This window comes from Salmo salar, chromosome ssa21 (assembly GCF_905237065.1).
Source record: "Salmo salar chromosome ssa21, Ssal_v3.1, whole genome shotgun sequence".
NCBI classification, from domain to species: Eukaryota; Metazoa; Chordata; class Actinopteri; order Salmoniformes; family Salmonidae; genus Salmo; species Salmo salar.
In genome coordinates, this window is record NC_059462.1 from 53613050 (window position 1) to 53685138 (window position 72089).

A 72089-nucleotide genomic window follows, 5' to 3' on the forward strand; every position below is an offset into this window, starting at 1 on the left:
TTGAGAAAGCAGGGTGGACGTTGGTTCACACCTGTTGAGAAAGCAGGGTGGATGTTGGTTCACACCTGTTGAGAAAGCAGGGTGTATGTTGGTTCACACCTGTTGAGAAGGCAGGGTGGATGTTGGTTCACACCTGTTGAGAAAGCAGGGTGGATGTTGGTTCACACCTGTTGAGAAAGCAGGGTGGATGTTGGTTCACACCTGTTGAGAAAGCAGGGTGGATGTTGGTTCCACACCTGTTGAGAAAGCAGGGTGGACGTTGGTTCCACACCTGTTGAGAAAGCAGGGTGGACGTTGGTTCACACCTGTTGAGAAAGCAGGGTGGACGTTGGTTCACACCTGTTGAGAAAGCAGGGTGGACGTTGGTTCACACCTGTTGAGAAAGCAGGGTGGATGTTGGTTCACACCTGTTGAGAAAGCAGGGTGGACGTTGGTTCCACACCTGTTGAGAAAGCAGGGTGGACGTTGGTTCACACCTGTTGAGAAAGCAGGGTGGATGTTGGTTCACACCTGTTGAGAAAGCAGGGTGGATGTTGGTTCACACCTGTTGAGAAGGCAGGGTGGATGTTGGTTCACACCTGTTGAGAAAGCAGGGTGGATGTTGGTTCACACCTGTTGAGAAAGCAGGGTGGATGTTGGTTCACACCTGTTGAGAAAGCAGGGTGGATGTTGGTTCACACCTGTTGAGAAAGCAGGGTGGACGTTGGTTCCACACCTGTTGAGAAAGCAGGGTGGACGTTGGTTCACACCTGTTGAGAAAGCAGGGTGGACGTTGGTTCACACCTGTTGAGAAAGCAGGGTGGACGTTGGTTCACACCTGTTGAGAAAGCAGGGTGGATGTTGGTTCACACCTGTTGAGAAAGCAGGGTGGACGTTGGTTCACACCTGTTGAGAAAGCAGGGTGGATGTTGGTTCACACCTGTTGAGAAAGCAGGGTGGATGTTGGTTCCACACCTGTTGAGAAAGCAGGGTGGATGTTGGCTCCACACCTGTTGAGAAAGCAGGGTGGATGTTGGTTCACACCTGTTGAGAAAGCAGGGTGGATGTTGGTTCACACCTGTTGAGAAAGCAGGGCAGATGTTGGGTCACACCTGTTGAGAAAGCAGGGCAGATGTTGGGTCACACCTGTTGAGAAAGCAGGGTGGATGTTGGTTCACACCTGTTGAGAAAGCAGGGTAGATGTTGGTTCACACCTGTTGAGAAAGCAGGGTGGATGTTGGTTCACACCTGTTGAGAAAGCAGGGTGGATGTTGGGTCACACCTGTTGAGAAAGCAGGGTGGACGTTGGTTCACACCTGTTGAGAAAGCAGGGTGGACGTTGGTTCACACCTGTTGAGAAAGCAGGGTGGACGTTGGTTCACACCTGTTGAGAAAGCAGGGTGGATGTTGGTTCACACCTGTTGAGAAAGCAGGGTGGATGTTGGTTCACACCTGTTGAGAAGGCAGGGTGGATGTTGGTTCACACCTGTTGAGAAAGCAGGGTGGATGTTGGTTCACACCTGTTGAGAAAGCAGGGTGGATGTTGGTTCACACCTGTTGAGAAAGCAGGGTGGATGTTGGTTCACACCTGTTGAGAAAGCAGGGTGGACGTTGGTTCCACACCTGTTGAGAAAGCAGGGTGGACGTTGGTTCACACCTGTTGAGAAAGCAGGGTGGACGTTGGTTCACACATGTTGAGAAAGCAGGGTGGATGTTGGTTCACACCTGTTGAGAAAGCAGGGCGGATGTTGGTTCACACCTGTTGAGAAAGCAGGGTGGATGTTGGTTCACACCTGTTGAGAAAGCAGGGTGGACGTTGGTTCCACACCTGTTGAGAAAGCAGGGTGGACGTTGGTTCCACACCTGTTGAGAAAGCAGGGTGGACGTTGGTTCCACACCTGTTGAGAAAGCAGGGTGGACGTTGGTTCACACCTGTTGAGAAAGCAGGGTGGACGTTGGTTCACACCTGTTGAGAAAGCAGGGTGGATGTTGGTTCACACCTGTTGAGAAAGCAGGGTAGATGTTGGTTCACACCTGTTGAGAAAGCAGGGTGTATGTTGGTTCACACCTGTTGAGAAAGCAGGGTGGATGTTGGTTCACACCTGTTGAGAAAGCAGGGTGTATGTTGGTTCACACCTGTTGAGAAAGCAGGGTGTATGTTGGTTCCACACCTGTTGAGAAAGCAGGGTGTATGTTGGTTCACACCTGTTGAGAAAGCAGGGTGGATGTTGGTTCACACCTGTTTAGATATCTGTCCTGCTGGTGTTTCTGGTTCCCCTCAGGAAGTTCAGGGTCAATACGCTGACATCCATCCATTGTCGTACACGGTTGTTGTCTTCTTGTCGACACTCTTTACATGAATACACATTTCCTTCTCTCTCTCTGTTTCTCACCTTTTTCTCCTCTCTCACTCTCTCTCACCTCTCTCTCATCTCACCTCTCTCTCATTCTCCCTCATTCTCCCTCACCTCTCACTCTCTCTCACCTCTCTCTCATCTCTCTCTCATTCTCTCTCATCTCTCACCTCTCTCTCATTCTCTCACCTCTCACTCTCTCTCATCTCTCATCTCTCTCTCAGTCTTCAACTGATCCCCTGTAAACCCCTTCACAACAACATTAGTGGATCTGCTGAAACATATCATCTTTCTCTGCCCTCTTTCTGCACTAGGTGAACTTTGACCCATTACAGGTAAGAACCATTTAGTAGTTTGTTATGACTTGAGTCTCCCTTTGTTAAACATGATCTTCACACTCTAACTAAAACAATGAGTGATTTAACACTACACTATAATGGCTTCTGAATCGACTTATACCTCCTGATTATCAAGGCTATAACACTGTTCCCCGGTAGGCTGTCATTATAAAAAAGAATTGTTCTTAACTGACTTGCCCAGTTAAATAAAACATTTTAAAAAATATTAAAATCTAGAGCAAAATTGTCATGCTGACCAGCTAGTCTGTCACAAAACACTGCATACCATTAAACACACCTAATGCACTGTTGAAAGCGAACGTTGACGACGTAGGGAAACGAAGGATAGAAACAAGGAAGTAATTAACAGGAAACACAGTGTAAAGAATAAAGAGACAAGTTGAGCTTCTAAATATTTGTTTATTACTATTGGTCGTCCAATAGTAATCAGAGGGAACCAGGTCTTTCCCCACCCTAACGAGTTCAACAAAGAGGATTGCTCCTATAATACACCACACATGGAATTCATTTGGCATGCTCCTTGACACATTTACTCACATACACAGATATGAATAATATGCTTGTCACAACTTGTTAAATTACACGTAATATATACACGATAAATGCACAATGATAATAACACCAGCAAAAAAAACAAAGTATTTCAATATGACTCAGTAGAATTGGTCTCTCCTGAGTCCTTAATGAAATCAGAATGGCTCCTGTAAAACTGTCTTATCCAATCACCACACAGGAGGAAGTGAAAGCAATGACAATAGCACATAAATAAATTCAGAGGTACAGCCGAGGAGGGATAAAAGTTCTCTGTATGAAAAGTACACACACACACTCGCGGATTCACACACGCACTCACGTACGTACACAAACACTTCCACGTACACTACAGCTTACGGCATCATTTCAGCAGATCATGTCAGTTTGAATAGAAATCTAGATGACAGAAGTCACACTGAACTGGGGCATGGCATAGGGGGAATACAACAATGTCTCTATGATATTATTAACATTTCTGAGTTGACACTTTCCCTATCTTCCAATGATCATTGCTCCGACTGCATACAAAAAAAATAAATGGTGAGTTATTCTGATGGATGAATAATCTGGACCATAAACCACCAGTCACACGAACCACAGAGGGGTCAGAGTCACTTAACATCTTTCACAGGAGAAAAAAACATAACACACATTTCTCAAAATAAACTGCATATCCCTCTCAGTGTACATAGACTTAGATTTATATTGTTACACCTTCAGGAAACAAAACACAGCCATATTTAGTGTCCTTACACAGATAGTCTGCTTCCTTAATATTTTAAGGGTTAAATGATGCAGGAATGTAGAGTTAAGTTCAGGTGACAATTACATACAGTATAGAACAGGGAGAGGGTTAGTTAGTCTTTTCAGGAAAGAATCATCACAACACCTGGCAACCCGGTATTAACACAACACCTGGCAACCCGGAATCATCACAACACCTGGCAACCTTGACACAAACATACTTTAGTGGGTGAAGGGGTTGAGGAGAAAGCCAACGAGTCATATCAAAAAGGTCTAAGGTCTCTTAGGGCTGGTATTATGGTGTCATGCCTTAGCCAGTAGAGAAGTTTCTCTGAGAGGTTACGCCCTCTGTAAAGCCCTAAGGGTCATCTTCAATGTCTTTTCTGTCTGATTGTACTGCAAAAAAGATGATAAAGAACACTAGATGAACTCCTTTGTAATACACCTCTTCAAAGTACGTACGTATACTGAAACATATTTCTGTTTTATGGCGATTTAAAACAAGTGCAAGTCAACTGATATGCCACAATCTGACCCTATAGCCTCATTACCCCCCCCCCCCCAAAAAATACTTCTAACCAGCAAGAGCATGTAAACCATGCTAGACATGGATACAGAACAGACAGCTGACGATGCCGATACCTACAGTATCACGCTGGCACAAACCCAGAGGTTAGGAAAGGGAAGGGAGGATGGCACAGGGAATTGGGTCATAGAGAGACAGAGAAAAGAGGAATCTGGTGGAAAGAGAGGAGAGGAGAGGAGAGGAGAGGAGAGGAGAGGAGAGGAGAGGAGAGGAGAGGAGATTCTGGCAGAGAGAGAAGTCAGAGGAGAAGAAATATGGCGTCTCCTCTCTCACAGCCTGGAGGTGAAGTTCTCGGGGAACACCCCTTTGAGCGCACTCTGTTTATTCTGGATCCAATCTTCCTGCTTCATCCCCATCAGCCAGCCCTCGTCCTGAAACACACACATCATGTGGATTAAGAGGAACCCAAAGCACACAGTTTTGGAATGTAGCTAAGGCCATGAGATTGACTCAGGTCTTTTGTACATCAAAGCTGCCTCACACTACAGAAACGGTCCTATGAGCCCGTTCTGGCTCAAACAAGGCTATTAAATGTAGTTAATTCTTCTATTGTTGAAATAATACAAACTACGACAGGCATTTGATAACCTGTTGGGGCTAGGGGGCAGTATTTGCATGGCCAGATAAAAAAACATACCCGATTTAAACTGGTTACTACTCTTACCCAGAAATGAGAATATGCATATAATTAGTAGATTTGGATAGAAAACACTCTAACGTTTCTAAAACTGTTTGAATGGTGTCTGTGAGTATAACAGAACTCATATGGCAGGCCAAAACCTGAGAAGATTCCATACAGGAAGTGCCCTGTCTGACAATTTGTTGTCCTTCAGTTAAATCTCTATCGAAAATACGTGACATTTTCTAAGGCTTCCATTGGCTCTCAGAAGGCGCCAGAAAGTGTAATGGGGTGTCTGCTGTCTCTGGGCGAAGAACAGCAGGAGAATTTGTGAGTGGTCAGCCTAGGAACAGTGACACTGGAGATGCGCGTTCATGAGAATTCTCAATTTTTTTCTTTCAGCCTTTGAATGAATACAACGTCGCCCAGTTGCAATATTATCGCTATTTTACGAGAAAAATAGCATAAAAATGTATTTTAAACAGCGTTTGACATGCTTCGAAGTACGGTAATGGAATATTTTGCATTTTTTTGTCACGAAATACGCTCGCGCGTCACCCTTCGGATAGTGACCTGAACGCACGAACAAAACGGAGGTATTTGGATATAACTATGGATTATTTGGAACCAAAACAACATTTGTTGTTGAAGTAGAAGTCCTGGGAGTGCATTCTGACGAAGAACAGCAAAGGTAATCCAATTTTTCTAATACTAATTCTGAGTTTGGTGAGGGCCAAACTTGGTCGGTGTCAAAATAGCTAGCCGTGATGGCCGGGCTATGTACTCAGAATATTGCAAAATGTGCTTTCGCCGAAAAGCTATTTTAAAATCTGACAGCGTGATTGCATAAAGGAGTTCTGTATCTATAATTCTTAAAATAATTGTTACGTATTTTGTGAACGTTAATCATGAGTAATTTAGTAAATTCACCGGAAGTTTGCGGTGGGTATGCTAGTTCTGAACATCACATGGTAATGTAAAAAGCTGGCTTTTGATATAAATATGAACTTGATTGAACAAAATATGCATGTATTGTATAACATAATGTCCTACGAGTGTCATCTGATGAAGATCAAAGGTTAGTGCTGCATTTAGCTGTGGTTTTGGTTTTTGTGACATATATGCTTGCTTTGAAAATGGCTGTGTGATTATTTTTGGCAGGGTACTCTCCTGACATAATCTAATGTTTTGCTTTCGCTGTAAAGCCTTTTTGAAATCGGACAATGTGGTTAGATTAACGAGAGTCTTGTCTTTAAAATGGTGTAAAATAGTCATATGTTTGAGAAATTGAAGTTATAGAATTTTTGAGGTATTTCTATTTCGCGCCACACGATTCCACTGGCTGTTGACTAGGGTGGGACGCAAGCGTCCCACCTAGCCCAGAGAAGATAAAGCACAAACAGAATGTACCATCAGGCTATGACTAAGAACACTGACCTGTTCTTCTGGGTTGTCGAAGGCCACAACCAGCACTATGTCTCCAGCCTTCATCTCCAGCTCATCTGAGTCATTAGCGGCATAGTCATGCATGGTGGTCACCTGAACACAATGAAGAAAATAGTACAATTCAGTTTCATATTATTTCCTACTTGGAAATAATAGATACATATTACACGACGTAGAATTTATTCACATATCATCAGCAATTATTCACATATCATCATCATCATCCCCACTCACTTTGAAGAGGAATCCTGGAGGCATCTCTACGGCCTCTGAATCCCCGTTGGTTGCTGCTGCTGCCACAGCAGGAGTCTGTGACAAAAGAAGTGACAAAAATAAGTAAATCAGTCAACCAACCAACCAACCAACCAACCAACGTGCCACTTACCTCTTCTGGTACTGCGGCTGCAGGTGTAGGGGCTGCAGGTGTAGGGGCTGCAGGTGTAGGGGCTGCAGGTGTAGGGGCTGCAGGTGCCGTAAGTGTGTCAGCCTGTTGGAGACAGAGAGAAGACGAACTGTTACACATACAGCCCGTCATGATGTCACAAAAAAAATGCACCCCCAGTCTATAAACTATCCCCTGTTACAGCCAGGCAGTGTTTTCGGACTGAAAGACTACGATACATTTCATTTTGAAGGGATCTGGAGAAACAAGATCCCTTTATTTATTCAGGAAGTCCCATTGCGGTCAGAATACCTATTTTTCAAAGGACACCTGGCACTGCCTACTACTACTACTTGGAAGAACCAGACAGAACCAGAGAGAACCAGACAGAACCAGAGAGAACCAGAGAGCTCCACCATCACGTGTCTACAACTACAGTATCCTCCATCCTGTCCTGCTAGACCACCAGACCAGTGTTGTAGCCGATGCATCCACCCAGCTCCAGATGCATCCTACTCTTTCCATCATACCTGGGGCACCCCCTCCTCCTCATCATCCCAGCCAGCAGCCTCAGACTCGGCCACGGCAGCGGAAGCAGTGGCTGGGGCAACGGATGTAGCATCAGCATCACCGTCATCCCCCCAGGAGTCATCCACCCTCACAGGCAGAGAGCCATCGTCATCCCAGCCTGCCGCGGCGGCAGCTATACCGTCATCCCCCCAGCCGGCAGCACGCACCGGCAGGGTACCGTCATCATCCCAGCCAGCAGCACGCACCGGCAGGGTACCGTCATCATCCCAGCCCTGGGGCTCCTCTGGTGGAGCAGGAGTTTCCTCAGGCTAGGTAGGCGAAGGGTCGGGGTGGGGGCAATTAAATGGGCAGAATGGGGCATGTCCATTGGTATGAGGAACCCATTCAAAGCCATAGAGACCAGGTTTAGAGCCAGGGTTTCCATGGCAATGGGCATGGGCAAGGGGGTAGGGGTTAAGAGGAGAAGGTATGGGGTAGGGGTAGGGGCAGTGAAATGGGGTATAATAGGCCATAGGAAGCCATAGTGACCAAGAACCGGGTCAGGCCAGGGTTTCCATGGCAATGAGCCATTTATCGGGGATAATAGAAATGTAGGAAATTAATTCAAATTAATTTAATTAATTAATTAATTGATAAATAAAAAGATTGATGATTGAGACGTGGGGGATGTGGCGAAAAAGTGAAAAGACCAATTAATGAAAGATCAATTAGGTTTTCAATCGTTAGCTTTTCCAATTCAAAGAAGGCTGTTGTTATGGAGTTGGCATGATGGCGCAGACTGGCACTCAGGCTACCAGGTAACATCGTGGAAGGTCAGAGGTACAATTCCCTTTATGTTCTGCGTTACTATTTTCCCCAACAAAAACACAGAGCTGTGGAGATAACAGTTTGGTTAGGGCACAAAAGCAAACCAGAAAACCCTGAAATAACTATTTTGTTATTCTGTTAGTATCATGTAGTCCTTAAATTCAGCTAGACAGTCCCATGGCTGTTGGATCAGCTAGACAATCCCATGGCTGTTGGATCAGCTAGACAGTCCCATGGCTGTTGGATCAGCTAGACAGTCCCATGACTGTTGGATCAGCTAGACAGTCCCATGGCTGTTGGATCAGCTAGACATTCCCATGACAGTTGGATTAGATAGACAGTCCCTGTTGGATCAGCTAGACAGTCCCTGTTGGATCAGCTAGACAGTCCCTGTTGGATTAGCTAGACAGTCCCTGTTGGATCAGCTAGACAGTCCCTGTTGGATTAGCTAGACAGTCCCTGTTGGATCAGCTAGACAGTCCCTGTTGGATCAGCTAGACAGTCCCTGTTGGATCAGCTAGACAGTCCCATCCATGGCTGTTGGATCAGCTAGACAGTCCCTGTTGGATTAGCTAGACAGTCCCTGTTGGATTAGCTAGACAGTCCCTGTTGGATCAGCTAGACAGTCCCATCCATGGCTGTTGGATCAGCTAGACAGTCCCTGTTTGATTAGATAGACAGTCCCTGTTGGATCAGCTAGACAGTCCCTGTTGGATTAGCTAGACAGTCCCATCCATGGCTGTTGGATCAGCTAGACAGTCCCATGGCTGTTGGATCAGCTAGACAGTCCCATGACTGTTGGATCAGCTAGACAGTCCCATGGCTGTTGGATCAGCTAGACATTCCCATGACGGTTGGATTAGATAGACAGTCCCTGTTGGATCAGCTAGACAGTCCCTGTTGGATCAGCTAGACAGTCCCTGTTGGATTAGCTAGACAGTCCCTGTTGGATCAGCTAGACAGTCCCTGTTGGATTAGCTAGACAGTCCCTGTTGGATCAGCTAGACAGTCCCTGTTGGATCAGTTAGACAGTCCCTGTTGGATCAGCTAGACAGTCCCTGTTGGATTAGCTAGACAGTCCCTGTTGGATCAGCTAGACAGTCCCATCCATGGCTGTTGGATCAGCTAGACAGTCCCTGTTGGATTAGCTAGACAGTCCCTGTTGGATCAGCTAGACAGTCCCTGTTGGATTAGCTAGACAGTCCCTGTTGGATCAGCTAGACAGTCCCTGTTGGATCAGCTAGACAGTCCCTGTTGGATCAGCTAGACAGTCCCATCCATGGCTGTTGGATCAGCTAGACAGTCCCTGTTGGATTAGATAGACAGTCCCTGTTGGATCAGCTAGACAGTCCCTGTTGGATTAGCTAGACAGTCCCTGTTGGATCAGCTAGACAGTCCCATCCATGGCTGTTGGATCAGCTAGACAGTCCCATGGCTGTTGGATCAGCTAGACAGTCCCATGGCTGTTGGATCAGCTAGACAGTCCCATGGCTGTTGGATCAGCTAGACAGTCCCATGGCTGTTGGATCAGCTAGACAGTCCCATGGCTGTTGGATCAGCTAGACAGTCCCATGGCTGTTGGATCAGCTAGACAGTCCCATGGCTGTTGGATTAGCTAGACATTCCCATGGCTGTTGGAGCAGCTAGACAGTCCCATGGCTGTTGGATCAGCTAGACAGTCCCATGGCTGTTGGATCAGCTAGACAGTCCCATGGCTGTTGGATCAGCTAGACAGTCCCATGGCTGTTGGATCAGCTAGACAGCCCCATGGCTATTGGATCAGCTAGACAGTCCCATGGCTGTTGGGTCAGCTAGACAGTCCCATGGCTGTTGGATCAGCTAGACAGTCCCATGGCTGTTGGATCAGCTAGACAGTCCCATGGCTGTTGGATCAGCTAGACAGCCCCATGGCTGTTGGGTCAGCTAGACAGTCCCATGGCTGTTGGGTCAGCTAGACAGTCCCATGGCTGTTGGATCAGCTAGACAGTCCCATGGCTGTTGGATTAGCTAGACAGTCCCATGGCTGTTGAATCAGCTAGACAGTCCCATGGCTGTTGGATCAGCTAGACAGTCCCATGACTGTTGGATTAGCTAGACAGTCCCATGGCTGTTGGATCAGCTAGACAGTCCCATGGCTGTTGGATAAACTAGACAGTCCCATGGCTGTTGGATCAGCTAGACAGTCCCATGACTGTTGGATCAGCTAGACAGTCCCATGGCTGTTGGATCAGCTAGACATTCCCATGACAGTTGGATTAGATAGACAGTCCCTGTTGGATCAGCTAGACAGTCCCTGTTGGATCAGCTAGACAGTCCCTGTTGGATCAGCTAGACAGTCCCTGTTGGATTAGCTAGACAGTCCCTGTTGGATCAGCTAGACAGTCCCTGTTGGATTAGCTAGACAGTCCCTGTTGGATCAGCTAGACAGTCCCTGTTGGATCAGCTAGACAGTCCCTGTTGGATCAGCTAGACAGTCCCTGTTGGATCAGCTAGACAGTCCCATCCATGGCTGTTGGATCAGCTAGACAGTCCCTGTTGGATTAGCTAGACAGTCCCTGTTGGATTAGCTAGACAGTCCCTGTTGGATCAGCTAGACAGTCCCATCCATGGCTGTTGGATCAGCTAGACAGTCCCTGTTGGATTAGATAGACAGTCCCTGTTGGATCAGCTAGACAGTCCCTGTTGGATTAGCTAGACAGTCCCATCCATGGCTGTTGGATCAGCTAGACAGTCCCATGGCTGTTGGATCAGCTAGACAGTCCCATGACTGTTGGATCAGCTAGACAGTCCCATGGCTGTTGGATCAGCTAGACATTCCCATGACGGTTGGATTAGATAGACAGTCCCTGTTGGATCAGCTAGACAGTCCCTGTTGGATCAGCTAGACAGTCCCTGTTGGATTAGCTAGACAGTCCCTGTTGGATCAGCTAGACAGTCCCTGTTGGATTAGCTAGACAGTCCCTGTTGGATCAGCTAGACAGTCCCTGTTGGATCAGTTAGACAGTCCCTGTTGGATCAGCTAGACAGTCCCTGTTGGATTAGCTAGACAGTCCCTGTTGGATCAGCTAGACAGTCCCATCCATGGCTGTTGGATCAGCTAGACAGTCCCTGTTGGATTAGCTAGACAGTCCCTGTTGGATCAGCTAGACAGTCCCTGTTGGATTAGCTAGACAGTCCCTGTTGGATCAGCTAGACAGTCCCTGTTGGATCAGCTAGACAGTCCCTGTTGGATCAGCTAGACAGTCCCATCCATGGCTGTTGGATCAGCTAGACAGTCCCTGTTGGATTAGATAGACAGTCCCTGTTGGATCAGCTAGACAGTCCCTGTTGGATTAGCTAGACAGTCCCTGTTGGATCAGCTAGACAGTCCCATCCATGGCTGTTGGATCAGCTAGACAGTCCCATGGCTGTTGGATCAGCTAGACAGTCCCATGGCTGTTGGATCAGCTAGACAGTCCCATGGCTGTTGGATCAGCTAGACAGTCCCATGGCTGTTGGATCAGCTAGACAGTCCCATGGCTGTTGGATTAGCTAGACATTCCCATGGCTGTTGGATCAGCTAGACAGTCCCATGGCTGTTGGATCAGCTAGACAGTCCCATGGCTGTTGGATCAGCTAGACAGTCCCATGGCTGTTGGATCAGCTAGACAGTCCCATGGCTGTTGGATCAGCTAGACAGCCCCATGGCTATTGGATCAGCTAGACAGTCCCATGGCTGTTGGGTCAGCTAGACATTCCCATGGCTGTTGGATCAGCTAGACAGTCCCATGGCTGTTGGATCAGCTAGACAGTCCCATGGCTGTTGGATCAGCTAGACAGTCCCATGGCTGTTGGATCAGCTAGACAGCCCCATGGCTATTGGATCAGCTAGCCTGTCCCATGGCTGTTGGGTCAGCTAGACAGTCCCATGGCTGTTGGATCAGCTAGACAGTCCCATGGCTGTTGGATTAGCTAGACAGTCCCATGGCTGTTGAATCAGCTAGACAGTCCCATGGCTGTTGGATCAGCTAGACAGTCCCATGACTGTTGGATTAGCTAGACAGTCCCATGGCTGTTGGATTAGCTAGACAGTCCCATGGCTGTTGGATAAACTAGACAGTCCCATGGCTGTTGGATTAGCTAGACAGTCCCATGGCTGTTGGATCAGCTAGACAGTCCCTGTTGGAGGGAATTTATGGCCAATGTAGATTATGATGACTGTGCTTACCTCCCATGTGTCCCATGATACCGCCTTCAGCAAGAACAAAGAGAAAGAGAAAGAGAGAGAGAGAGAGAGAGAAGAGGTAGAGATGCTCAAACACAAAAAACTCAGACTGTGTCTGTTTAATTTAACCCATGCATTTCAAAGTCATACGTCTAAACAAACAGAAATTATGAAAATGCTAACGAGTCACAACTATACAGACGGTGGTAATGAATATCTCGCCATGCAGACTGAGCTCAGCCAGGGTCTAACCATGTATCATACACGTATAGGAGCTGATACCAACTTGACATATTGCCTGCCTGACCATCTGCCTGAACGGGCCAACCCACCTGAGAGGCTGAGGACACGGCTGTGCCACCATGACTTGGTGCAGCCAGGGTGGACAGGTCCATGTCCAACAGGTTGGACCCTGCAGGGCTGTCAAACTGACATGGGAAGGATACGATACATACAGACAGTTAACAGGAGAACGAGGGCGGGATTAGCAAGAGTCACACTTTATGTGGATAGCAGAGTTGGGTTCAGGTCAAATTCAGAAACTAAACTGAAATTCCAATATTAATTTGTTTTAAATAACTTATCAGTAAGCTGAAAATGAGAAGCTATTTATTTATGTCAAACATGTTAGATTTTTGGGGGATTTTAAATTCATATCACGTCCTGAATTGACTGACTTTTGACCCCAACCTTGGTGGATAGTCGCCAATAGAAGACCTACAGTATCAACAAAATATCAACTGCAACTCTGTTGATGTGTAACAGCTTGCTTGGGTTCTGATAAGGGATAGGGTAGGTTTAGGGTAGAGTAAGGGTTAGGGTAAGGAGTCAGGCATGAAGTGATAAAGGAAAAGAGAACAGGTAACAGGCCGTACCTGTGTTGGGGACGTAACACTGATGTTAGGAGCAGCAGCAGCATCAAACAGGTTAATGATGTTTTCTGGTTTCATGTCCCGACAGGGGCTGGATTCAGGCCGCGGCGGCATCGCTGGTCTCAGCTGCACAACGTAAGGATGGAGAGAAAGACAGGTAAAAAAAAATGGTCCACATGGCATACATTGAAACGTGTGCCTTTCTGTTGGCTTTCTTTTGCAAAATAACTATGAATTAATGGAATTCAAATTAAAATAGTTGTCAACATATAACATCACATTAAGGTGTGGGACGTTCACTGTATTACAAGGAACAATAGCAGGTCTATTTCTCTCCTGCAGCTGGTATATTCTGTCCATCCACCATTCAGCTGTGGGAACATGATGGCTCTCAACACCCGACAACAAAAAGAGTTGGCCACTACCATCCGAGAGATTGTTCATGAGGAAATTACCTCTGCCTTCGACTTGCAATTAAAACCAATAAATTAATCTCTTGACCTGCTCACTTCTATAGTGGATACCTACTCAACTAAAATGGAAAGTTTGGAGACAGCAGCCGATGTGACAGAGGGGCGACTCCCTGACCTGGAAACAGAGCAATCTAAGCTAGAAGGTGGAAATCGATCTCCTAAAAAATTGAAAACAGAGTCACTCAAAAATCATTCACAGGACTTGAAACGGGAAACGCAACTTCCTTCATGAGCCATCTTTTCTATGAACTGTTTGGGCAGAGTAGCTGGGTCCCATGCCGATGATAAACATTGTGCAACACATGGCTCCTCTCCGCAACGGATTTTTTTATTTCACTTTTATTTAACCAGGTAAGCTAGTTGAGAACAAGTTCTCATTTACAACTGCAACCTGACCAAGATAAAGCAAAGCAGTGCGACACAAACAACAACACAGAGTTATACATGGAATAAACAAGCGTACAGTCAATAACACAGAAAAAAGGCCATAGTAGCGAAGTAATTACAATTTAGCTGATTAACACTGGAGTGATAGATAAGCAGATGATGATGTGCAAGTAGTGATACTGGTGTCCAAAAGAGCAGAAAAGTAAATAAAAACAATATGGGATGAGGTAGGTAGATTGGGTGGGCTATTTACAGATGGACTATGTACAGCTGCAGCAAACGGTTAGCTGCTCAGATAGCTGATGTTTAAAGTTAGTGAGGGAAATGTAAGTCTCCAGCTTCAGCGATTTTTGCAATTCGCTGGCAGCAGAGAACTGGAAGGAAAGGCGGCCAAAGGAGATGCTGGCTTTGGAGATGACCAGTGAGATATACCTGCTGGAGCGCGTGCTACAGTGTGAGCTGAGGTAAGGCGGAGCTTTACCTAGCATAGACTTATAGATGACCTGGAGCCAGTGGGTCTGGCGACGAATATGTAGCGAGGGCCAGCCGACTAGAGCATAAAGGTTGCAGTGGTGGGTGGTATATGCGGCTTTGGTAACCAAACGAATGGCACTGTGATAGACTGCATCCAGTTTGCTGAGTAGAGTATTGAAAGCCGAAGTATTGAATAGCTGATATATCAACTATTGAATCTGAAACAGGGGAATTACTATCAGAACCCCAATTAACTTCTCTAGGGTAGGGGGCAGTATTTTCACGTCCGGATGAAAGGCGTGCCCGTAGTAAACTGCCTGCTACTCAGGCTCAGAAGGTAGGATATGCATATTATTAGTAGATTTGGATAGAAAACACTCTGAAGTTTCTAATACTGTTTGAATGATGTCTGTAAGTATAACAGAACTCATATGGCAGGCAGAAACCTGAGAAAAATCCAACCAGGAAGTGTGGAAATCTGAGGTTGTAGTTTTTCAAGTGATTGCCTATACAGTATACAGTGACTTAGGGTTCATTTTGCACTTCCTAAGGCTTCCACTAGATGTCAACAGTCTTTAGAACGTTGTTTCATGCTTCTACTGTGAATAGGGAGAGGATAAGGAGTCAGATGACTGAGAGAATGACATGAGTTCAGTGGCACGCACTCACGTGAGAGTTAGCTGTGTTCCTTTTCTTTTTTGAAGACATTGGAATCGTCTGGTTGGAAAATTATGGAAGATTTATGTTAAAAACATCCTAAAGATTGATGCTATACACCGTTTGAAATTTTTCAACGAACGTAAATAGAACTTTTTTGGACTTTTCGTCGTGACATTTTGCGTTCGCTTCCTGCATTTGGAGTAGTGGACTGAATCCGCGAACAAAAAGGAGGTATTTGGACATAAATGATGGACTTTATTGAACAAAACAAACATTTATTGTGGACCTGGGATTCCTGGGAGTGCATTCTGATGAAGATCATCAAAGGTAAGTGAATATTTATAATGTAATTTTTGTCATTTCTGTTTATTCCAAAATGGCGGGTATCTGTATGGCTTGTTTTGATATCTGAGCACTGTACTCAGATTATTGCAAAATTTGCTTTCGCCGTAAAGCTTTTTTGAAATCTGACACAGCGGTTGCATTAAGGAGAAGTGTATCTATAATTCTTTGAATAACTGTTGAATATTTTATCAACGTTTATGATGAGTATTTCTGTAAATTGATGTGCTCATTCACCAGAGGTTTTGGAGGCAAAACATTTCTGAACATTACACACCAATGTAAAATGTTTTTTTTTTAAATATAAATATGAACTTTATCGAGCAAAACATACATGTATTGTGTAACATGAATTCCTATGAGTGCCATCTGATGAAGATCATCAAAGGTTAGTGATTAATTTTAGCTGTATTTCTGGTTTTTGTGACACCTCTCCTTGCTTGGAAAATGGCTGTGTGGTTTTTCTTGTCTTGGCGCTGTCCTAACATAATCTAATGTTATGCTTTCGCCGTAAAGCATTTTGAAATCGGACAATGTGGCTGGATTAACGAGAAGGGTACCTTTAAAATGGGATATAATAGTTGTATGTTTGAGAAATTTGAATTATGAGATTTTTGTTGTTTATAATTTGCCACCCTGCTATGTCACTGGCTGTTGAATAGTGTGTCCTACATACCCCAGAGAGGTTAATCAATCAAAGATGATCCTGCTTCTATAAAGAACTGTACACCTCTGACTGTAAATCCTAAAATAATTAATTCCATCAATGGGACAGTTGTAAATCATGCAGCGCAAAATGTCAAGATCGCAGATTTTAGAGAAACAACAAATGTCTGTACAAATAAGTGTCTTATATCGGCTGAAAGCTTAAATTCTTGTTAATATAACCGCACTGTCCAATTTACAGTAGCTATTACTGCAAAAAAATGCCATGCTATTGTTTGAGGAGAGCTCCTAACAACAAAACACATTTTTCACCGCAATAGGTTTGATAAATTCACCTCTGAAGGTGAAATGTGTACTTACATTCTGAAATCTTGCTCTGATTTATCATCCAAAGGGTCCCAGAGATAACATCAAGTGTTGTTTTGTTAGATAAAATCCTTTTTCATATCCTAAAAAGATCCATATATCATGCACGATCAATTTTGTATTACCACTCGTTCAATTTGCAAAGAAAGGAATCTGTGTAACTCTCACCCTAAACATTGTTTGAACGAGTCAAATCACGTCCGTATCTATTCCTCAGAGATCCTAGAAGGTAACAAGACTTCACTATTTCATTAGGGGTGTAGTATATCCTAAAGGACACCATATTTGGTCAGAGAGCGACACCTTCATGGTGCGGGCAGCCATCACTTGAACAACTGTATCTTTGTCAAATAAGCACCAATTATGAAGTTATGAAAACTGGTTGTTTTGCAAATGTTGAACTTATTATAATACGGCTACTAATACTTGGAGAGCTAAATCAAAGTCCAAGTATACAGATTTGATGATATTCTTGCATAAAAATCGAATATGAATGTGAATGTCTCCTTTTCGATTTGCCCAAATGTACCTGGGGACTTCACACTAAAAATGTTGTTGTTCACTCATTTTTGAAGTTATCCATCTGAAACTTTGCACATACACGGCTGCCATCTTGTGGACACTAGCGGAATTACAACCAGAGTGATGGCTATAACTATGACCTTTCTCTTGCATTTCAAAGATGGTGGTAGAAAAAGACCGGTTGGTTTTTTCTTTGTATTTTCTTCTACCAGATCTATTGTGCTATATTCTCCTACATTCAATTCACATTTCCACAAACTTCAAAGTGTTTTCTTTCAAATGTTACTAAGAATATGCATGACTCTCCATACCTGCTTCTCTACTCCAGCATTGGTCTTTACAATATGCCAATCCCTCAGCCTTGGCAATATCTGCTCTGCTCCGTTCATAATCACTAAAAGCAGCAGACAAGGCGATCCAAATTCTCCTTTGCTATTCTTATTATCCATGGAACCCCTGGCCCAGGCAATTTGTCAATCGAAGGAAATAACACTGATTTCCCTCAAATCTACTGATCACATCATCTCATTATATACAGAGGACATTTTACTATATCTACACAATGTATCTCAATCACTCACAAATGCATTGAAGATCATAGATAAATTCAGTTTCATCTCAATGTCACTTCACAAATTACTTCGACTAACCTGTACCCCTCCACATTGACTCAGTACAGGTACCCCTTGTATATAGCCTCGTTATTGTTATGTACATTTATTGTGTTCATTTTTGATTGATTCGATTTTTTTACTTTAGTTTATTTAGTAAATATTTTCTTAACTCTATTTCTAGAACTGCATTGTTGGTTAAGGGCTTGTACACAGATAATATTAAATTCTATATTGAGTGAATTGGCAGTAGAGTTGTTTCCATGTTAAGCTAAATTGAGTAAATTACAGTTTGTAGAGTTAAATATAAACACTGAGTACAAATAACTCTTAAAATTGAACTCTGCAACAAGAGTAATTTTTACTCTATTTAGACTGGGACTAAATGTTATCTTTTGTAGAGTATAATTGTATTCAATTTGAGTAAAATTTACTCAGATACATTTACTGTGTAGGTAAGCATTTCATGGTAAATTCTACACCTGTTGTATTCTGTACATGTGACATATACAATTTGTTTTGATTTGATTTGTATTTCTAAAATTAATCAAAGGACATCAAACCTACTGCCTCTCACGACCCAAATGGAGGACTCCATCTCTAGTTATGGAATCTCATTTTTTTCCCATTTCAAATATTTGGGAGTAGATATATTTCCTTCCTCAGATAAAACCATTGCCAGAAACTTTAACAGAACGCTCAAATTAACAGAACGCTCAAATTAACAGAACGCTCAAATTAACAGAACGCTCAAATTAACAGAATGCTCAAATTAACAGAATGCTCAAATTAACAGAATGCTCAAATTAACAAAATTAACAGAATGCTCAAATTAACAGAATGCTCAAATTAACAGAATGCTCAAATTAACAAAATTAACAGAATGCTCAAATTAACAGAATGCTCAAATTAACAGAATGCTCAAATTAACAGAATGCTCAAATTACCAAATGCTCAAATTAACAGAACGCTCAAATTAACAGAACACTCAAATGAACAGAATGCTCAAATTACCAAATGCTCAAATTACCAAATGCTCAAATTAATAGAATGCTCAAATTAACAGAATGCTCAAATGAACAGAATGCTCAAATTAACAGAATGCTCAAATTACCAAATGCTCAAATTAACAGAACGCTCAAATTAACAGAACACTCAAATGAACAGAATGCTCAAATTACCAAATGCTCAAATTACCAAATGCTCAAATTAATAGAATGCTCAAATTACCCTATGCTCAAATTAACAGAACACTCAAATTAACAGAATGCTCAAATTACCAGAATGCTCAAATTAACAGAATGCTCAAATTAACAGAACACTCAAAACAAATGATTTATTCAAAAACCTTAACCTTCTAAATTTGATGTTTGGAGAAACGTGTATAAACGACTAATTCTGCAGTAGGACTGTGAGAGCTTGTTGTAAAGCGTTACCAACATTCTGAATGAGAGCATGTCAGTATCTCCCTTTCCCTTCTCCCTTAGAGTTGGTCACAGACTAGATGGAGCCAGTATTGCTCCCAGGAGATGTCTGCAGATGAGGTGGAAATCTGTTGTCTGTTCTTTCTTAATATAAAAATGTGTGTGTGTGTGTTTTTACATCCGGGCGCAAGTCTGTCTGTGTGTGCTTGCCTTTAAATACATTGAAAAACTCCCCCAAAAACGTGCAGCAACAGCGTCTGTGTGCAGGGGTTAAAGAAAAAAATAAATAACCATGACTGAAACTTAAGACGATCGCAGTTCCATTGTCTGGGGCCAAGTTAACCTCCCCTTTCATCTAAGAAAGAGGATCAGAAGCAGTGCATCTTGACTGGGTCGTGTTTCGGAGGACTTCGACCTTCGCCTCTCCTGAGTCCGTACTGGAGTTGCAGCGATGAGACAAGCCTGTAACTACCAATTGGATACAACGAAATTGGGGAGAAAAAGAGAATAAATAAATAAAGAGGATCATGTTGTTAAACTGCGAGTTTGACTAATTCCAGCCCCCTTGCTTAGGGGAACGGTTTGGTTCTGCTGACTTAAAAAAAAAAGTAATTCTACTCCAAAATAAATGAAAAATAAAGTGACTCTGACACCATCTAAAATATAATTTCCACCTCCAGAAATGAGCCCATAAAAACATATTGGTAAAAATGATGTTAAAATGATTTTAACATATTGGACCATGTACTGTGCGGTCTATATTATCAGATGGTTATTATTATTATTAGCAATAAGCATGATCACCTGTAGCCCAACTGATGAATCATAGTGGCTAGAACATGTATACAGGCTGAAGCATTGGGTTTGTCCATCTACCAAATTTAGACACAACATTCTGATTGCTCTTACTATTAATAATTATTATTGGAGAATAAATATGAATATATAAATAATGACAAATTATTATTCACTTAAAAAATAAATACATCAACTATTCTACTATGGAGTTGTCTGGTTTAGGATAATAACACCATTACATGACTAGGAACATAGATCAACTATTGTCTATAATAACACCATTACAGGACTAGGTACATAGATCAACTATTGTCTATAATAACACCATTACAGGACTAGGTACATAGATCAACTATTGTCTGGTTTAGGATAATAACACCATTACAGGACTAGGTAAATAGATCAACTATTGTCTATAATAACACCATTACAGGACTAGGTACATAGATCAACTATTGTCTATAATAACACCATTACAGGACTAGGTACATAGATCAACTATTGTCTATAATAACACCATTACAGGACTAGGTACATAGATCAACTATTGTCTATAATAACACCATTACAGGACTAGGTACATAGATCAACTATTGTCTATAATAACACCATTACAGGACTAGGTACATAGATCAACTATTGTCTGGTTTAGGATAATAACACCATTACAGGACTAGGAACATAGATCAACTATTGTCTATAATAACACCATTACAGGACTAGGTACATAGATCAACTATTGTCTATAATAACACCATTACAGGACTAGGAACATAGATCAACTATTGTCTATAATAACACCATTACAGGACTAGGTACATAGATCAACTATTGTCTATAATAACACCATTACAGGACTAGGTACATAGATCAACTATTGTCTGGTTTAGGATAATAACACCATTACAGGACTAGGTACATAGATCAACTATTGTCTATAATAACACCATTACATGACTAGGTACATAGATCAACTATTGTCTGGTTTAGGATAATAACACCATTACAGGACTAGGTAAATAGATCAACTATTGTCTATAATAACACCATTACAGGACTAGGTACATAGATCAACTATTGTCTATAATATCACCATTACAGGACTAGGTAAATAGATCAACTATTGTCTATAATAACACCATTACATGACTAGGTACATAGATCAACTATTGTCTGGTTAATAATAACACCATTACAGGACTGGGTAAATAGATCAACTATTGTCTATAATAACACCATTACATGACTAGGTACATAGATCAACTATTGTCTGTAGATAATAACACCATTACAGGACTGGGTACATAGATCAACTATTGTCTATAATAACACCATTACATGACTAGGTACATAGATCAACTATTGTCTATAATAACACCATTACAGGACTAGGAACATAGATCAACTATTGTCTATAATAACACCATTACAGGACTAGGTACATAGATCAACTATTGTCTATAATAACACCATTACAGGACTAGGTACATAGATCAACTATTGTCTATAATAACACCATTACATGACTAGGTACATAGATCAACTATTGTCTATAATAACACCATGACAGGACTAGGTAAATAGATCAACTATTGTCTATAATAACACCATTACAGGACTAGGTAAATAGATCAACTATTGTCTATAATAACACCATTACAGGACTAGGTACATAGATCAACTATTGTCTATAATAACACCATTACAGGACTAGGTACATAGATCAACTATTGTCTATAATAACACCATTACAGGACTAGGTACATAGATCAACTATTGTCTATAATAACACCATTACAGGACTAGGTACATAGATCAACTATTGTCTATAATAACACCATTACAGGACTAGGTACATAGATCAACTATTGTCTATAATAACACCATTACAGGACTAGGTACATAGATCAACTATTGTCTATAATAACACCATTACAGGACTAGGTACATAGATCAACTATTGTCTATAATAACACCATTACAGGACTAGGTACATAGATCAACTATTGTCTATAATAACACCATTACAGGACTAGGTACATAGATCAACTATTGTCTATAATAACACCATTACAGTACTAGGTACATAGATCAACTATTGTCTATAATAACACCATTACAGGACTAGGTACATAGATCAACTATTGTCTATAATAACACCATTACAGGACTAGGTAAATAGATCAACTATTGTCTATAATAACACCATTACAGGACTAGGTACATAGATCAACTATTGTCTATAATAACACCATTACAGGACTAGGTACATAGATCAACTATTGTCTGGTGGATAATAACACCATTACAGGACTAGGTAAATAGATCAACTATTGTCTATAATAACACCATTACAGGACTAGGTACATAGATCAACTATTGTCTATAATAACACCATTACAGGACTAGGTACATAGATCAACTATTGTCTATAATAACACCATTACAGGACTAGGTACATAGATCAACTATTGTCTGGTTTAGGATAATAACACCATTACAGGACTAGGTACATAGATCAACTATTGTCTATAATAACACCATTACAGGACTAGGTACATAGATCAACTATTGTCTATAATAACACCATTACAGGACTAGGTAAATAGATCAACTATTGTCTATAATAACACCATTACAGGACTAGGTACATAGATCAACTATTGTCTATAATAACACCATTACAGGACTAGGTAAATAGATCAACTATTGTCTATAATAACACCATTACAGGACTAGGTACATAGATCAACTATTGTCTTTTGATAATAACACCATTACAGGACTAGGTACATAGATCAACTATTGTCTATAATAACACCATTACAGGACTAGGTAAATAGATCAACTATTGTCTATAATAACACCATTACAGGACTAGGTACATAGATCAACTATTGTCTATAATAACACCATTACAGGACTAGGTACATAGATCAACTATTGTCTATAATAACACCATTACAGGACTAGGTAAATAGATCAACTATTGTCTATAATAACACCATTACAGGACTAGGTACATAGATCAACTATTGTCTATAATAACACCATTACAGGACTAGGTACATAGATCAACTATTGTCTATAATAACACCATTACAGGACTAGGTAAATAGATCAACTATTGTCTATAATAACACCATTACAGGACTAGGTAAATAGATCAACTATTGTCTATAATAACACCATTACATGACTAGGTACATAGATCAACTATTGTCTGGTTTAGGATAATAACACCATTACAGGACTAGGTACATAGATCAACTATTGTCTATAATAACACCATTACAGGACTAGGTACATAGATCAACTATTGTCTGGATAATAACACCATTACAGGACTAGGTACATAGATCAACTATTGTCTATAATAACACCATTACAGGACTAGGTAAATAGATCAACTATTGTCTATAATAACACCATTACATGACTAGGTAAATAGATCAACTATTGTCTATAATAACACCATTACATGACTAGGTACATAGATCAACTATTGTCTGGTTTAGGATAATAACACTATTACAGGACTAGGTACATAGATCAACTATTGTCTATAATAACACCATTACAGGACTAGGTACATAGATCAACTATTGTCTATAATAACACCATTACAGGACTAGGTACATAGATCAACTATTGTCTATAATAACACCATTACAGGACTAGGTAAATAGATCAACTATTGTCTATAATAACACCATTACATGACTAGGTACATAGATCAACTATTGTCTGGTTTAGGATAATAACACCATTACAGGACTAGGTAAATAGATCAACTATTGTCTATAATAACACCATTACAGGACTAGGTACATAGATCAACTATTGTCTGGTTTAGGATAATAACACCATTACAGGACTAGGTAAATAGATCAACTATTGTCTATAATAACACCATTACATGACTAGGTACATAGATCAACTATTGTCTATAATAACACCATTACAGGACTAGGTACATAGATCAACTATTGTCTATAATAACACCATTACAGGACTAGGTACATAGATCAACTATTGTCTATAATAACACCATTACAGGACTAGGTACATAGATCAACTATTGTCTATAATAACACCATTACATGACTAGGTAAATAGATCAACTATTGTCTAGATAATAACACCATTACAGGACTAGGAACATAGATCAACTATTGTCTATAATAACACCATTACAGGACTAGGTACATAGATCAACTATTGTCTATAATAACACCATTACAGGACTAGGTACATAGATCAACTATTGTCTGGTTAGATAATAACACCATTACAGGACTAGGTACATAGATCAACTATTGTCTATAATAACACCATTACATGACTAGGTAAATAGATCAACTATTGTCTGGTTTGATAATAACACCATGACAGGACTAGGTAAATAGATCAACTATTGTCTATAATAACACCATTACAGGACTAGGTACATAGATCAACTATTGTCTATAATAACACCATTACAGTACTAGGTACATAGATCAACTATTGTCTATAATAACACCATTACAGGACTAGGTAAATAGATCAACTATTGTCTATAATAACACCATTACAGGACTAGGTAAATAGATCAACTATTGTCTATAATAACACCATTACAGGACTAGGTACATAGATCAACTATTGTCTATAATAACACCATTACAGGACTAGGTACATAGATCAACTATTGTCTATAATAACACCATTACAGGACTAGGTACATAGATCAACTATTGTCTATAATAACACCATTACAGGACTAGGTACATAGATCAACTATTGTCTATAATAACACCATTACAGGACTAGGTAAATAGATCAACTATTGTCTATAATAACACCATTACAGGACTAGGTACATAGATCAACTATTGTCTATAATAACACCATTACAGGACTAGGTACATAGATCAACTATTGTCTATAATAACACCATTACAGGACTAGGTAAATAGATCAACTATTGTCTATAATAACACCATTACATGACTAGGTACATAGATCAACTATTGTCTGGATAATAACACCATTACAGGACTAGGAACATAGATCAACTATTGTCTATAATAACACCATTACATGACTAGGTACATAGATCAACTATTGTCTGGTAGATAATAACACCATTACAGGACTAGGTACATAGATCAACTATTGTCTATAATAACACCATTACATGACTAGGTACATAGATCAACTATTGTCTGGTTTAGGATAATAACACCATTACAGGACTAGGTACATAGATCAACTATTGTCTATAATAACACCATTACATGACTAGGTACATAGATCAACTATTGTCTATAATAACACCATTACAGGACTAGGTACATAGATCAACTATTGTCTATAATAACACCATTACAGGACTAGGTACATAGATCAACTATTGTCTATAATAACACCATTACAGGACTAGGTACATAGATCAACTATTGTCTATAATAACACCATTACAGGACTAGGTACATAGATCAACTATTGTCTATAATAACACCATTACAGGACTAGGTACATAGATCAACTATTGTCTATAATAACACCATTACAGTACTAGGTACATAGATCAACTATTGTCTATAATAACACCATTACATGACTAGGTACATAGATCAACTATTGTCTATAATAACACCATTACATGACTAGGTACATAGATCAACTATTGTCTGGTTTAGGATAATAACACTATTACAGGACTAGGTACATAGATCAACTATTGTCTATAATAACACCATTACAGGACTAGGTACATAGATCAACTATTGTCTATAATAACACCATTACAGGACTAGGTACATAGATCAACTATTGTCTATAATAACACCATTACAGGACTAGGTAAATAGATCAACTATTGTCTATAATAACACCATTACAGGACTAGGTAAATAGATCAACTATTGTCTATAATAACACCATTACATGACTAGGTACATAGATCAACTATTGTCTGGTTTAGGATAATAACACCATTACAGGACTAGGCATTTAGATCAAATATTGTCTATAATAACACCATTACAGTACTAGGTACATAGATCAACTATTGTCTATAATAACACCATTACATGACTAGGTACATAGATCAACTATTGTCTATAATAACACCATTACAGGACTAGGTACATAGATCAACTATTGTCTATAATAACACCATTACAGGACTAGGTACATAGATCAACTATTGTCTATAATAACACCATTACATGACTAGGTACATAGATCAACTATTGTCTGGTTTAGGATAATAACACCATTACAGGACTAGGCATTTAGATCAAATATTGTCTATAATAACACCATTACATGACTAGGTACATAGATCAACTATTGTCTGGTTTAGGATAATAACACCATTACAGGACTAGGAACATAGATCAACTATTGTCTATAATAACACCATTACATGACTAGGTACATAGATCAACTATTGTCTATAATAACACCATTACAGGACTAGGTAAACAGATCAACTATTGTCTATAATATCACCATTACATGACTAGGTACATAGATCAACTATTGTCTATAATAACACCATTACAGGACTAGGAACATAGATCAACTATTGTCTATAATAACACCATTACAGGACTAGGTAAACAGATCAACTATTGTCTATAATATCACCATTACATGACTAGGTAAATAGATCAACTATTGTCTATAATAACACTATTACAGGACTAGGAACATAGATCAACTATTGTCTATAATAACACCATTACAGGACTAGGTACATAGATCAACTATTGTCTATAATAACACCATTACAGGACTAGGTACATAGATCAACTATTGTCTATAATAACACCATTACATGACTAGGTACATAGATCAACTATTGTCTATAATAACACCATTACATGACTAGGTACATAGATCAACTATTGTCTGGTTTAGGATAATAACACTATTACAGGACTAGGTACATAGATCAACTATTGTCTATAATAACACCATTACAGGACTAGGTACATAGATCAACTATTGTCTATAATAACACCATTACAGGACTAGGTACATAGATCAACTATTGTCTATAATAACACCATTACAGGACTAGGTAAATAGATCAACTATTGTCTATAATAACACCATTACAGTACTAGGTACATAGATCAACTATTGTCTGGTTTAGGATAATAACACCATTACAGGACTAGGTACATAGATCAACTATTGTCTATAATAACACCATTACATGACTAGGAATATAGATCAACTATTGTCTGGTTTAGGATAATAACACTATTACAGGACTAGGTACATAGATCAACTATTGTCTATAATAACACCATTACAGGACTAGGTACATAGATCAACTATTGTCTATAATAACACCATTACAGGACTAGGTACATAGATCAACTATTGTCTATAATAACACCATTACATGACTAGGTACATAGATCAACTATTGTCTATAATAACACCATTACAGTGCTAGGTACATAGATCAACTATTGTCTATAATAACACCATTACAGGACTAGGTACATAGATCAACTATTGTCTATAATAACACCATTACAGGACTAGGTACATAGATCAACTATTGTCTGGTTTAGGATAATAACACCATTACAGTGCTAGGTACATAGATCAACTATTGTCTATAATAACACCATTACAGGACTAGGTACATAGATCAACTATTGTCTATAATAACACCATTACATGACTAGGTACATAGATCAACTATTGTCTATAATAACACCATTACAGGACTAGGAACATAGATCAACTATTGTCTATAATAACACCATTACAGTACTAGGTACATAGATCAACTATTGTCTATAATAACACCATTACAGGACTAGGTACATAGATCAACTATTGTCTATAATAACACCATTACAGGACTAGGTAAATAGATCAACTATTGTCTATAATAACACCATTACAGGACTAGGTAAATAGATCAACTATTGTCTATAATAACACTATTACAGGACTAGGTACATAGATCAACTATTGTCTATAATAACACCATTACAGTACTAGGTACATAGATCAACTATTGTCTATAATAACACCATTACAGGGAAAGTTCCATCCTGAGTGATGAAATAGAGGCTTTGAATTCCTTTACCAGCAGCTACAGTAGACTACAAACCGCTGTCTGAGCTGAGCTGAGCATTACAGACTATTACAGTAGACTACACACCGCTGTCTGAGCTGAGCGCATTATAGACTATTACAGTAGACTACACACCGCTGTCTGAGCTGAGCATTATAGACTATTACAGTAGACTACACACCGCTGTCTGAGCTGAGCTGAACATTACAGACTATTACAGTAGACTACACACCGCTGTCTGAGCTGAGCTGAACATTACAGACTATTACAGTAGACTGAACACCACTGTCTGAGCTGAGCATTATAGACTATTACAGTAGACTGACTACACACCACTGTCTGAGCTGAGCATTATAGACTATTACAGTAGACTGACTACACACCACTGTCTGAGCTGAGCATTATAGACTATTACAGTAGACTGACTACACACCACTGTCTGAGCTGAGCATTATAGACTATTACAGTAGACTGACTACACACCACTGTCTGAGCTGAGCATTATAGACTATTACAGTAGACTGACTACACACCACTGTCTGAGCTGAGCATTATAGACTATTACAGTAGACTGACTACACACCACTGTCTGAGCTGAGCATTATAGACTATTACAGTAGACTGACTACACACCACTGTCTGAGCTGAGCATTATAGACTATTACAGTAGACTGACTACACACCACTGTCTGAGCTGAGCATTACAGACTATTACAGTAGACTACACACCGCTGTCTGAGCTGAACATTACAGACTATTACAGTAGACTGACTACACACCACTGTCTGAGCATTACAGACTATTACAGTAGACTACACACCACTGTCTGAGCTGAACATTACAGACTATTACAGTAGACTGACTACACACCACTGTCTGAGCTGAGCTGAGCATTACAGACTATTACAGTAGACTGACTACACACCACTGTCTGAGCTGAGCATTACAGACTATTACAGTAGACTACACACCACTGTCTGAGCATTATAGACTATTACAGTAGACTACACACCACTGTCTGAGCATTATAGACTATTACAGTAGACTACACACCACTGTCTGAGCATTATAGACTATTACAGTAGACTACACACCGCTGTCTGAGCTGAGCTGAGCATTATAGACTATTACAGTAGACTGACTACACACCACTGTCTGAGCTGAGCATTATAGACTATTACAGTAGACTACACACCACTGTCTGAGCCTGAGCATTATAGACTATTACAGTAGACTACACACCACTGTCTGAGCATTATAGACTATTACAGTAGACTACACACCGCTGTCTGAGCTGAGCTGAGCATTATAGACTATTACAGTAGACTACACACCACTGTCTGAGCTGAGCTGAGCATTATAGACTATTACAGTAGACTACACACCACTGTCTGAGCTGAGCTGAGCATTACAGACTATTACAGTAGACTGACTACACACCACTGTCTGAGCTGAGCTGAGCATTATAGACTATTACAGTAGACTGACTACACACCACTGTCTGAGCTGAGCATTACAGACTATTACAGTAGACTGACTACACACCACTGTCTGAGCTGAGCATTACAGACTATTACAGTAGACTGAATACACACCACTGCCTGAGCTGAGCATTACAGACTATTACATTCCTTTCATCTGAACATCGGCATGTCAGCAACAAGTTTAATAGAGAAAATTAAATATTTCAGCATAGATTTAATTGGGAATATATTTATTCGGGAATATATTTATTTGGGAATATATTTCATAGAACAGACATGCTTCTCTATTAGGCAATGATATTCCAGCCCCTGTGTTTGTGTGTCTGTGTACTACAGTACCTTGGAGGGGGACTTGGGGATGGGTGGCGGTCCGCCTGGACTCAGAGTGTGATTGGCTGAATCTGCTCCTCTGGGGAGCTCACTAGAGAAGAAAGTAGACAGAGAGAGACAGAGAGAGACAGACAGAGAGAGACAGAGAGAGACAGAGAGAGACAGAGAGAGACAGAGAGAGAGAGAGAGAGAGAGAGAGAGAGAGAGAGACAGAGAGAGACAGACAGACAGACAGACAGACAGACAGACAGACAGACAGACAGACAGACAGACAGACAGACAGACAGACAGACAGACAGACAGACAGACAGACAGACAGACAGACAGACAGACAGACAGACAGACAGACAGACAGACAGACAGACAGACAGACAGAGGCGGGGATGAGAGAGAGAGTGAGAGAGAGAGAGAAAGAGTGAGGACAAAGGAGAGAGAGAGGGGTGAGAGAGAGGGGGGAATGAGAGAGAGAGAGAGCGGAACAATAATAGAGAGAGATGTAAAGAAGGGAAAGACAGGAGAGAGCGAAGAGAGAGGGGGGAATGAGAGAGAGAGAGAGAGGAACAATAATAGAGAGAGAGATGTAGAGAAGGGAAAGACAGGAGAGAGAGATATCTGATCCCATTGTACAGTACAGAACGGAACGTGCCTCTTATGTCATAGCGAACAGTGAAGGCAGACTGACATTCTATACAACTGCAGATACTCTAAGGCATCTCCTCCACCAACCAGGCTCTGTCATAGCACTCTGTCAAAGCAGTTGAGCCTCAGGACGAGGTTACCTCAGCCAGTTCCACTTATTTTACGTATTCTAGTACAAGCCAACCTGATTCAACTGTTCAACTAAAATCACCAAAGCCCTTCGTTAGTCGAATCATTTCTGCTAGTTCTGGAATACATCAAATGAGTGAAACAGGGGTAGCCTGAGTCTGTTTGTGCCATCATGCCAACCTCCTTGTCACTCATTGTCATGCCATGATTGGAGTTGGCATGATGGCACAAACAAGATGTGGAACGGGGGAACTTGAGTAGCGGATTTGGGACTCTAAAGTCTCTCTGTTTACAATGTGAATAACAGTAACAACCAGCCAAGCAGCACTGATCTCAGACACTGAACCAGAGACAGAGGACAGACAGACACATTAGTTTAGTCAGACAGGGCTTCTGCCTTGGTTACCTCCTCTGAGCTCGCAGAGACGTCCGTGCACCGCTGTTACCTGTTGCCTTTCTGTAGGGGTGGTGGGCATTCATTTAATCTAGACAAAATTCACTACATTTCCCCATAACGAATAATAACATTATATTGCATTGTAATTGTGCTGTGTGTCCAACCAAGCTTTGTTGACCAGCTGTAATCTGAAGACTTTGTACTGGCCATATGTTTAATAGCTGGTATCCACTGCAGGGGTGGGGTCCATTCCTTTTAAATTCAGTGAATTCATGAGCAAAATTTGAATATAATTGTTCAGTTTACTTGTTAAATTTACTGAATTGGAATGGAATTGAGCCCAACCCTGGTTCCCAGTGATAACAGAGGACATTTATAATATATCATATTCTCATCATATATTATATACAAGGAAAGGTATACTATGTAATACAATGACAGAAACTCACCCAGACATGTCCTGTTTCTCCAGTTTGACAAGAATATCGTACAGATTCTGGTCGAGCTGCATACGGTGTGAATGAGAGACGGAGAGAGAGAGAGAGAGTGAGAGGGCGGGAGAGAGATAGATAGATAGAGATGATAGAGATGATAGAGATCGAGAGAGATGACAGAGAGAGAGAAGTAGAGAAGTGAGAGAAAGAAAACAAGGTATCCATATTAATTCATGGACTTGTTGGTTACACCAACATCAAGTCATCAGACTCACCTTCCCCATCTCCTTGTGGAACTTCTCCTCAAAGCCAGCCATACTCTGGAAGGTGCTAACGTAGAAACCAACTCGACTATGGAGACAGAGAGAGAGAGAGAGGACGGAGATGGACACAGCGAAGAAAGAGTGAGAGAGAGAGAGAGAAGGGTTATTTGAACCTTGTGTGTGATGTGTTAGTGCATAGCTAGTATTGTCTGTACTATGATGCACCCTTTGGAATGCAACAAATACATCATTTTCCTTTTTCTTCCATTCCAAATGTACTTGTTCCATTCCAGATGTACCTGTTCCATTCCAGATGTACTGTTCAATTCCAGATGTACCTGTTCCATTCCAGATGTACCTGTTCAATTCCAGATGTACCTGTTCCATTCCAGATGTACCTGTTCCATTCCAGATGTACCTGTTCTATTCCAGATGTACCTGTTCCATTCCAGATGTACCTGTTCTATTCCAATTATTCTATGATGTAGATACCTGTTCCATTCCAGTCCGTTCCATTCCAGATGTACCTGTTCTATTCCAGATGTACCTGTTCCATTTCAGACGTACCTGTTCCAGAGTGAGGGCAGTTCCTCCTGCAGATCTTCATTAATCTCCTCAAACACCTTCTGAGCTCTCTCCAACTCGTCCTCCGCCTGACACACACACACACACACACACACACACACACACACACACACACACACACACACACACACACACACACACACACACACACACACACACACACACACACACACACACACACACACACAAACACAATATCTGTCACAAGGCACAGATGATCCGTATTTATCACTTACCATTCCATTACACTATATAATGCAATAAACCATCTAACTACTAGCCACCTACTATCCACCTACTAGCCACCTACTATCCACCTACTAGCCACCTACTAACCAACTACTAACCAACTACTAGACAACTACTAGACAACTACTGGACACCTACTGGCCAACTACTAGACAACTACTGGCCAACTACTAGACACCTACTGGCCAACTACTGGCCAACTACTAGACACCTACTGGCCAACTACTAGACACCTACTGGCCAACTACTAGACACCTACTAGACACCTACTAGACAACTACTGGACAACTACTGGACAACTACTAGACAACTACTAGACAACTACTGGCCAACTACTGGCCAACTACTGGCCAACTACTAGACAACTACTAGACAACTACTAGACAACTACTGGACAACTACTGGACAACTACTGGACAACTACTGGCCAACTACTGGCCAACTACTAGACACCTACTGGACAACTACTGGCCAACTACTAGACAACTACTAGACAACTACTAACCAACTACTGGACAACTACTAACCAACTACTGGACAACTACTAACCAACTACTGGACAACTACTAGACAACTACTAGACAACTACTGGCCAACTACTGGCCAACTACTGGCCAACTACTAGACAACTACTGGCCAACTACTGGACAACTACTGGACAACTACTGGCCAACTACTGGCCAACTACTGGCCAACTACTGGACAACTACTGGCCAACTACTGGCCAACTACTGGCCAACTACTGGACAACTACTGGCCAACTACTGGCCAACTACTGGACAACTACTGGCCAACTACTGGACAACTACTGGCCAACTACTGGCCAACTACTAGACAACTACTAGACAACTACTAGACAACTACTGGCCAACTACTAGACAACTACTAGACAACTACTAGACAACTACTTGCCAACTACTGGACAACTACTAGACAACTACTGGACAACTACTAGACAACTACTGGCCAACTACTGGCCAACTACTAGACAACTACTGGCCAACTACTAGACAACTACTGGCCAACTACTGGACAACTACTGGACAACTACTAGACAACTACTGGACAACTACTGGACAACTACTGGCCAACTACTAACCAACTACTAGCCAACTACTGGACAACTACTGGACAACTACTGGACAACTACTGGCCAACTACTGGACAACTACTAGACAACTACTAGACAACTACTGGACAACTACTGGACAACTACTAGACAACTACTGGCCAACTACTAGACAACTACTAGACAACTACTGGACAACTACTAGACAACTACTGGACAACTACTAGACAACTACTGGCCAACTACTAGACAACTACTAGACAACTACTGGCCAACTACTGGCCAACTACTAGACAACTACTAGACAACTACTAGACAACTACTAGACAACTACTAGACAACTACTAGACAACTACTGGACAACTACTGGCCAACTACTAGACAACTACTAGACAACTACTAGACAACTACTGGACAACTACTAGACAACTACTGGACAACTACTGGCCAACTACTAGACAACTACTAGACAACTACTAGACAACTACTAGACAACTACTAGACAACTACTGGCCAACTACTGGACAACTACTGGACAACTACTGGCCAACTACTAGCCAACCAATGGCCAACTACTAGACAACTACTGGCCAACTGCTGGCCAACTGCTGGCCAACTACTGGCCAACTACTGGCCAACTACTGGTCAACTACTGGCCAACTACTGGCCAACAACTGGCCAACTACAGCTAAATACTGACCAAGTACTGGTCAACTACAGGCTAACTACTTGCCAACTACTGTTTTCCATATGTGCAAATGCATTCATATGTGTTTCAAGTGACTCTGTCTTTCATTTAATGTAGCTAGCAACATTTTCAGATATTACACGTTTCTAATTTTGACAGAAAGTGGTTTCATTTCAGTGTACTGTTAGCTAGCTAGCCAAAGTTAGCTGGCTGGCTCGCTAGCTAACGTTACGTGTATGATCTTATTATTTGTATCTCAGAGCCATTTGCTTGATTAGCTATAGCCTAATGTTAGCTAGCTAACATTGAACCTGGTTGGTTAGCTACCTGCAGATTCATGCAGGGTAGTAATGTTATGAGTTGGGATTATGGTTCATTGTTTACCTAGCAAGCTAGCTACATGTCTTAACAAAATACTCCACTATGCAAGTAACCATTTCGGGTGCGTTCGTAAATTCAGCCTGGCCATCTACTCTGATTTCAGAGCACTCTCGTCTGAGTGAGCCAGAGAGCAGAATAACTGATGAATTTACAAACGCTCAACACACGTTGAATATGGCCGGTGTCAGTAAACATCAGTAAAAAAGCGTAATTAAATTGTTGCCAGGAGCACAGTTACAGTCACCAACGCTCTGGATAACATGAAAACAGCCTAGCTAGCTCTGCTCGGGCGAGTAAAGTGGTCAGATTGGGGTGTTCTCTCATTATGTGTCTGGAAATAGCTAGCAAGCTAGCCCAACGTTAGCCAATTAGCTTGGGTGCTTGACTGCCGTTGTGAGGTCAGAACATTCGGATCAACCCTACTCATCGGCCAGAGCGTCTGGTGTGCGCTCTGAATGCGTAACACTCTGAATTTACAAATGGATGAACTGACAGCACAGTTGCAGTCACCAACGCTCTGGAGTCTGGATAACATAACAGCCTAACTAGCTCTGCTAGGGCGAGTAATGTTCAGTGAGCTGTTCTCTCATTTTTACATTTACATTTAAGACATTTAGCAGACGCTCTTATCCAGAGCGACTTACAAATTTGTGTCTGGAAGTATCTAGCAAGTTAGCCAATGTTAGCCAGTTAGCTTAGGTGCTTGACTGCTGTTAGGACAGAACGCTCAGATCAACGCTTAAAGAAACGGGTGGGGCTAAAGATTAAGAGGGCGTGAATGATGCTGAATGGGTGTAGACATAGAAGGGCTCTCCAGTAGGTACCAAAACATTTAAAGGCCATTTTCTCAAAAGTGAGTTTACACGTTAATCAACATTCAAAGCAGAATTACTTTCCCATTGTTCCTCAACTGTAGTGTATGATACACCATTTTGTAGCTCTGAGTCTCTACTTTCATCCAAAAACACAATTTCAATTTTTGCTACATAAGACTGATTTGAGCCGGGTCGGTCACACATAGCAAACCATAACTCTCTTGTCTGAAGACAAAGGTTTTGTGTCTGGGAAAGAAATGGTGTAAAATGGAGGCTCTTTCTAAAGGTCTAAAGCTATTGTAGGCAGTCTACAGAGTAAAATTGTGTTGTCACAATGACAGCAATAGTCAACAGGGTGGCTGAGAGAGGTGATGGACCCACCTGGTTCCTGGAGAGGTTACTCTGAGCAATGTTGTGGGCTGACAGGATGCCCTGAGCCCAAACTGGAGTGGCCCTTTCCAACAGAGATGCTGGCTGGAGGTGGGAAGAGATGAAAAGATGAAGAGATGAAGGGGAAGGAGAGAGAGGGAGAGAAAGAGAGAGAGCGAAAGTGAAAGAGAAATGAGAGAGAGACAGTATTTTCAACAGATATACATGTATTTAGCTCAGTGTAAATTACTGGCATACAGAGACAACAGATTGATATTAAATGCAGAATTACGCAGAATTAAAAGGGCCACATATCCAGTGCTGGGAGAAGTCCTGTTACCTTGGTGATCTTGATGCCCCCGTCCTTTCCTTTCTTCCCCTTATTGGTAGAAGAGTGGTTGTGTCTGGCGCTGTCGTAGTCCACAAGCTTCCTGTCACGCTTTGCAATACGAGACTGAAGAAGAAGAAGAGCACGCCTCATCACACACAAGTGATGAAAGCAGTTTGATAGGCAGCATACTGTATACGAACCGAAGCTAATCATCAGGAAGGTAGCACGACGATGAGGAAACTACCTTAAGATCAGGGAACTGTCAAAGATATGATCATACCTTAATATCAGGGAACTGTCCAAGATATGTGTCCATAGATATCAAAGCATTATCCACCAACTTCTGATGGAAGTCAGTCCACAGAACATCTGTGTCCTGCAACCGAAACAAGGAAGTCAACATTAAATTACACCTTCACACACACGGACGAGACTTACACACTCACAGACGGACGGATGAACGCACGCACGAACACACACATCTCTTTACCTGTACAGAGGACAGACACATAACCTAACTAGCTACAACATAAACATGATATGGTAGTACAGCTGAATGGCAGCCTACCTCAAAGTAGTACAGCTGAATGGCAGCCTACCTATAAGTAGTACAGCTGAATGGCAGCCTACCTCAAAGTAGTACAGCTGAATGGCAGCCTACCTCAAAGCAGTACAGCTGAATGGCAGTCTACCTCAAATGTGTATAGACCATTCAGCTCCTTAAATAACCCTGAAGCTACATACATTCCTGACGACGTAATAGTAATTCCTAGTTCTATCACTTCCACTGAGTGAGTAAAACACAAATTATTTATTTACCTCAAAGTTGTTTCTTCTCTAAGCCTTTATTTACACTAGAGAGAGAAGGATGTGGAGAACAAGGAAGGGACAAAATGAAGGACAAATAAAGCATGAATGAATGGACGAGAACAGATGATGAGCATAGCAAAAGTATAGGTAGTTACTGAGAAGAACACAATGGATATGAACAGGAAGGAGGGAACAGATGATGTAACAGAGGAGAGGGAGAGCCAAGGACTTAAAGCTGCAGTCTGGGATATGGGAAGCTGTTGAATGGTAATTTCAATTAGCAGGGCTGCCGTTTTGTTCTTTTATCGAATCCCAGAATGAGCTTTAATGCAGCTAAAATGTTAATCTGTTGGTAAGATAGACCAGAACCAGAAGCATGCTATGAAAGTCATGGTCTGATGCCAAACTTTCCTACTCAACACATATGTACAGTTCCTACTTCTGTCAAAAGAAAGCAGGGATCAAAAGGACAGTCAGAGAAAGAGAGAGAGAGAGAAACTTCTGGTCTTTCTTTAATGATACATCCTCATTTTATTAAAACCTCACCACCAACAGTCTTGACACCATTGCCTGTGACAGCCCCTCCCCAGTTCTTCCTGACGCACCTCTCCGAGCCCAGGTACACCCCCCAAAAATGTTAAGCCCTTCACAACCCCACTGGGAAAGGGGGATACCTAGTCAGTTGTACAACTGAATGCATCTTCCGCATTTAACCCAACCCCTCTGAATCAGAGAGGTGCAGGGGGCTGCCATAATCGACATCCACATCTTCGGCACCAGGGGAACAGCAGGTTAACTGCCTTGTTCAGGGGCAGAATGACAGATTTTTACCTTGTCAGCTCAGGGACTCGATCCAGCAACCTTTCTGTTACTGGCTCAATGCTCTAACCATTAGGCTACCTGCCGCCCCTGTAAACCCCCTGGAAGCAGAGGGGGGGCCCTATCCCTCAATGCCCCACATAACAGAGCTTTGCTCTTGCCCCAGTGCACTTTAGCTGACGAAACTCCCTCGTACACCATATCCTGCCCATCCCTGACCATCACAGAAACGTCATCTGCATATGCCGACACTGCTATGCCTGTCAACACACTCCCTGCAGTCTCCTGCGTAGGATGCCTAGAAAAGGCTCAATGGCTAGTGTATATAACTTCCCTGATAGAGGGCATCCTTGTCTAATGCCCCACATCACCCAGAATGGCCTACTGAACCCCCTCTCACCATGACCGAACATGACACCCGAGCAAACAACATCTTCACACAGGCCAAAAACCTTTCCCCCGAACCCAAACATCACATTAAACAGATACTCATGATCCACTCTATCAAAAGCTTTCTCTTGGTCTAGAGAGACCAGTCCAAAGTTCACATTAGAAACTGGTACACAATATATCCGTTCCTTGTGTACTATAGACTACAGATGGGAGTTTAGTCTGTTAGCAAGGACCTTGGCAAATATATTGTAGTCCACACAGAGCAATGCCACAGGCCTCCAGTTTTTAAGTTTATACAAGTCTCCTACCCCAACGCACTCACGCAACACGCAATAGAAGTCCAGTCCAATTATTCCCATTTTAAATAAAACTCCACTGGGAGTCCATCGACCCAGGTGCACGACCGGGGGACATCTGGCTTACAGCCTCTGCCAGGTCATAGGACAACAGGGGAATGTCCATGTGCCAGAGAGAGCTTAGGGAGTTCTGCAAACAAGACCTGAGCACACATTGGATCACACAGTTCTGCCCTATTCAACTCAGTATAAAACTCTACAGTCCACTCCAGCATCTCCCCCACCACAGAGGTCACCCACCCATCAGACAGCCATAGACAATGTATACCCTAGGCTTCACCGCTATGTCTTTCCAAACCAGAAGAAAGAGCTGGGAGCATCCATCTCCTTGAGCATGGAGAACCTAGCTCTTACAAATGCTCCCTTTGCTTTAACCTCTACGGGATCGGTGTCCCCACCCCCGCGGGACGGTTACGAAGGCTAATGTGATTAGCATGAGGTTGTAAGTAACAAAAACTTTTCCCAGTACATAGACATATCTGATATGAACAGAAAGCATAAATTCTTGTTACTCTAACTGCACTGTCCAATTTACAGTAGCTATTACAGTGAAAGAATACCATGCTTTGTTTGAGGAGAGTCCACAATTATGAACTTGAAAATGTATTAATAAACCAATTAGGCACATTTGGCAGTCTTGATACAACATTTTGAACAAATATGCAATGGTTCATTGGCTCAGTCTAAAACTTTGAACATCCACTGCTGCCATCTAGAGGCCAAAATCTAAATTGTGCCTGGGCTGGAATAATACATTATGGCCTTTATCTTGCATTTCAAAGATATTTTTGTATTATCTTTTACCAGATCTAATGTGTTATATTCTCCTACATTAATTTCACATTTCCACAAACTTCAAAGTGTTTCCATTCAAATGGTATCAAGAATATGCATATCCTTGCTTCAGGTCCTGAGCTACAGGCAGTTAGATTTTGGGTATGAGTCATTTTATGAGATAATTGAAAAAAATGGTCAGATCCTTAAGAGGTTTTAATCACATCACTATGCATCTCCTGCAGAAACAACACCTGTGCTTTTTTTAGTTTTACATATTCACCCAATAGACTCCTATTTCCTGCATCTCTGGCACCATTTATATTAAGCGAGCCTACCCGAAGAGTCTCCATAAGAAGTGGGAAAAAAGCCAGCAAAGAAAGAGACCAATAGCAAAGCTCAAAAAGCCCCAGTGCCAGAAAAAAAACGATTCATCTACACAGCGTCTGAAAGTAGACCCTTATGCACTGTTGTGACCCACTTCCTCCACCTAAACTGTTTCCTGGGTGAGAGAACACCATGCACCTCATTTTTCATAGCGTGTTGTACTGATCTTACAAACTTTCCCGGATCGCAAAAAAAAAAGCTTCAAGATTAACCTTCTTTTTCCCTTTAGTCTCATTCAGGAACCTTGGCAGTTCCCTCACCGTGTACTTTGACCCCTCTGTCTGACTGACTGTCAGCTCTGGACCCATTGAGGAGGAGTCTGAAAAGAAAGCCTCCTCATCATCCTCTTCCTCAGACTCACCTTCCTCATCTCCATCTCCTATCCTGACCACATGCACTTTCTCTCTAGTCGGTGCCTTCCCCCCCTCCACCAGGCAAAGGTTCCTTAGTGCCTTTTGACCACACCAGCCTCTCCCCTTCCAACTCCTTTCTTCTCCCCCTTTTTCCCTCTTTCGCTTAACACCCTCCTCCACCGTCCCTAGTCGCTTCCCCTTCCCCACTATACTCTCCTCATCCACTAGCATATCATGACTAGGCCCAGCCTCATCTACACCACCATCCATGACATGACTAGACCCAGTCTCATCTACACCACCATCATAGCATGACTAGACCCAGTCTCATCTACACCACCATCTATAGCATGACTAGGCACAGCCTCTGCTGCCTGTGTCTCATGGCCCCCTGCACATTTACCTCGATTTACCCTACTGGCGCTTGTATCCTCACCTTGTCTACGGCCTTATGCACCAAATCCCCACACTCAAAGCACCGTAGACTATCTGTGCTGGCAAACCCCGCGTAGAGACCCTCCCCATGCCTCACTTTAAAATTCACATTTAACTGTTGCTCATTGTTATTCAGAAACATGAACACTTGCCTTTGGAACGAAACAACATGCTTAACCTGTTGGGTCTAGGGGGCAGCATTTGCACGTCTGGATAAAAAAAATGTACCCGATTTATTCTGGTTACTAATCCTACCCAGTAACTGCAATATGTATTTATTATATATGGAAAGAACACCTCTAAAGTTTCCAAAACTGTTTGAATGGTGTCTGTGAGTATCACAGACTCATTTGGCAGGCAAAACCCCTGAGACATTTTCTGACAGGAAGTGGATACCTGATGTGTTGTATTGACTTTAAACCTATCCCATTGAAAAAACACGGGTTTAGGAATATTTTGGCACTTCCTATTGCTTCCACTAGATGTCACCAGCCTTTACAAAGTGTTTTGAGTCTTCTGGAGGGAGATCTGACCGAACAAGAGCCATGGAACGGTGATGTCCCATTAGACACCTGGCGCGCTACTTCATGTTGGGTACCCTCGTTCCAATACGTTATAAAAGACTATGCATTCGTCCACCTTGAATATTATTCATGTTCTGGTTAAAAAGGCCCTAATGATTTATGCTATACAACGTTTGACATGTTTGAACGAACGGAAATATATTTTTTTCCCCTCGTTCATGACGAGAAGTCCGGCTGGCTTACATCATGTGCTAACGAGACGGAGATTTTTGGACATAAATGATGAGCTTTTTTGAACAAAACTACATTCGTTATGGACCTGTGATACCTGGAAGTGACATCTGATGAAGAGAATCAAAGGTAATGGATTATTTACATAGTATTTTCGATTTTAGATCTCCCCAACATGCTGGCCCAAGTTACTTGCGGGCATCTGCCTGAAAAAATGCCGACAGTACACAAAAGCCGCTAGCAAACTTACCAAACCGACTCAGCTCTTTCCGTATTTGATCATCCGTAATAAACAGAGGCAGATTCTCAACTACCACCCTAGTTGAAGGAGTCGAAAGAGGAGAAATCGGGAATCAACACATCCCTTACAAATATTCCACTAGCAATCAGCATACCCACCAAATGCACTCTTTTCATGAACACAACCACAGCTTTATACATTCCGCATCTAGAATGAACAAATTCAGCTCTTACCTGTTTGCCGACCGCAAGCAGAGCCTCTTCCACCTTAACTCCATTCTCAGGAACCCACCTGAATCCATGCCGTAACGACAGCGTCTACTCCGCGCTAGGCTGCGAAGCCATCGCGCACACAACACAGTTCAAACCCCAGGAAACTAAAACTCTGACCTCTTCCTCCCTAACTTTGACAAAAAACAGCGGGTCCTGCTAAACTAACAGTGTGTTAACCCTCCAACATAGAAAATAACATGTTTAAAGAAAAGACCAATGAAAGAATCAAGAAAATAAGGAAGAACAGAGCCCTTCACCCGGCCTCTCAACTACAAAATACTCCCAGCATGCACTGAGAGAGAGAGAGAGAGAGAGAGAGAGAGAGAGAGAGAGAAGAAAGGGTGTGTTAGGGTTGGGACAGACAGCCCATCTCAGTATGGAGCAGCAGTTCACAATGCATGTAGTAGACCTATCATCTCATCATGATCACTTTTTCTCTGGTGACAGGTCGGCCTACATTTTCTGCAGCATAGTCTACACTACAGTAATATAAAGACCAAATACGCGGTAAATTTAGACGCCTATAAAAACCATGGTTTTTATTTGATAGATCATAATTATTTTCCATTTCAGCTGCAGAGATATAAAACTTCCTATCACTCTAATATCGGATAAAGTAATCCTTCTAACCCCCCCTCCCCCCAAAAAGATATAGATGTACTATTGTAAAGTGGTTGTTTCACTGGATATCGTAAGGTGAATGCACCAATTTGTAAGTCGCTCTGAATAAGAGCGTCTGCTAAATGGCGTAAATGTAAATGTAATGTAAATGTTGCTTTAAATCAGTGAACAAGCGAGCAACTCTCTCCCGGTCTCTTTCTCTCTCCATCAACTCCATTCAAATTGCATCCAAAATAGATAATCCTGTTCTAGATTGATATATAGGCCTATATATATAGATGTCCTAGCCTACCTCCTTCAGGTAATACATTCAATGCAGCATTAGCCTTATATTTATCTAATGATGGGTTATGCATAATAAGCTTCTAATTTAGAGCCTCTTGACTCATGTGCAATACGCACCTGTGCTCCGCTGACCTTGTCACGCCCTGGCCTGAGAGAGACGGTTTATTCCTCTATTTTGTTAGGTCAAGGTGTGTTTTGTATTTCTTTGTTTTGGGCCGAGTATGGTTCCTAATCAGAGGCAGCTGTCTATCGTTGTCTCTGATTGGGAATCATACTTAGGCGGCCTTTTCCCACCTGTGTTTGTGGGTAGTTGTTTTCTGTTTTACCTGACAGAACTGTGCGCTTTCGGTTCCATTGTTTATTATTTTGTTTAGTGTTCTGATTTAAATAATCACGTGCCACGCTGCATCTTGGTCCCTCTCATTGAGACGGTCGTTACAGACCTCTCTTTAAAAATAAATGCTCCTTAGCTCTTTGAATCCTTGCAGAAAAAGCTGGACTAGAATAGCTTGCTGGATATTATTTTATTTTTTTGCATTTCTTATTCCAAAAACTATTTGAAGAGGGACACAAGCTCTTGTTTGCTGAATGTTAAATACAGCAGCAAAATAGAACTCTCGGGTAGTTTGAAAGAAGAGCGAATGCGCGATTACGGTAGGCTATAGCAGTTATTAATTCAGACCCATAACCATTCAGACCCATAACCATTCAGACCCATAACCATTCAGATGGTGGTAGACTATAACAGTTATTAATTCAGACCCATAACCATTCAGACCCATAACCATTCAGACCCATAACCATTCAGACCCATAACCATTCAGATGGTGGTAGACTATAGCAGTTATTAATTCAGACCCATAACCATTCAGACCCATAACCATTCAGACCCATAACCATTCAGACCCATAACCATTCAGACCCATAACCATTCAGATGGTGGTAGACTATAGCAGTTATTAATTCAGACCCATAACCATTCAGACCCATAACCATTCAGACCCATAACCATTCAGACCCATAACCATTCAGATGGTGGTAGACTATAGCAGTTATTAATTCAGACCCATAACCATTCAGACCCATAACCATTCAGACCCATAACCATTCAGATGGTAGACTATAACAGTTATTAATTCAGACCCATAACCATTCAATCTTCTTGAAGAGAAGTGAAAGCCTTCTCCATCTAATTCTAGTCCTATGTTATTCAAGCATGTCATTAGGATGTTAAAGATAAGGACAACAAAACTAATTTAAGTTAACTGTTGAAAGCGAGGAAGGAATGAATGAAGCAATAGAGAGAGAAAGAGGAGGTAGGCTAATGACATTAGGGGAGACATTATGAAAGATATTCAACAGATTTCAAAATTGTTATTACATTCGCTAGCCTATACTTGTAACTTTGTAGGATGCATGTACTGCAACATAATCACATGTTCTCTCCCTGCTTTATCATGGTTTGAATTATGTGTGTAATTCCAGTCCCTATAATACAGTATAATACAATACAGTACAGTAACACAGTTCACCCTTAAGAAGATGAACCTACTGAGAACTAGTTTCATTTATTTACCCAAGAGAGCATATAGCTAGCTACATTATGTTTTTCTGTCATGCATAATGTGCAGTAATCTATATCATATATTTATTGGATAACAGCACAATGTTGTTGCTTGGGCTCATTAAAGGTGGTTAATGTAGGGCTCATAAATATATATTTAATATATGGCTCATCAGACTCAGCTAGCATCAAGTTAGAATGTTCACGCTGATCAAAGCTCTGATCAAATCCAGACACATTTATATGCTTTAGAATGCTTTAGAATCCCACTTCCGATTTTAGCGGGAAATACTGGGTTACCTGGTAGAAAAGTGATTTATTCTCGGGATGGAACATTTGTAAAATACCGGGAAAATATTCAACCCTAGTGTGTGTGTGGGGGAGGAAGAGAGAGTTGGAGAGAGAGCACAGTCAGGGAGCGAGAGGGAGTGACTGAGGGCTGAGAGACTGCAGGACTGAGGAAGAGAGAGAAAGGATAGAAGGATGGGTCAGTGAATGAAATGAATGTGACTTTAGTTGTGATAACTAAAGATGCCCTCTGACCTCAACGATGGAGTCCACGTCATCTTTGCCGTACCACTCAGGCTCGTACATGTCAGACAAACACTCCTGAAGATTCTTGGAGGATTCGTGCATCGCTGTAGACAGACAGACAGACAGACAGACAGACAGACAGACAGACAGACAGACAGACAGACAGACAGACAGACAGACAGACAGACAGACAGACAGACAGACAGACAGACAGACAGACAGACAGACAGACATCAGTGGAGAGGATTGTACAGATGAAAATAAAGACTTATGGGCAGATAGCATGAGGACAGACACCATGAGGGCAGAGTGTCTTATTGAATCATGTTTCTGCATTGAACATCAACACCTGGCATTTAATTGTTATAATCTCCATTGAGAATTTGTTTTTGTCCAGGACTAGGCTTAATCTGTGTCTGGGAATCCAGCCCTAACATGCTTCCACACCGCCCGCGTTGCGTGCACGAGCCTTGCAAAAATATTTACACATACATGCTATTCAGTCATTTCATCCAAACTGCTCGCTCGCGTCAGCGAGCGTCCGCGTAGCCAGGCGCTAATATAGAACTTGGCTCTATTTTTGACGCTTGAACTCTGCAAGTCCCGCCTCTCCCATCTCCTCATTGGTTATTAGGAGCATATATCCACCTGGGTGATTGAGAGATGAACTGGAGGTTCACACTCCAGTCCAGTTGGTGGTGGTAATGCACTTTAAAATTGGTTGCCAACCGCCATATAAAATCCATAGAAGAAGAAGAAGAAGAAGAAGAAGAAGAAGAAGTGATTACTGGAAACTAACTTTTATCTGTGGATTAATTGTCAGAGTAGAGAACACACGGTTTTGTGTGACTCAAAATGGGTCCAGAATTAAAGGACCTCGCTAGCTAAATGTCCATGAATGTTTCATGTGTGGTTTTGACCTATCCCCAAATGAATATAATTGGTTCAGAGTTAATTTTGATATTTCAACCTGCGTGTTTTTAATCTTGTCTGATGTGGATGGACAAAATCAACAATCGGTTCGATGGCGCACGCGGGTGCACGTACGTGCCCAGAGTAGTCAGCATGTTAGAGTCTCGATTAAATTATAATCTTACTTTGTACTGCAGCCAGGTATGCTCTAAGGTCTTTTTGCAGTTTGGATCCCTCTGTCTGAGAAGGGAACATAAAACATCTCATTTTACACAGATCATGGCTTTGTTGGAGGAGTCAGATCATATTAAAAGACTAATATTGTTTGTTGACTCTTACATATTGTTTGTTGAAGTTGATCACTCCCTCCTCAAATGCAACATCTCTGGTTTCATCTGCTTTACCCAGCTTCTGCATTACCTGGAAAAAGACATTGAACAAGACATGCCATTAACATTAATCTTTATCCTGGACATTTATACAGGAGAGGTATATATGTAAAACAATCCTTGTCTCATTTACACAGCAGATGTGTACGTGTAAAACAATCCTTGTCTCATTTATACAGCAGATGTGTACGTGTAAAACAATCCTTGTCTCATTTATACAGCAGATGTATACATGTAAAACAATCCTTGTCTCATTTATACAGCAGATGTATACATGTAAAACAATCCTTGTCTCATTTATACAGCAGATGTGGACATGTAAAACAATCCTTGTCTCATTTATACAGCAGATGTATACATGTAAAACAATCCTTGTCTCATTTATACAGCAGATGTATACGTGTAAAACAATCCTTGTCTCATTTATACAGCAAATGTATACGTGTAAAACAATCCTTGTCTCATTTATACAGCAGATGTGTACATGTAAAACAATCCTTGTCTCATTTATACAGCAGATGTATACATGTAAAACAATCCTTGTCTCATTTATACAGCAGATGTATACATGTAAAACAATCCTTGTCTCATTTATACAGCAGATGTATACATGTAAAACAATCCTTGTCTCATTTCAACAGCAGATGTGTATGTGTAAAACAATCCTTGTCTCATTTATACAGCAGATGTATACATGTAAAACAATCCTTGTCTCATTTATACAGCAGATGTATACATGTAAAACAATCCTTGTCTCATTTATACAGCAGATGTGTACGTGTAAAACAATCCTTGTCGCATTTATACAGCAGATGTGTACGTGTAAAACAATCCTTGTCTCATTTAAACAGCAGATGTACAGGTACGCCCTACAGACCCGGCCTAGCTCCTCGTGTATCAGACACCTAGCAGAGCTGGCGCTCACAAATAACTGTTTTATGATTAGAAGTGACTTTTTCCTTCAAATTAAAGGAACTGCTATGGGGAGTACGATGGCACCCAATTATGTCAATCTTTACATGGAACTCTTACAAACATGATCGCATTCTCAACCCTGAGAAAAATACCTTTCTATCCAAGATCAAACTGTATCGCCGTTATATAGATGGCATTAACCTGATGTTCAGTGAGTTTCTTAAAAAGTCAAATGGTCATTTTCGTTTCGCCGTGGACTTTGATTACTTTAGTGTCAGCTTTCCTTGACATTCAGATCTCTAAAGAAAAGGAAACGCTCGTCACCGATCTATACAGGAAGCCCACAGATCGAAAGACGCTTCTAAGAAGTGATAGTTTCCACCCCATTCCTCTAAAGAAAAGCCTCCCGATCAGTCAGTTTAATCGCGTCCGTCTAATCTGTAGCACTGACGCTGCTTTCTCCCAACAAAGTACAGTTTTGATGAACAGATTTCGGGATAGAGATTATTCTGAGGAGAGCCTACAATCAGCTGGGGAACGCATCATTGACACTAGCCAATTGGATAGCTTGAAATCCTCAGTGCGCAAAAAGACTGACCCGAGGATACAATGTTTGTGGAATATTCTCCTCTGGGAAATGCCATGCAAGATACAATTAAAAAACATTGGTACATTATCAGTTCAGACTTCAGATGATTCAGTTCAAACCCCAGATGATTCAGTTCAGACATCAGATGATTCAGTTCAGACTTCAGATGATTCAGTTCAGACTTAAGATGATTCAGTTCAGACCTCAGATGATTCAGTTCAGACCCCAGATGATTCAGTTCAGACCCCAGAGGATTCAGTTCAGACCTCAGATGATTCAGTTGAAACCCCAGATGATTCAGTTCAGACTTCAGATGATTCAGTTCAGACCTCAGATGATTCAGTTCAAACCCCAGATCACAAAGACAGTCTCAGGGTAGATAATTTACAGTGTAATCGATAACTATGCTTTGTTGAAAGGAACATTTTTTTCCCCCGAGGAAACAAATAGCTACTTTTGGAGTTGACTACAACTACTTGAGTACAGATCTCAGAAAGCAAATACTTTTTATAAATATTGGAATATTATTAGATTGGCTGCCTTCAAATAATGGCAGAACTGTATCTTGAACTGCATGTTGAAGATATAAATATAATGAATAGAACACACACAATCTCCTATGCTATCTGACAGTCATATTGGATCTACACAATACATTTCTATGTGAACGTTATGTAAATGTACATTCTCTTGAAAGTGCATTGCCTCAGGTGTACATAATCAAGTCAAACAAATTAACTACTGATATTTTGTACAGATAAGTATAAATAAGTTGTGAAGCTCAACTACTGTATGGCTCTTTCAACATGCCACTGAAAAGGTTGAAAGCTGCAATAGATTTGATGATATCTGAAAATATTGCAGAATAATTCAAAGTCATTCGCAAACATTGCAAACAGCAAGTTGAATGCTTACACAGCAAATTATCCATTGTTAAAAAAAAATGTATTAAATCAACACTGAGTGTTGAGTCTGTGGACACATATAGACACTGGAACAGTGTTAAATTAACACACTGCTAAGTGTAAAGCCTTATTCAAATATTTCCCAGAGTGCCTTTCCTTTTTAGTAAAGTTGTAGAGTTACTCCCCATGACTGTATGTATTTGTTAGTGACATGGTTGTTGCATTCATCTGTTTTTGGTCCTACAGACCAGCTAGTCAGATACTAAGCGAATATGTAAAAAACTTTTTTTTTGCACAATACCATACGTATTTCATAAGGCATTATTCTGAGGGGCTAGTTTTACCCCAATATAGGGACCTGAAACTCATACACATCACTTTGCATCAAAACCATGCCCAACATTGTCATATTTCCCAGCATGCTCTATTGCCGGTTGATTTTTTATTTTTTGTATTATTTTTCAATATCTATGTTTGTGCATGTTCATTTATTAAATTTATTGATTAATCTTATGCTACACAAAGATAATAACATAACATTTTCTAAACTAATCCAATCAGTTAGTTTGATTTCTTGCCACCCATTACTGAAATGTCTGTTCCAGTTTAAATGCCTTAGGTACTTAGAAACCACCCAATGATACGTAGTAACTCCCTTATTATGCAATTATAAAGCACTTTCCAAAGTTCTATGTAACAACAATGTTGATTTGTAATATAATCACAATGTTACTACACATATATAAAAACAGGACGTCAAGTGTTACCCTACATCACTCACTATTAACATATATGTGTCATGTCATTTTACATTTTAGTCATTTAGCAGACGGTCTTATCCAGAGCGACTTGCAGTAGTGAATGCATACATTTCATACATTTTTTTTTAATCCATACTGGTCCCCCGTGGGAATCGAACCCACAACCCTGGCGTTGCAAACACCATGCTCTACCAACTGAGCCACACGGGATCATTTGGAAGCTCTAAAGTGTTTCTCATGTATTTAATTCTACCTATAGGCTAGATGAAGATTCATATCAAAGAGTCCTCCCAACCATGTGCTAACGATCTCATATCTAGACTAATTCAACTAACAGTTGTCGTTTTTTGGTTCTTCATGACATATTTGGCAGCCATCAAATAAAAAATAAAAAATATATAAAAATTCAAATAACTTGCATATACTGTATTCTAATACCTCTTAAACATTTTTCTTCCACTTTTACATTACAGAGTATTTTGGATAGATCGTTGACAAAAAAAAAAGACAATTAAATCCATTTGAATGCCACTTTGTAACACAACAAAATGTTTTTAAAAACGTAAAGGGATGTGAATACTTTCTGAAGGCTCTGTACATGTTGTCCATCCCTCAACTCCCATCCAGTCATTCCCTCCCTCTGCTGTCCAATAGGGATACAGGGCCACTAATACCATCAGGTCATATACCATTTGAATTACAGCTAAATTCGTTTTATTTTTATTACATTTTAAATAAACTACTGTATATCAAATCTAACCGGAAACGGAATACTTTTAGGTTATGGATGCTGCATGGAATGTAATCGACAATATTGTTACTGAATAGTCGCTGCACTATAGCAGGCCAGATCGATGAATTAATTTCATTTGCACAACATAAAATTGCTTTAGCTATACAATTACTTATATTGCTCAATTTCTACATGCATATCTACACGTTTGCGGCAGATAGGTATACTGTAAAAAGGGATGTGTATAAATGACATAACGGATGAATTAAGGAAATATCCCGACGACCGTAGAGGCCTGTTAGGTTTTTAAAGGTTGACGGTCATGATGATGCGTCATTGAGTCCTCTCCGGTGATGTCATTTGGATAGAACCAGATATAACGGAAAAATAACGCATTTACGTTATTCAATATCTTACCTTCTCTTGGGCCCGTGTTAATTTTTTCTGCACGTTACTGGCAAGTTTCCCCGCAGTAACCCCTTTCCCCATCCCCATCTCTGCCATTTTGTCTTTCCGAAAAGCTCTCGATTCAATATAATAAAAATAACGACTCTCTACCGAGGAAGAAGGGACATCAACGTGGACGGAAAAAGTAGTCACCACTCGTGATAGTAGACCAATGTAACGGGAACGTTTCGGAACGGGTGTCTGTGCGTGGCGAACAGACACAGCGATGGTTTTCCAGTTTCCAGCTATGTCGTAAGGTGGCCTACCGTTGTCAGTCAGACGATAATCATGACGGATGCAGAAGGGTTGCCTCTTAAAGCGACAAGCCTACTGTAGTTTACCCTTTATGCACTTGGTGGCGACATTGCTTTGCTCAGCTCACCAAATAAAATTGAAAGTCTAGCTTGGACTAATGACTTGGCTTGTCTTTTCGCTGTGTGAGGAAGTACTGTAAAATCAGTATGGAAACACAACCAGACCAAAACAATAGGCTAGATACGGACAAAGACCGAGGTTAGTGTCACTGCATCATACCTACATACTGTAACTTATTCTGTGGGAACACAGACGGTATAGCGCTGTCCATGGTGCTGAATGACTTTTAGTCTACAGCTTTGGTACCTGTGGTGGTGCTGAACGGAAAGCCGAGTTACGTATGTGACTGTTGTGGACCACGGACAAAGCTCAAGGGAAGGGTTTGGTCTATAGCTGTCTTCAAATATGCTCTATACACACTATATACACTATATACACTGTACATACTATATACACTATATATACTATACACACTATATATACTATACACACTATACACACTATATATACTATACACACTATACACACTATATACACTATATATACTATACACACTATACACACTATATATACTATACACACTATACACACTATATATACTATATATATACTATACACACTATATACACTATATACACTGTACAGACTATATACACTTTTTACACTATACACACTATATATACTGTACACACTATACACACTATATATACTATATATACTATACACACTATACACACTATATATACTATATATACTATACACACTATATACACTATATACACTGTACAGACTATATACACTTTTTACACTATACACACTATATATACTGTACACACTATACACACTATATATACTATATATACTATACACACTATACACACTATATATACTATACACACTATACACACTATATATACTATATATACTATACACACTATATACACTATATACACTGTACAGACTATATACACTTTTTACACTATACACACTATATATACTGTACACACTATACACACTATATATACTATATATACTATACACACTATACACACTATATATACTATATATACTATACACACTATATACACTATATACACTGTACAGACTATATACACTTTTTACACTATACACACTATATATACTGTACACACTATACACACGATACACACTATATACACTGTACATACTGTACATACTATATACACTTTTTACACTATACACACTATATATAGTGTACACACTATACACACGATACACACTATATACACTGTACAGACTATATACACTTTTTACACTATACACACTATATATACTGTACACACTATACACACGATACACACTATATACACTGTACATACTGTACATACTATATACACTTTTTACACTATACACACTATATATACTGTACACACTATACACACGATACACACTATATACACTGTACATACTGTACATACTATATACACTTTTTACACTATACACACTATATATACTATACACACTATACACACTATATACACTATGTACATACTATATACACTTTTTACACTATACACACTATATATACTATACACACTATACACACTATATATACTATACACACTATACACACTATATACACTGTACAGACTATATACACTTTTTACACTATACACACTATATATACTGTACACACTATACACATGATACACACTATACACACTGTACATACTGTACATACTATATACACTTTTTACACTATACACACTATATATACTGTACACACTATACACACTATACACACTATATATACTATACACACTATACACACTATATACACTATGTACATACTATATACACTTTTACACTATACACACTATATATACTATACACACTATACACACTATATACACTATGTACATACTATATACACTTTTTACACTATACACACTATATATACTATACACACTATACACACTATATATACTATACACACTATACACACTATATACACTGTACAGACAATATACACTTTTTACACTATACACACTATATATACTGTACACACTATACACACGATACACACTATATACACTGTACATACTGTACATACTATATACACTTTTTACACTATACACACTATATATACTGTACACACTATACACACGATACACACTATATACACTGTACATACTATATACACTTTTTACACTATACACACTATATATACTATACACACTATACACACTATATATACTATATATATACTATACACACTATATACACTATATACACTGTACAGACTATATACACTTTTTACACTATACACACTATATATACTGTACACACTATACACACTATATATACTATATATACTATACACACTATACACACTATATATACTATATATACTATACACACTATATACACTATATACACTGTACAGACTATATACACTTTTTACACTATACACACTATATATACTGTACACACTATACACACTATATATACTATATATACTATACACACTATACACACTATATATACTATACACACTATACACACTATATATACTATATATACTATACACACTATATACACTATATACACTGTACAGACTATATACACTTTTTACACTATACACACTATATATACTGTACACACTATACACACTATATATACTATATATACTATACACACTATACACACTATATATACTATATATACTATACACACTATATACACTATATACACTGTACAGACTATATACACTTTTTACACTATACACACTATATATACTGTACACACTATACACACGATACACACTATATACACTGTACATACTGTACATACTATATACACTTTTTACACTATACACACTATATACACTGTACACACTATACACACTATACACACTATATACACTGTACAGACTATATACACTTTTTACACTATACACACTATATATAGTGTACACACTATACACACGATACACACTATATACACTGTACAGACTATATACACTTTTTACACTATACACACTATATATACTGTACACACTATACACACGATACACACTATATACACTGTACATACTGTACATACTATATACACTTTTTACACTATACACACTATATATACTGTACACACTATACACACGATACACACTATATACACTGTACATACTGTACATACTATATACACTTTTTACACTATACACACTATATATACTATACACACTATACACACTATATACACTATGTACATACTATATACACTTTTTACACTATACACACTATATATACTATACACACTATACACACTATATATACTATACACACTATACACACTATATACACTGTACAGACTATATACACTTTTTACACTATACACACTATATATACTGTACACACTATACACATGATACACACTATACACACTGTACATACTGTACATACTATATACACTTTTTACACTATACACACTATATATACTGTACACACTATACACACTATACACACTATATATACTATACACACTATACACACTATATACACTATGTACATACTATATACACTTTTTACACTATACACACTATATATACTATACACACTATACACACTATATACACTATGTACATACTATATACACTTTTTACACTATACACACTATATATACTATACACACTATACACACTATATATACTATACACACTATACACACTATATACACTGTACAGACTATATACACTTTTTACACTATACACACTATATATACTGTACACACTATACACACGATACACACTATATACACTGTACATACTGTACATACTATATACACTTTTTACACTATACACACTATATATACTGTACACACTATACACACGATACACACTATATACACTGTACATACTATATACACTTTTTACACTATACACACTATATATACTGTACACACTATACACACGATACACACTATATACACTGTACATACTGTACATACTATATACACTTTTTACACTATACACACTATATATACTGTACACACTATACACACTATACACACTATATATACTATACACACTATACACACTATATACACTATGTACATACTATATACACTTTTTACACTATACACACTATATATACTATACACACTATACACACTATATATACTATAAACACTATACACACTATATACACTGTACAGACTATATACACTTTTTACACTATACACACTATATATACTGTACACACTATACACACGATACACACTATATACACTGTACATACTGTACATACTATATACACTTTTTACACTATACACACTATATATACTGTACACACTATACACACTATACACACTATATATACTATACACACTATACACACTATATACACTATGTACATACTATATACACTTTTTACACTATACACACTATATATACTATACACACTATACACACTATATACACTGTACACACTGTACATACTATATACACTTTTTACACTATACACACTATATATACTGTACACACTATACACACTATACACACTATATATACTGTACACACTATACACACTATAACACTATATACACTGCACATAGTGTACATACTGTACATACTATATACATTTTTTACACTATACACACTATATATACTGTACACACTATACACACTATACACACTATATATACTATACACACTATACACACTATATATACTATACACACTATACACACTATATACACTATATACACTGTACATACTGTACATACTATATACACTTTTTACACTATACACACTACATATACTATACACACTATACACACTATACACACTATATACACTATATACTCTGTACATACTGTACATACTATATACACTTTTTACACTATACACACTACATATACTATACACACTATATACACTATATACACTGTACATACTGTACATACTATATACACTTTTTACACTATACACACTATATATACTGTACATACCACATACACTATATACACACCATATACACTATATTTACTAAACACTATATACACTATATATATTATATACACAATAAACAATATACACACTATATATACTATATAGACTAAACAAACTATATACACAATATATACTGTACATACTATATGGACTTTTTACACTATACACACTATATATACTGTACATACCACATACACTATATATACTATATAAACTATATACACACCATATACACTATATTTACAAAACACTATATACACTATATATATTATATACACAATAAACAATATACACACTATATATACTATATACTCAATACAAACGATATACACAATATATACTGTACATACCACATACACTAGATATATATTATATACACAATGAATAATATATACACTGTACACTATATACAGTTTACACACTATACGTACAATATATACACAATATATACTATTTACACGATATATACTATACACTATATACACTATATATACTATACACTACATACACAATAGACTATTTACACAATACATTATTCACACTATATACACTATATAAACTATATATACTAAAAACGATATACAATTGAAACTATATACACTATATATACTATACAAACTATATACTCTATATCAATCAATCAATTGTATTTATTAAGCCCTTCTTACATCAGCTGATGTCACAAAGTGCTGTACAGAAACCCAGCCTAAAACCCCAAACAGCAAGCAATGCAGGTGTAGAAGCATATACACTATGTACACAATATATACTATATACACTATACACTATATACAGGATACACACTATACATACACTATATACACAATACAAACTATATACATGATATACACTATATATGCACTAAAATATACTATACCCACTATATACACTATATACAATATATACACTACATACTATATACACTATACATACTATTTACACTATACTTACTATATACACTATATACACTATACATACTATATAAACTATATACACTATGTACACTATACACACCATATACACAACAAATACACTATATATACACAATACATGACATACTATATACACTATATACACCATATATACTATATACACTATGTACACTATACACAGTATACAGTATACACACTATACATACACTATACACACTATATATACGATACATTGTGAACACTATATATACTATGCACTATATACACTGCATATACTATACACTACATATACACTCTTTGTACACTATATATACTATACACTATACTCTTTATACACTATTTATACTATACATTATACTCTTTATACACTATATATACAACAGAATATTCTCTCTACACTATATATATACTATACACTATATACTATATACACTATATACAGTATATACACACTATTTACACTTTATCAAATCAAATCAAATGTATTTGTCACATACACATGGTTAGCAGATGTTAATATGAGTGTAGCGAAATGCTTGTGCTTCTAGTTCCGACCATGCAGTAATATCTAACAAGTAATCTAACAATTTCACAACAACTACCTTATACACACAAGTGTAAAGGAATGAATACGAATATGTACATAAAAAGATATAAATGAGTGATGCCCGAACGGCATAGGCAAGATGCAGTAGATGGTATAGAGTACAGTATATACATATGAGATGAGCAATGTAGGGTATGAGAACATTATATAAAGTAGCATTGTTTAAAGTGGCTAGTGATACATTTAATTACATCAGATGGCAAGATGCAGTAGATGGTATAGCGTACAGTATATACATAAGAGATGAGTAATGTAGGGTAAGTAAACATTATATAATATAAAGTGGCTAGTGATAAATTGAATACTGTCACGTCCTGACCAGTATAGGGGTTATTTGTTATTGTAGTTTGGTCAGGACGCGACAGAGGGTATTTTGTTTATGTGGTTCGGGGTGGTGATTTATGTAGTAGGGTGTTTGATTTATTATTTCCGGGTTTTGGTCTATGTTCTATGTTTTGTATTTCTATGTTCTTTCTGGTTTGTGTTTTTCTATGTGTAGGTTAATAGGGGGTTGGACTCTCAATTGGAGGCAGGTGCTTTCTCGTTGCCTCTGATTGAGAGTCCTATATATGGGTAATTGTTTGGTGTAGTGTTGTGCGAGATTGTTTCTTGCTTTGCCTGTGTGAGCCTGACAAGACTGTTTTGTTGTTCATGAGTTCTTCGTTTTGTTATTTTGGTCTCTTTATTTAAAAATAAATACAAGATGAGCATCCACATTCCTGCTGCATTTTGGTCCTCTATCCCCGACGACAACCGTTACAAATACATCAATTTTACCATTATGTTAATATGTACTGTATACACTATACACTATATACAGTTTACACGCTATACATACACTATGTACACAATGTATACAATACACTATAAACACTATACATGCTATACACTATATACACAATACAGTATTCACACTATACTGTACACTATTTATACTATAAGCTATATACACTCTATTTACTATACAGTATATACACTATATATATTATACACTATATACACTATACACTTTATACACAATACAGTATTCACACTATATAGACTATATATACTACAAACTATATACACTGTATATGCTATACACTATATACAGTATATATACCAAGTTATCCTAACAATTTCACAACAACTACCTTATACACGCAAGTGTAAAAGAATGAATACGAATATGTACATAAAAAATATATAAATGAGTGATGCCCGAACGGCATAGGCAAGATGCAGTAGATGGTATAGAGTACAGTATATACATATGAGATGAGCAATGTAGGGTATGAGAACATTATATAAAGTGGCATTGTTTAAAGTCGCTAGTGATACATTTATTACATCAATTTTCCCATTCTTAAAGTGGCTGGAGTTGAGTCAGTATGTAGGCAGCAGCCTCTCTGAGTTAGTGATGGCTGTTTAACAGTCTGATGGCCTTGAGATAGAAGCTGTTTTGAAGCTTCTCGGTCCCAGCTTTGATGCACCTGTACTGACCTCGCCTTCTGGATGATAGCTGGGGTGAACAGGCAGTGGCTCGGGTGGTTGTTGTCCTTGATGATCTTTATGGCCTTCCTGTGACATCAGGTGGTGTAGGTGTCCTGGAGGGCAGGTAGTTTGACCCCGGTGATGCGTTGTGCCCACCTCACTACCCTCTGGAGAGCCTTACGGTTGTGGGCGGAGCAGTTGCCGTACCAGGCGGTGATACAGCCCGACAGGATGCTCTCGATTGTGCATCTGTAAACGTTTGTGAGTGTTTTTAGTGACAAACCAAATTTCTTCAGCCTCCTGAGGTTGAAGAGGCGCTGCTGCGCCTTATTCACCACGCTGTCTGTGTGGGTGGACCATTTCAGATTGTCCGTGATGTGTACGCCGAGGAACTTAAAACTTTCCACTTTCCAAATCTTAATACACTATATACACTATATATACTACACACTATACACACTAAATATACTATACGCTATACACACTATATACACTAAATATACTATACACTATATGCACTATATATACTATATATGCTATACACTATATAGAGTATATACACAATACAGTATTCACACTATACAAACTATATATACTATAAACTATATACACCATATATACTATACACTATATTCACTATATATACTATACAGTATATACACTATACACTTTAAACACAATACAGTATTCACATTATATACACTACATATACTATAAATGATATACACTATATGCACTATACATACTATACACTATATACACTATATATACTATACACTATATACACTATATACACAATACACAAAATATACTCCACACTCTATATACTATACACTATATACACTTTATATACTATACACTATATACACTAAATATACTACACACTATATACATTAAATATACTATACAATATATACACTAAATATACTACACACTATATACTTTAAAATACTTTAGACTATATACACTAAATATACTATACACTATATACACTAAATATACTACACACTATATACACTAAATACACTATACACTATATACACTAAATATACTACACACTAAATACACTATACACTAAATACACTAAATATACTATACACTATATACACTAAATATACTATACACTATATACACTAAATATACTACCCACTATATACATTAAATATACTATACACTATATACACTAAATATACTACACACTATATACTTTAAATATACTATACACTATATACACTAAATAAACTAAATACACTATACACTATATACACTAAATATACTACACACTAAATACACTATACACTAAATACACTAAATATACTATACACTATATACACTAAATATACTATACACTATATACACTAAATACACTATACACTAAATACACTAAATATACTATACACTATATACACTAAATATACTATACACTATATACACTAAATATACTATACACTATATACACTAAATATTCTATACACTATATACACTAAATATACTATACACTATATACACTAAATAAACTAAATACACTATACACTATATACACTAAATATACTACACACTAAATACACTATACACTAAATACACTAAATATACTATACACTATATACACTAAATATACTATACACTATATACACTAAATACACTATACACTAAATACACTAAATATACTATACACTATATACACTAAATATACTATACACTATATACACTAAATATACTATACACTATATACACTAAATATTCTATACACTATATACACTAAATATACTATACACTATATACACTAAATATACTATACACTATATACACTAAATATACTATACACTATATACACTAAATACACTATACACTAAATACACTAAATATACTATACACTATATACACTAAATATTCTATACACTATATACACTAAATATACTATACACTATTGTTGTGTGCTGACGTTGCTGATGTTGCTTCCAGAGACAGTTTGGAACTCGGCAGTGAGTGTTGCAACCGAGGACAGATGGTTTTTACGCGCTACGCGTTTCAACACTCGGCTGTCCCGTTCTCTGAGCTTGTGTGGCCTACCACTTTGCAGCTGAGCCGTTGTTGCTCCTAGACTTTTTCTCTTCACAATAACAGCATTTACAGTTGAGCGGGGCAACTCGAGCAGGGCAGAAATTTGTTGACCTGACTTGTTGGAAAGGTGGCATCCTATGGCGGTGCCACGTTCAAAGTCACTAAGCTCTTCAGTAAGGCCATTCTAATGCCATTGTTTGTCTATGGAGATTGCATGGCTGTGTGCTCGATTGTATACACCTGTCAGCAACAGGTGTGGCTGAAATACCCAAATCTACTAATTTTATATACTTTTATATACTTTTATATACACTACCATTCAAAAGTTTGGCGTCACTTAGAAATGTACTTGTTTTTGAAAGAAAAGCAGAAAAGTTTTGCGGGTACTATTTATTGAAGCTGCCAGTTGAGGACTTGTGAGACGTCTGTTTCTTAAACTAGACACTCTAATGTACTTGTCCGCTTGCGCAGTTGTGCACCGGGGCCTCCCACTCCTCTTTCCATTCTGGTTAGAGCCAGCTTGCGCTGTTCTGTGAAGGGAGTAGTACACAGCGCTATATGAGATCTTCAGTTTCTTGGCAATTTCTCATATGGACTAGCCTTAATTTCTCATAACGAGAATAGACTGATGAGTTTCAGAAGAAAGGTCTTTGTTTTTAGCTATTTTGAACCTGTAATCAAACCCACACATGCTGATGCTCCAGATTCTCAACTAGTCTAAAGAAGGCCAGTTTTATTGCTTCTTTAATCAGAACAACAGTTTTCATCTGTGCTAACATAATTGCAAAAGGGTTTTCTAATGATCAATTAGCCTTTTAAAATTATAAACTTGGATTAGCTAACACAACATGCCATTGGAACACAGGAGTGATGGTTGCTGATAATGGGCCTCTGTACACTAATGTAGATATTCCATAAAGAAATCTGCCATTTCCAGCTACAATAGTCATTTACAACATTAACAATGTCTACACTGTATTTCTGATCAATTTGATGTTATTTTAATGTAATGTATACATGTATGTATGTATATATATTTTTTTACTGCTCTTGGGATGCATTTATTGTTTGGATAACCTTATTTACTATTATGTATACATTGTTCACTCTTTATGCGATGCGCACTGCAGAGAACAAGCGATGAAGAATTATCACAGGTAATTATCACAGGTAATTATCACAGGTAATTATCACAGGTAATTATTACAGGTAATTATCACAGGTAATTATCACAGGTAATTATTACAGGTAATTATCACAGTGAATTATTGTAATGTTTTGTTTATGTCACAATTATTCCTGGTGATTTGCCACGAAAATAACATGTACTTCATTCATTCACAAGTTTAGATAGCTTAGCCAGATCTATCTTAAAAAGTTTTTTAGCTGACATGGCTAATGGATTGACTGTCAGTGACAGACATAACAAGAGGAAAAACGGCCGATGCACAATCATTTTTCGAACTTGTACCTTGGTGTATTCTACTATTTCAACTTGACACAGTAAATTGAGACGCCCGACTGAGTTCCCAGTGGCCTGAAGCCCTAAGCGTCCGCTTACGTCGCTTCTGCCTGGAACCGGTCTTGCCTGCTCTCGCTCTCCACCCATTGATATTCTGTGCTGCTCTATTCTTACAACCCCGCGTTCTTGTGCAAATGGTCTCATCCAAGGAAAGCTGGGGCTGCACGATGCTTGCAGGGGAAGCGTGAACACAAAGAAACCACAGCCGTCGGATTGGGAACAACAAAAGACAAGAAATCTCAAACCAAGTGATGGACCCGATTTATGACAACAGTTTAAATTAAAAACAGTCTTGATTTTCTATTTCTATCCATATTCGAACCATTATTTACATGGCATGTTATAGGAGGGGGACTTTACACAGTCGTTATCCAGGAGAGAGTGAAGCTTGAGCGGTGAGACGTTGTTGTAGTGTTTCCCGATGGCTTGGTGTTCGTGGGCAGTGCTCTCTCTCTGCCAAACCGTGGTCCTGGTGCCTCTGTAGCGTTTGGGACGGGCAGGGACTGGCGGGTTGACGGTTGAGGACGATGACTGTCTTGCAGGCTGCTAGTTGACACAGAGGAGAGGATTCAACGGAATCTGACTGGGCATATCTCTTGTACATGCTGGGTCGTTACGGAGGTGAGTGAGACAGGTGCAGTTTTCTTTGTTCTTCATCAATACCAGCCCTAGGTTGATTTGGACAGCGTGTTCAAGGCTTTTTCTAAAGAATGCTTGTTTGCGAGACATGGAGACAACACACAGGATAATACATCAATTCGTTGGGGGGGGGATCATGATATTATAGAAATACCTGGGTTTGTGTTACATTGTAACGAGCCTCGTTTTTGCTCTTTTGTTTCAATAATGTTATGGTTGCCTATACAACATCTTGCTTTGTTTCCATATTCATTGTCGTAATGTCCCCACCAAACACAATTATCACTTTGTTTTTTTTATTTACTTCGTTTTAATTGGATATTAGGGCGTATAATTTCGCGCCACAGCATGTAAACAAAATAAAGGAATCGATTGCCGGCGTGCCCACTAACCTGCCCGCGCACTCCATCATTTGCCGGAAAGTCTCCTGTGCAATCTGAAACCGTGTTGACAATCCAGCACATTGTACAGACCTAATGTAATTAGTACATCCAGCACAAACATAGCAGATTGCGTTTTAAAAATCGTTTTATACAGTTTGTTTGCATCCTAGTCTCTATAGAAGACACCATTAGGTTGGCCTATGAATTCAGCATACCTTGGTTGTTTATATATTTCAGTCTTTCTCTCTCTCTCTCTCTTCTGTCTCTCTCTCTCTCTCTGTCTCTCTCTCTCTCTCTGTGTGTGTGTGTGTGTGTGTGTGTGTGTGTGTGTGTGTGTGTGTGTGTGTGTGTGTGTGTGTGTGTATATACAGTATGATGTTGGTTATGATTAGGGTCATTAGGTGTCACCATCTGGATGAGGTTGGGTCTGTTTAGGTCAAGTTAAAGGGGCAGTCTTGGAAAACAACAGTCCTGCCACCCTGAAACCTGCTTGGATTAACAGCTGAGGGATGATTCCCACCTCTCAAATTCACAGGCAGACCTACTGACGCAAGGACTGAGAATCCATGATATCAAAACGTAGTTTTTGATGCCCCTCCAGATTGACCCTGAGAGCATTGTGTTTATGAATCTGTTGTCATGGGGGGACTTGTTTTACACCACTGTGCTCGGCAGTGTTTTGGGCTGTGGTTGTTACAGACAACAACATATAAGCTACCCTGAGCAATGTGTTGTGAAAAAGCTCTTAAAAACCATTTACATTTTGAAACATTCTATTGTTTGATGATTTCTATATGCCCTCCATATGCTGAAGGCAGAATAAGTGCATTTGAATCAATATATTAGACAGGCTCAGCTTTAGGGATAGTGAGTGATGGATGAAGGAATGAATTGGGAATGTAAAATGGACGCTGCTTGTAGGAAAGTGAAATGAACAGAGCTTAATGGTGTGAAATGGGGGAATTGTGTTTTTGCTGTGAAGATAGTTATGTAATAATGGGAGGATAGAGAGAACCCAAGCAGCAGCAGCATCAACGGCATGTCTCCTCAGGGGGTTCAGAGTCTAATTGAGTTATGCAGCAACAGGTCAAATATTTTTCGTAGTTAATGCATTATCATAGATGAGAGAGGAGGGGGGAGGTGGGAGGGAGAGAGAGAAAGGTGAAGGTGGAGACGTGAGCAGGGAAAAGTGTTGAGAGTGAGAAATAGAAGGGGGTGAGAGAGAATGGTGGGACAGAAAGAGGGAGAGAGTGGGAGTGAGCGAGAGAGAGGTGGGACTTGGAGAGAGAGTGAGCGAGAGAGATGTGGGACTTGGAGAGAGAGAGAGTGGGAGTGATAGAGAGAGGTGGGACTTGGAGAGAGAGAGAGTGGGAGTGAGCGAGAGAGGTGGGACTTGGAGAGAGAGAGTGGGAGTGAGCGAGAGAGAGGTGGGACTTGGAGAGAGAGTGAGCGAGCGAGAGAGAGGTGGGACTTGGAGAGAGAGTGGGAGTGAGAGAGAGAGAGGTGGGAATTGGAGATAGAGAGAGTGTTTGTGAAAGACAGAGAGAGGGGGCGCATGGAGAGAGTGGTGGAACTATTAGAGAGAGGTAGAGAGGGATAGAAGGATAGAGGGAGAGAGAGAGAAAGTTGATTCTAATCCTATTAATCCACTTCACTGCTGTCATTCCTACTAGCCACAGCTATACCTGGCAGCTTGCAGAGACTCTTTATCCAGGGAGCTGAGGTCTGCAGACCCAACAGAGCTTGAGCTCTGTACGACTGAGGATGTGGTGGTTTTATAGACAATATAATGTTTGTTTATTTGGCTGTTACAATTGCAACCGCTGCTCTTTCTGTTTTTACACTGAACAAAAATATGAACGCAACATGTAAAGTGTTGGTCCCATGTTTCATGAGCTGAAATAAAAGATCCCCAGAAATGTTCCATACACACAAAAAGCTTATTTCTGATTTGAACAAATTTGTTTAAATCCCTGTTAGTGAGCATTTCTCCTTTGCCAAGATAATCCATCCACCTGACAGGTGTGGCATATCAAGAAGCTGATTAAACAGCATGGTCATTACACAGGTGCACCTTGTGCTGGGGACAATAATAGGCCACACTAAAATGTGCAGTTTTGTAACACAACACAATGCCACAGATGTCTCAAGTTTTGAGGGAGCGTACAATTGGCATGCTGACTGCAGGAATGTCAACCAGAGCTGTTGCCAGAGAATTGGATGTTAATTTCTCTGCCATAAGCCGCCTCCAACGTCATTTTTTAAAATTCGGCAGTACGTCCAACCGGCCTCACAACCGCAGACCATCTGTAACCGGCTTCTTCACCTGCAGGACCGTCTGAGACCAGCCACCTGGACAGCTGAAGAAACTGGGTTTGAGCAACTGAAACATTTCTACACAAACTGTCATAAACCATCTCAGGGAAGCTCATCTGCCTCACCAGAGTCTTGACCCGACTGCAGTTCAGCATCATAACCAACTTCAGTGAGCAAATGCTCACCTTCAATGGCCAATAGCACACTGGAGAAGTGTACCGGGCAGATGGCAGACATTTATGGCAAGCAGTTTGCTAATGTCAACATTGTGAACAGAGTGCCCCTGGTGGCAGTGGGGTTTTAGTATGGACAACAAACACAATTGCATTTTATCAATGGAAATTTGAATGATAGTCATTTAGCAGACGCTCCTATCCAGAGCGACTTACAGTAGTGAATGCATACATTTCATACGTTTTTTTTTCCGTTTTTTTTTCTTCCCCATACTGGTCCCCCGTGGGAATCGAACCCACAACCCTGGCGTTACAAACACCATGCTCTACCAACTGAGCCACACGAGACCCTATTGTCTAATGTCGTGCCATTCATCCATCACCTCATGTTCTCATATTTCAGCATGATAATGCACAGCCCCATGTCGCAAGGATCTGTACACAATTCCAGGAAGCTGAAAATGTCCCAGTTCTTCCATGGCCTGCATACTCACCAGACATGTCACCCATTGAGCATGTTTGGGATGCTCTGGATTGACGTGTACGACAACGTGTTCCAGTTCCCGCCAATATCCAGAAACTTCACACAAACATTGAAGAGGAGCGGGACAACATTCTACAGGCCACAATCAACAGCCTGATCAACTCCATGTGAAGGAGATGTGTCGCGCTGCATGAGACAAATGGTGGTCACACCAGATACTGACTGGTTTTCTGATCCATGCCCCTACCTTTTTTTTTATAAGGCATCTGTGACTAACAGATGCATATTTATATTCCCATTCATGTGAAATTCGTAGATTAGGTTCTAATAAATGTATTTGAATATATTTCCTTTATATGAACTATAACTCAGTAAAATCTTAGAAATTATTGCATGTAGCATTTATATTTTTGTTCAGTGTATTATGATTTCATAGAACCTGTTGTGTATATGTTACCCCTTTGTCAGCAACATAGACAGGGACAGGGGGATACCTAGTCAGTTGTATAACTGAATGCCTTCTACTGAAATGTGTCTTCCCGTTTAACCCAACCACTCTGAATCAGAGAGGTGAGGGGGGCTGCCTTAATCGTCTTCGGCGCCCAGGGAACAGTGGGTTAACTGCCTTGCTCAGTGGCCAAACGACAGAGTTTTACCTTGTCAGCTTGGGGATTCGATCCAGCAACCTTTCGGGTTACTAGTGCAACGCTTTAACCACTAGTTGTGGTTTGAGTTAGAACTGTCACTTCGTCCCAGAGGAAAGGCCGTTCGTTATTGGTCCTCTATGTGGTCGGGTTCCTTATAAAACAATAGCTCAGGGCCTTTTCACACCTTGACCGTTATAGTTTCTAGAATAGTCTACAGCAGGGGTGTCCAACTCATTCCATGGAGTGCCTAGTGTCTGCTGGTTTTCATTTTTTCCTTTCAATTAAGACCTAGATAACCAGGTGAAGGGAATTCCTTACTAATCAGTGACCTAGACAACCAGGTGAAGGGAATTCCTTACTAATCAGTGACCTAAACAACCAGGTGAGGGGACTTCCTTACTAATCAGTGACCTAGACAACCAGGTGAGGGGAATTCCTTACTAATCAGTGACCTAGACAACCAGGTGAAGGGAATTCCTTACTAATCAGTGACCTAGACAACCAGGTGAAGGGAATTCCTTACTAATCAGTGACCTAAACAACCAGGTGAAGGGAATTCCTTACTAATCAGTGACCTAAACAACCAGGTGAGGGGAATTCCTTACTAATCAGTGACCTAGACAACCAGGTGAGGGGAATTCCTTACTAATTAGTGACTTTAATTAGATCAAGGACAAGGGAGTAGCGAAAACCGGCAGACACTCGGCTCTCTGTGAAATGAGTTTGAAACCTGTGGTCTAGAGCAATGTATGGGCAATGGGTATAGTCATACTGTATGCATGCTAGCCTGGCTGCAGGTCTGGGGACGGAGAAGGCCTAGCCTGGTCCCAGATCGGTTTGTCTGTGGTCATTGTCAAGCAGCTCTGGTCAAAAGTAGTGCGCGCCATATGTGACAGACACTGACTAGTATCATGATGTCCTGGTCTGTCCCGGTCCTGGTCTGTCCCTGGTCCTGATCTGTCCCTGGTCTGGTCCTTGGCCTGGTCCTGATCTAGTCCTGGTCTGGTCCTGATCTGGTCCTGGTCAGTCCTGGTCCTGGTCTGTCCCTGGTCCTGGTCTGGTCCTTGGCCTGGTCCTGGTCTGGTCCTTGGCCTGGTCCTGATCTGGTCCTGGTCTGGTCCTGGTCTGGTCCTTGGCCTTGTCCTGATCTGGTCCTTGGTCTTGTCCTGATCTGGTCCTTGGCCTGGTCCTTGGCCTGGTCCTGATCTGGTCCTTGGCCTGGTCCTGGTCTGGTCCTGGTCTGGCCCAGGCTTAACAGTGAGCTGTCCAGTAATCCTCTTTAAGTTTCTGTCACGTCCTCAGTACTAACCTGGGATTTACAGGGATCAACTGGAGAGATAGATGGATACCTGTGTCCTGCTGCTCCACAGTGGACTAGGGCTAACATAGTGACACTGGCTGTATGGTTAACACAGTGGGATGGCTAACATAGTGAGACTGGCTGTATGGTTAACACAGTGGGCTAGGGATAACATATTGAGACTGTCTGTATGGTTAACACAGTGGGATGGCTCACAAAACCCTGTATATACACTACATGGCCAAAAGTATGCTCGTTGAACATCTCATTCCAAAATCATGGGCATTAATATGGAATTGGTCTCCCCCGTCATGCTGAAACAAGGAAGGGCCTTCCCCAAACTGTTGCTACAAAGTTTGAAGCACAGAATCATCTACATTTACATTTACATTTTAGTCATTTAGCAGACAGTAGTGAATGCATACATTTCATACATTTCTAGAATGTCATTGTATGCTGTAGATTTAATGATTTGCCTTCACTAGACTGAAGGGGCCTAGACGTAACCATGAAAAACAGCCCCAAACCATTATTCCTCCTCCACCAATTTTTGCCGTTGGCACTATGCCAAACCCAGATTCGTCCGTCGGACTGCCTGATGGTGAAGTGTGATTCATCCCTCCAGAGAATGCGTTTCCACTGCTCTTGAGTCCAATGGCGGCGAGCTTTACATGAAGCTCCATTTCATGAAGCTCCCAATGAACAGTTATTGGGCTGAAGTTGCTTCCAGAGGCAGTTTGGAACTTGGTAATGCGGTTTGCAAACGAGGACAGAACATTTTTACGCGCTACGTGCTTCAGCACCTGGTGATCCCATTCTGCTAGCTTGTGTGGCCTACCACTTCGCGGCTGAGCCATTGTCGCTCCTAGACGTTTCCAATTTACAGTACCAGCCAGCACTTTCAGTTGACCGGGGGTGCATTAGAAGGGCAGAAATTTGATGAACTGACTTGTTGGAAAGGTGGCATCCTAAGACGGTGCCACGTTGAAAGTCACTGAGCTCTTCAGTACGGGCCATTCCACGGCCAATGTTTGTCTATGGAGATTGCATGGCTGTGTGCTCGATTTTATACACCTGTCAGCAACAGGTGTGGCTGAAATAGCCGATGACAAAGTGAAAACAGGTTTTTAGAAATGTTTGCAAATGTATTAAAAATAAAAAAACAGATACCTTATTTACATAAGCATTCAGACCTTTTGCTATGAGACTTGAAATTGAGCTCAGATGCATCCTGTTTCCATTGATCATCCTTAAGATGTTTCTACAACTTGATTGGAGTCCACCTGTGGTAAATTCAATTGATTGGACATGGTTTGGAAAGGCACACACCTGTCTATATAAGGTCCCACAGTTGACAGTGCATGTCAGAATAAAAACCAAGCCATGAGGTGGAAGAAATTGTCCGTAGAGCTCCGAGACAGGATTGTGTCAATGCACAAATCTGGGGAAGGGTACCAAAACATTTCTGCAGCGTTGAAGGTCCCCAAGAACACAGTGGCCTGTATGATTCTTAAATGGAAAAAGTTTAGAACCACCAAGACTCTTCCTAGAGCTGTCCGTCCTAGAGCTGTCCGCCAAACTGAGCAATCGGGGGAGAAGGGTCTTGGTCAGGGAGGTGACCAAGAACCCAATGGTCACTCTAACAGAGCTCCAGAGTTCCTCTGTGGAGATGGGAAAACCTTACAAAAGGAAAACCATCTCTGCAGCACTCAACCAATCAGGCCTTTATGGTAGAGTGGCCAGATGGAAGCCACTCCTCAGTAAAAGGCACATGACAGCCCACTTGGAGTTTGCCAAAAGGCACCTAAAGGACTCTCGGACCATTAGAAAAAAGATTCTCTGGTCTGATGAAACCAAGATTGAATACTTTTTCCTGAATGCCAAGCGTCACGTCTGGAGTAAACATGGCACCATCCCCACGGTGAAGCATGGTGGTGGCAGCATCATGTTGGGATGTTTGTCAGCGGCAGAGACTGGGAGACTAGTCAGGATAAGATGAACGGAACAAAGTACAGAGATATCATTGATGAAAACCTGCTCTAGAGCGCTCAGGACCTCAGACTGGGGTGAAGATTCACCTTCCAACACGACAACGACCCTAAGCACACAGCCAAGACAACGCAGGAGTGACTTTGGGACAAATCTCTGAATTCCCTTGAGTGGCCCAGTCAGAGCCTGGACTTAAACCCGAATCGAACATCTCTGAAGAGACCTGAAAATAGTTCTGCAGCGACGCTCCCCATCCAACCTGACAGAGCTTGAGAAGATCTTCAGAGAAGAATGTGAGAAACTCCCCAAATACAGGTGTGCCAAGCTTGTAGTGTCTGTATCTCTGTGGTGATTTAACTCTGTAACATCTCTAGATGTTCTGTATCTCTATTTGTATCAGACAGTCCCCTGGACAGTAGATTGATAGTACCCAAGCTATACAGCAGCTCCTTAGGCAGTGTTGATATAATGAAAACATTCAATGCTATGTTTATAATAAAAAAGGACAATAGTATTTAGTACAAATAACAATGGAAATCATCACTCTCAAGGTAAAGTATTGAAATTCGAATGAAGAGCAGTGAAGCACAATATTAGTAAACCTAGTGCCCTTTCCTGATTGAAGGAAAATGTGTCCCATATCTCTCCAATGCATCTCCTTCTCTCTCACACACCCTGCTGCTCTCATTACAAAGGGAGTCTGGCCAAATGTCCATTCTGCCTGCCTGTATGGTGGCTGTTGCGAAGCTAGGCCTGCATCCCAAATGGCACCCTAATCCCTGTATAGTGCACTACTTTGGACCAGAGCCATAGAGGCCCTATTCCCTATATAGTGCACTACTTTGGACCAGAGCCATATGGGCGCCATTTGGGACGCAGCCTGAGGCTGAATTGTCATGCTGCCCAGAACCTGTGAATATGCTGCCTGTCTATCGCTGTCAGGATCTGGGACTCAACCCCAAGATGCAGGGCAGCTGGGAGAGACCTAATATCAGGATCTGGGTCTCAACCCCAAGATGCAGGGCAGCTGGGAGAGACCTAATATCAGGATCTGGGACTCAAACCCAAGACGCAGGACACCAGGGACGTACCTAATGTCAGGTTCTGGGACTCAACCCCAAGATGCAGGGCAGCTGGGAGAGACCTAATATCAGGATCTGGGACTCAACCCCGAGAAGCAGGGCAGCTGGGAGAGACCTAATGTCAGGTTCTGGGACTCAACCCCAAGAAGCAGGGCAGCTGGGAGAGACCTAATCGATCACTACCCGCACCTGCTCGCCCGTCCAGCATCACTACTCTGGACATCACTGACTTAGAATACGTGGACAATTACAAATACCTGGGTGTCTGGTTAGACTATAAACTCTCCTTCCAGACTCACATTAAGCATCTCCAATCCAAAATGAAATCTAGAATCGGCTTCCTATATCGCAACAAAGCATCCTTCACTCATGCTGCCAAACGTACCCTCGTAAAACTGACCATCCTACCGATCCTCGACTTCGGTGATGTCATCTATAAAATAGCCTCCAACACTCTACTCAATAAACTGGATGCAGTCTATCACAGTGCCATCCGTTTTGTCACCAAAGCCCCATACACTACCCACCATT

The 72089-nt window shown here is 40.0% G+C and overlaps 2 protein-coding genes and 1 non-coding gene across 11 annotated transcripts in view; 1 reads left to right on the forward strand and 2 right to left on the reverse strand.

Annotated features, from left to right (window-relative positions):
• Window positions 1-3071: 3071 nt before the first annotated feature.
• On the reverse strand, window positions 3072-50949 carry LOC106582515 (myc box-dependent-interacting protein 1). 8 transcript variants are annotated; one of them, XM_014165684.2, is made up of 20 exons: window positions 50622-50949; window positions 46252-46332; window positions 46098-46152; window positions 45010-45104; window positions 36682-36777; window positions 36411-36524; window positions 36083-36175; window positions 32482-32567; window positions 31927-32002; window positions 31667-31722; window positions 31227-31277; window positions 30062-30143; window positions 13421-13543; window positions 12878-12973; window positions 12549-12572; window positions 7534-7842; window positions 7007-7108; window positions 6856-6930; window positions 6613-6714; window positions 3072-4927 (listed from the first exon to the last, which is right to left on the reverse strand). In XM_014165684.2, exons 1-20 carry the CDS (start codon window positions 50706-50708, stop codon window positions 4826-4828), a joined length of 1905 nt encoding a protein of 634 aa, XP_014021159.2. In that variant the 5' UTR covers window positions 50709-50949; the 3' UTR covers window positions 3072-4825. The 8 variants fall into 8 exon arrangements, with proteins under 8 accessions (XP_014021159.2, XP_014021160.2, XP_014021161.2 ...); XM_014165685.2 differs by lacking the exon at window positions 31227-31277; XM_014165686.2 differs by lacking the exon at window positions 12878-12973.
• An 11739-nt stretch (window positions 50950-62688) lies between these two features.
• The window catches only part of tmem198aa (transmembrane protein 198aa), a 90788-nt gene continuing 81387 nt past the window's right edge, over window positions 62689-72089 (forward strand). Inside the window, exon 1 of one of the 2 annotated variants that reach the window (XM_045704903.1) lies at window positions 62689-63179. The gene's annotated coding sequence lies outside the window, so the exon portion shown is untranslated. The remainder of the gene's footprint in view (window positions 63180-72089) is intronic. The other variant, XM_014165683.2, reaches the window with a different exon arrangement.
• trnat-ugu (transfer RNA threonine (anticodon UGU)) lies at window positions 66331-66406 on the reverse strand. Its single transcript has one exon. It is a non-coding gene; the product is annotated as a tRNA-Thr (tRNA).

What these genes read in the sequence shown, in the direction of transcription:
- LOC106582515 (XM_014165684.2), bottom strand. Translation starts at nt 50,708, where the DNA reads ATGGCAGAGATGGGGATGGGGAAAGGGGTTACTGCGGGGAAACTTGCC. An exon ending in GTAACCTCTCCAGGAACCAG is followed by an intron (nt 32,568 to 36,082) that starts GTGGGTCCATCA and finishes TGTGTGTGTCAG; the next exon opens with GCGGAGGACGAGTTGGAGAG. An exon ending in TCTCTGCGAGCTCAGAGGAG is followed by an intron (nt 30,144 to 31,226) that starts GTAACCAAGGCA and finishes TTTCTTCTCTAG; the next exon opens with TGAGCTCCCCAGAGGAGCAG.